The 70,015-nt window shown below is 43.8% G+C and overlaps 4 protein-coding genes and 1 long non-coding RNA gene across 6 annotated transcripts in view; 3 read left to right on the top strand and 2 right to left on the bottom strand.

The window, feature by feature from the left end:
- Positions 1-2,165: 2,165 nt before the first annotated feature.
- LOC138806965 (pyruvate dehydrogenase [acetyl-transferring]-phosphatase 2, mitochondrial) lies at positions 2,166-10,650 on the bottom strand. Of its 2 annotated transcripts, none has more exons than XM_069992469.1 (2): positions 10,546-10,650; positions 2,166-7,652 (listed from the first exon to the last, which is right to left on the bottom strand). In XM_069992469.1, the coding sequence occupies exon 2, from the start codon at positions 7,603-7,605 to the stop codon at positions 6,019-6,021; it is 1,587 nt and encodes a 528-aa protein (XP_069848570.1). In that variant the 5' UTR covers positions 7,606-7,652; positions 10,546-10,650; the 3' UTR covers positions 2,166-6,018. The 2 variants fall into 2 exon arrangements, with proteins under 2 accessions (XP_069848570.1, XP_069848571.1); XM_069992470.1 differs by lacking the exon at positions 10,546-10,650 and adding an exon at positions 10,184-10,239.
- Positions 10,651-23,766: 13,116 nt separating this feature from the next.
- On the bottom strand, positions 23,767-32,813 carry LOC138806961 (carbonic anhydrase 7). Its single transcript, XM_069992465.1, has 7 exons — positions 32,716-32,813; positions 29,829-30,026; positions 26,946-27,064; positions 26,236-26,331; positions 26,070-26,132; positions 25,414-25,569; positions 23,767-24,531 (listed from the first exon to the last, which is right to left on the bottom strand). The coding sequence occupies exons 1-7, from the start codon at positions 32,753-32,755 to the stop codon at positions 24,409-24,411; spliced, it is 795 nt and encodes a 264-aa protein (XP_069848566.1). The 5' UTR covers positions 32,756-32,813; the 3' UTR covers positions 23,767-24,408.
- On the top strand, positions 32,557-33,888 carry LOC138806964 (uncharacterized). Its single transcript, XR_011366012.1, has 4 exons — positions 32,557-32,680; positions 33,139-33,262; positions 33,361-33,447; positions 33,737-33,888. It is a non-coding gene; the product is annotated as an uncharacterized lncRNA (long non-coding RNA).
- A 5,605-nt stretch (positions 33,889-39,493) lies between these two features.
- Positions 39,494-66,362, top strand: LOC138806960 (NEDD8-activating enzyme E1 regulatory subunit). The gene is made up of 20 exons (XM_069992464.1): positions 39,494-39,599; positions 44,319-44,422; positions 44,547-44,607; positions 45,383-45,413; positions 47,494-47,565; positions 47,783-47,862; positions 48,805-48,914; positions 50,585-50,694; positions 52,758-52,820; positions 53,188-53,251; positions 53,562-53,653; positions 55,523-55,582; positions 55,679-55,812; positions 57,569-57,644; positions 58,136-58,175; positions 60,695-60,781; positions 61,108-61,200; positions 62,920-63,034; positions 63,125-63,174; positions 66,124-66,362. Exons 1-20 carry the CDS (start codon positions 39,547-39,549, stop codon positions 66,231-66,233), a joined length of 1,605 nt encoding a protein of 534 aa, XP_069848565.1. The 5' UTR covers positions 39,494-39,546; the 3' UTR covers positions 66,234-66,362.
- Positions 66,363-69,228: 2,866 nt separating this feature from the next.
- The window catches only part of LOC138806878 (telomere repeats-binding bouquet formation protein 1-like), a 38,521-nt gene continuing 37,734 nt past the window's right edge, over positions 69,229-70,015 (top strand). Inside the window, exons 1-2 of the mRNA XM_069992288.1 lie at positions 69,229-69,285; positions 69,708-69,874. The gene's annotated coding sequence lies outside the window, so the exon portion shown is untranslated. The remainder of the gene's footprint in view (positions 69,286-69,707; positions 69,875-70,015) is intronic.

Raw genomic sequence — 70,015 nt, 5'->3', positions numbered from 1 at the left:
GAATAAAAATTCTAGAGATTAAAAAGTGTAGTCTAAATCTGCCATTTTTTTTTCCAGCAATGCTGTAATCCCAGAGTTTAGAAGGCTAAGGCAGGAGGATCTCAAGCTCTGGGCCCACCTGGGCTATATAGGGAGATCCTGTCTCAGAAAATAATTAGCCAGGTGCTGATGGTTCATGCCTGTAATCCTAGCTACTCAGGAGCTGAGGTCTGAGGATGGAGTTTCAAAGCCAGCCTGGGCAAGAAAGTCCATGAGACTCTTATTTCTAGTTAACCGTAAAAAGTTGTAAGTAGAGTTGTGGTTCAAGTGGAACAGCAGCACTAGCATTTAACACTAGCATTAGCACTAACACTAGCACAGGGATAACGTCTAGGCCCAGAGTTCAAGTTCCAGTACTACACACACACACACACACACACACACACACACACACACACACACACACACACACTTTCTTTTCTGGTTAAAGAGCTCAAACAGCTTAATTACTTTTATAATTCCCTCTATTTTTATCATATTCCAAAATGATGGGTAGAACATGAAAATGTGTTGAGTATATGTCAGCTGACTCCTAACAGCCAAAACAACATCAAGAGTTAACAAAAGTTTACTTTAGTCTCAGTAATGACAAGAAAAAAGTCTTCTAGGCCCAGCACCGGTAGCTCACACCTGTAATCCTAGCTACTCAAGAGGCTGAGATCTGAGGATCATGGTTCAAAACCAGCCCAGGCAAGAAAGTCTGGGAGACTCTTATCTACAATTAGCCACCAGAAAACTGGAGGTGGTGCTGTGGCTCAAGTGGTTGAGCACTATCCTTGAGCTGAAGAGCTCAGGAACAGGCCCAGAGTTCAAGCCCCATGACCGCAAAAAATAAATAAATAAATAAATAAATAAATAAATAAATAAATAAATAAATAAATGAATAAATAAAGTTTTCTAGCCTCCTTTCAGCACGGCCAACCTTTCCTCCTCTACCTTCCAGCCTGGGCCAAAACTGCAAAAAGATTCCATGCATTGTTATTCCTTTCTGACATCCCAGTATTGGGATAATACGTTGAATTTGGTTGAAATCCCAGCCCCACTGTGATCTCTTGGGCTTCTAAATTTTTTCAGCCTAAACCTGCTTCATCATGTTAAAAAGGGGAACAACAGCTCCTTGTTATTTTTATCAGACCCCCCAATACACCCTTCCTCAAGTCTGCTCAAAAAGCAATAGTACTTGCTTTGCATGCATAAAGCCCTGGGTTCGATTCCTCAGCACCACAAAAGCAGAAAAAGCCAGAAGTGGCACTGTGGCTCAAGTGGTAGAGTACTAGCTTTGAGCTGAAGAGCTCAGAGACAGCACCCAGATCCAGAGTTCAGGCCCTACGACTGACCAAAAACAAAACGAAAAGCAATAAAATGTTGTTATACAAATTGCCCCAATTTGATCCTTACACAGCATATATATTCTCATAAATATGTACAATTATGTCAATCCAAAAAACACTAAGGCATTAATGATTACTTGTATCTGTATTCTGATAAGGAACCCCTGAGCAGTCCTTACACCAAGAACTAGCACTCTAGGCATAAGGTACAGTGTAGTCAGTGGGGTAGGATGGAGTGAGAGCTTCAGTTCCATCAAGGTAGCTATGTGAACCATCTTCCCAAAGCTGGTTGTGCACTTACTGTTAACACAAAAAAGCTGGATTTACAAGTGATTTGAAGAGCAAAGTGAAGTCATAAAACTGCAGGAAATCTTGCCCTGAGCGTGTAGACACGCAAAACCAAAGTCTTCACTTCCTTTTCAGGTCTCCACATAACTAAGGACTTCCTGTGTGTCAGCAGCTACCAAATATTTGGGGAGCACCAGACTGCTTCTCTTTTAGGTGAATTTTTTGGGTTTTTTGTGTGTGTGTGTGTGTGTGTGTTGTTTTTTGTTTTTTTTGTTTTTTTTTTTTTTGAGATATCATCTCACTGTATAGTCCAAGCTGACCTCCAACTCCAGATCCTGTCAGCTCAGCCTCTTAAGTGCTGGAATCACAAGCATGAAACTACCATACCTAGCTTTGGGTTGACTCAAATAGCCAAGAAATCTTTAGCTGGATAAAGACTGTGAAAGAAAAGGCAGTGTGACGTAGTATCCTAACGGCTTAAAAATTAGTATTCAAGTCAAAGGAAACCGAAGTTCATTTTGCCTCTTTTATTTACAAGCTTTAACTTAAATATCTCTAGGGTTCAAAGAAATCAGTGTCAAATACAAACATGAATAACAGCTTAAAATACAAATGCCAGTGATTGCTAAAGAACATGATTGGTTGATCAATATTTTCCAGGGCGTAAGTTAGACATCAGAAGCAGGACAATGAAAGTTCGAAGCCTCAGGTGGCTCAAGAGATGACTAGAGTAACCCAAACATAGCTCGTCTCAGGCCATGCATTAGACAGTTTATGTCGCAAGCCTTCACCCAACAAATCCAAGGCAACAGCTGAGCTTTTCTGCCCGACAGTCACATGTCAAAAGCCAGTAAGAACCACTTTATGATGAAATGAGGATGGCTCCATTCCAAGATATTCTGGTTTAACCTGAGAAGTTATCACTCCCCAAGGGCTGTTAGATGAAGAATGGTCACCAAGGGCTGATAGACACAAATCAAGCCAGATTCACACCAAATGCTTTTTTTTCCTATTTGGTGCAAGTACTGGAGCTTGAAGTCAGGGCCTGGGCACAGGCTCTTAGCTTTTTCATTCAAGGCTTGAACTCTACCTCTAAGTACAGCTCCACTTCTAGCTTTTCAGTAAAGAATCCCATGAACTCTCTTACATGGTCTAGCTTCAAATCACAATCCTCAGACCTCAGCCTCCTGAGTAGCTAGCTCTTGACTCTGAATCCTTTTTTGTTGTTCCACATAATTAATCTCTTTCTTAACTCAAGTTTAAGTTGTTTATATTTCACGAATATTTATAAGATACCAACTCAATTGTATCTCAACTGAGTTTTGCCCAGTGTACTTAGTACTGAAGTTTTAAGACCAAATGTACTCCTGGGGAACAATGTTTATATATTAAAATATCCAAAGCTTACATTTCCATTATAATAAATTAACTTTAGTGTTACAAACATCTCAGAAACTGAATCTAAGTAATTTGATAAAGCATACTAATTTAAATTTAGAACTATCACCTTCTCCATAGACTAATTTCCAAAAATCAGTAGCACTATATACTATTTAAACATAAAATATCTAAATTATACCAGGATTATCGTTTACCTAAAATCATATTCAATTTTAAGCACCAAAGCATACTCGCTTCACATTACATCTAAAATAGTAAATGGTCAACCTCATTGTTTAAATTTAAAATTTCAAAGCCTGAATTTCTGTATAAAACGTGCTATATATACAAGTGTTTTGAAGGAAGTGACAAGCACCACTGGCCTCCTATCCAGCAGTGTCCTTAAGCAGAAGCCAACTGGCTTCAGAAAGGGCACTGCCAAGTACTGTGGCCAGGGAGACAAAGCACACTGGAGTTTAACCAGGCCGTGTTCCCTGGAGCTTGCTTAGGGAAGAGCTGAGAGTTCACAGTGCATGTGTATGAGGGGGAGGGCTTGGGGGGAGGGGAAAGAAGGGAGGAAGGCAGACAATAAGTCAGCCTTTCTTCTCTCTCAATATATCAGCTAAAACTCAGGAAATCTATTAGGCAGAGAAAAAACACAGACATGCTTAGAGACACAAGTGGAAGTCTGTGTTCTATCAACTGCCTCACAAATAACTGAATCAGATATATTTATGATCTCTGCCAGGCTCTAAAGTGGGATTCAGACACCATGTGTACCAGTAAGGCTCTAGGGTTTAGCTGCATGGAAAAACAAGGGCAAAGAAAATGCTAGACAAGTAGAGTCCTTGGTCTGAGCAACAAATCTATTTGCTAGTGATTCACTTTCTTACCTTTTCTTTTTTTCTTTTTTTTTTTCATGGTGTTGGACATTGAGCCCATGGCTTGCTAGGTAAGTACTCTACCATTTGAGACATACTCTTTTGTTTTGAGATAAAATTTTGCCCCTACCTGGCCTCCAACTTGTGATCTTTCTGCCTCTGCTTCCTAAAGAGCTAGGATTACAGGCATACATTATCACAGCTGGCTGTGATTCACATTTATTTTTGCATTAATGTCTTAGAGACCAGAAGGAACCATAATAACTTCAGAATTTAAAAAAAAAGCAACAACAACAACAAAAACAAAAACAACCAAGTCTTAAGTACCCCCAAAGAACTTATCTCCTCATATAAAGCCATATCACTAGAGATAAGTAGAAAATATACAGAGGGCTGGGATGTAGCTCAGTGGCAGAGCGCTTGCCTAGCAAGTGCAACGTCCTGGGTTCGGTCTCCAGTACCAAAAAAGACAAAAAAAAAAAAAAAAAAAAAAAAAAGAAAATATACAGAGACATGTCCCCAAGACAGACATAGTCCAAATCTTGGCAGAATGTTAGCTGAGACACAGACAAAAATGAGGATGTTAACCGTAGTTATTTGCTTTTCTTTTCCATGAGGGGGCTAGAGAAGGCAAAGGATCAACTAACTTAGTTGGACCACACTGAAGAGTTCTGATGCAGGTTTTGTGAATTAATACTTTAAAAATAATATTTGTGTTTCCATTTAGATACACATCTCCATTATTTAAATACTACAGCCACCCACCAGAAGAGGAAATTTATCTCCCAAAAAGGATCCATGTGGGTTAATTTCTAAGTAAATACAAAAGAACTCTGCTGCCCATGGAAACCACGAGGTTTTTATTTTGCTCAACTCCTATACTAAATATGGTCTAATTCCTGAGGATTCATAATGGCGATTTATAACCGTCAGGGGCAGGTGTCCCATCTGATAAGTGTCCCTCCTCCCTTCTCTCCACTGCCTCACAGGAAGCAGACAGACAGCCTTGGCTGCTCCTTAGGCCCTTCCTATTTTCACCTCTCCAGATTCAGGCCCCAATCTCAAGTACCCAAACCTCTACATAAACTCATCTTGCCTTAAATGTCAGACATAATTACCATGGGACTGCATTGTGTTCCTTCCTGCAGCCATTTGAAAAGGGAACAGGTAAAAAAAACTCTTCCTATCAAACACAGGATGAGATCAGGCAACACCGAAGAAGGAGTATGTCAGATGGAATTAACATAAATGTTTGAAATATATAACCAGAAGGTCTAACTACTATGAGGCTAAGTTAAGGGGCAGGTGTCATACTAATAAAAGACAGAAGTTTAGGATTTGACAGAAATTACCCCCTAGTATGGCTCAAAGGTTCAGGGTTGGGACTCCATAGTGAGACTAATTGCTGCATAAGTTAATTAGGCTAGGCCAGAGGTCTAGACCCTCTCTGTCAGCTGCAGAACAAAACAAACAGTCTCTAATGTGCTTACAGTAGGCCCACTTGGTTTGAAGATGCTGTTTTAAAATAAACTAAAACAGAACTAGAATGAAGTATTACAGAATATCATCATAAGAATAATCATTTTTAAAATGTTAAAATATTGCATAGAAAAGTGTCCTGTAGTGCACTTTGTAAATCTAGGCTTTAATGATTTAAAAAAACAAAATGAAACAAAAAACAAAAAATTTCATAACCTAAAAATATATGACTGAAGTCAGAATTACCAAGCCTGAAGATTTTACCATTAGATCTCAGAAGATTCTCGGATTCTTTATTTTCAGAATCATGATTAAATGTTGTCCTTTGAACACTCAGGATAACATAGTTTAAAAATATCTAAGGACTGTGCACAAGCCAATTCTATGGTCTTTATTCTCTGTTCTCTCTGCATAGAAGCTCTGACTGGCACCAGCAGGGACATAAAATCATTGCTAATGTTTTTAAATCTAGGCTGACTCTTTTTTCCTTCTCATGTTAGTCAATTATTCAACAAGGTACATCTGAGTGTTTGTTGAACAGTAAAGGTCTGAATAGCTCATTTAAGAGCACGTGAAAATATTTTAATGAGCCTTAGCCTTGGCAATAGAACAGGAGACTCTTAACCCCCCTTATAATAGGCATCAATTGAGTCTGAGTTAAAATAGACCACAGTGACAGTGATATCATCCCTGTACATCCTGGCTAGGTCTTCTGGCAACGTCAGCATTGCAGCCAGCCGCTCGGGCTCCATCTCCCCATACTCGTTGCTCCCAATGGCATGTCTGATCAGATGTGTAGCTGCATTCTGGTCAGCCGTGTGGAGCCCACTGGCTTTTCTTTGTAGCAGCAGACTCTGCATGAGCCCTAGGTTGGTGGGTCTCTGGGCCAGGTCTGGCTTGTGGTGATCCGCCTTGGATAGGTGCCCCGCCACAAGTCTCAGCACGTCCTCGTTGCCCAGCATGTCCCATAAGCCATCTGAAGCCAGCACGAGGAACTTATCCTGAGGCCTCAGCCTGTGGTATGTAACCTCAGGCTTGGCAGTCAGGTAGGGTGGAGTATAATAGTAGGGTGGGGTGAACTGGTAGATGTTGAGGGCCTCAATGTCAAAGCCCCTCTCTAAGACACTGCGTTGTAGTTCTTTACTCCACTTCAGCTGCACATCGCCAAAGGCCCTGCAGGGTATGAGGACACCCAGTAGTCTGTCATCCATGATAAGTGTCCTGTCCTCTGATTCAGGGTGTTCCCTCTTAAGTCGGGACAGTTCGGCCTGATTCCAGGCATTGTGGTCACGAGTGAGCGGTAAACAAGTCCATCTGCCATTGTCTTCTTGGACGCCAAGGATGGCCCGGCAGTCACCAGCATTTGCCACATGCAAGTGAACTCCATTGATATGGGCCATGCAAGCTGTTGCCCCAGAGAAAGCCACTTGGAGTAGCAGGTTCTTTGCCACCTCATCTTCCAGTGGGGCCTGAACTTCCAGGGAGATGTCAGAATCCAGTCTCTGGAAGGAGTGCATCAGCGCTTCCTCGATACTCAACCCCATCTCCATGTGCAGGTCAAGCAGTTCCTGCCAATAGACACGGAGGTGGTCCAGATGCACTGATGTGACATCCTTGTAGATACTGTCCCCTGGGTGCTTGAGCCACTGCAGGATTGGCAGCAGGGGTTTCATATTCTCCATCGCTTCCTCCATCTGCTCCAACGTCTGGTGGGACATCAGGGACACTGCCATGTAGTAGAAGAGTCTCTCACTCACTGCTTGCGCACACGCGTGACCACCGTGTCCATCAAAGATGCCGAACATGAGCCCATTGGTCTGCAGACAGGAAGCAACACCTTGCCGGTCCTCCACTGGGGAATTGGCAGCCAGCTGGTTGCTCTCAAAATGCAGCACGGAATTTGGGACTCCACTGACCAAATCAATCTTGTGGGCTGACTCACCAGCTCGAAGCACTTCATTTACCTGCTCGGGACTGAGCTGCAGGTGGAAATCCTCTTCCTCTGTTGATGTGTGCCGGTAGGCTTTTTGTAGAGGGAAGCTATTACAAAGGGATCTGCTTTTCAGAGAAGGAGTTGCCTGGCAAAGGAGTCTCCATTTCAATTGATTCCCATTTGAGACACTCCTTGAATATAAGCGTCTGCCCCCTTGTAAAGTGGCAATTCGGTTCCTGGCAGAATGAAAGACCCAAGACACAGTATTTGACATTCTGAAACTAGCCCAGCAAGTAGAGGTTTTTGTTTGTGTTTTTAAGCCTGCAAAATAAGGAAGAGGTTAATCAGGTTTTTATATATTCTACTTTTGGTTTTTTTTGTTGTTGTTGGTCATGGGGCCTGAACTCTGGGCCTGAGCACTGTCCCTCAGCATTTCGGCTCAAGGCTAGCGCCCTACCACTTGAGCCAAAGCGCCACTTCCAGCTTTTTCTGCTTATGTGGTGCTGAGGAATCGAACCCAGGGCCTCATGCATGCAAGGCAAGCACTCTACCACTGAGCCACCTTCCCAGCCCCTATATTCTGCTTTTATAGAGCCACTGATGGTATTGTTCCTTCTTCCCAAGTGGCCTATGGTTCTTTTTACTCTCCTTCCAAAATCCTTTCTTATACCAGAGCCTAGTGGCCAGTTTCTGTGTCACAATCTCTCTAGCAGACTAGAAATGCTCATTTAGATATCCGTTTCCCTGCTAATCTGTACACAACATGAATTAAGGAACTGTAGCTGCCTTATCACATGCTCTCCAGTATCCAGCCCTGGTTCCCAGTACTGATTAAATGTGGCATGTTCGGATACCTAAAGGCACATGAGTGTGACCCTAGCTGTCTAGCATCAGAACACTGCTTCATTAGTCTGAACTCCCATTATTCACAAGTGGAATTTGAATATTAGTAGTCTAAGAACGGTTTATTAAAATATGACCTGCTGGGTGCTGGTGGTTCATACTTATAATCCTAGCTACTCAGGAGGCTGAGATCTGAGGACTGTGGTTCAAAGCCAGCCCAGGCAGGAAAGTGAAACTCTTATCTCCAATAAACCACCAGAAAACGGCAAGTGGAAGTGGCACTGTGGCTCAAGTGCTCAAGTGGTAGAGCACTCACCGTGAGCTGAAGAGCTCAGGGACAGCACCTAGGCCCAGAGTAAAGCCCCACAACCAACATTCATACACACACACACACACACACAACCTTTTCTTCAAAAAAAAAGGTATTTATTGTTTTTGTCATTAAGTAGATATTCATCAAGTAGTTCTGAACATATTTTTTAATGTGGTATCTTTGAATCCTGCATTCCTTTTAGTAATTTTTTTTAATGGCCACACTATATACCATTTTGGCATAAGTAATCACACTTTACTTATCTGTTCACTATTGCTGAAAATTTGGAGGTTGTTTCCACTAACCTACTATTTTGTTTATGTGCAGATATTTGGGGCCTGAACTCAAAGCCTGGATGCTCTTAGCTTTTTCCCACAAGGCTAGTGCTTTTCCATATGAGTCATATCTCTACTTTCTACTTATTTGGTGGTGTAATTGGAGATAAGAGTCTCACTGAGGGCTGGGAATGTGGCTCAGTGGTAAAGTGCTTGCCTAGCATGCATGAAGACCTGGGTTTGATTCCTCAGTACCACATACACACAAAAAAAGCTGGAAGTGGTGTGGTGGCTCAAGTGGTAAAGGGCCGGCCTTTAGCAAAAGAAGCTCAGGAACAGTGCCCAGGCCCTGGATTCAAGCCCCAGGACTGGTTTAAAAGAGAGAGAGGGTGGGGGGAGAGACAGTGAGTCTCTTGCTGAACTTTCCTGCCCTGGATATCTGGCTTTGAATCATGATCCTCAGATCTCAGCCTCCTGAGCAGCTAGTTTTACAGGTGTGATCCACTAGCCCCCAGCTTTAATGTATTTTTTAAATACCCAAATGCACAGAGCCTAGCTGCTAGATCATCATTTGAGGCTAACAGGGCAAAAAAATCTGTGAGACCCTCTCCCCTATCCCAACCAATAAAACGCTAGGCACAATACTGGGAGCCTTTCATCTCAATTACTGGGAAAGTATAAATGGGAGGATTTCAGTCCAGGCCATAAACTAAGAAAGACAGAAGGGGGGGAGGCTAGGGGCTTAATCCAAGGGATAGAGAACATGGCTGGCAGCTGCAAAGCCTTGAGTTTGAACCCTGGTACCACCAAAGAAATGAAACAACACCCGAGAGACCAAAACACCAAACTACATAGCCTTATGCCGTAACCTTTTCCTCACTTAGATTTTAGTCTGCATATTTTCCAAAGGAGGAATCAGCCAGTAGGTCAAGGGGTATTAACTCATTAATTTCCCAAAAGTTTCACATCTGTTTCCATAAAGGCATAAATGAAAGTTTGCTGGTACCTATTTTTCCTGGGGAAAGCAGGGAAACCCATTCTTTGGGGAGGGACGGCTCATTTCCTCCGTGTTTGGGAGATTTCATTTACGCATCCTGCCCTGCCCTGCCCAAGTTACTCTCTGGACTCTGGAGAGCACCCAACGTTGAGAATCGTCCCCTCTCCACCCACCCTCCTGGCCCATGAGGTCAGTCCGGGACACAGAGGGCTCGGGACACTCCTGGGCCTGGCAGCGATGGCAGGCGATGATGCGCGGCGACCTCTCAAACCATCTCGGTGCCCTAAAGAAAACTGGTCTCCAGTTCGAGTCTCGGGGCCCACAACCTCGAAGATAAGTGAGCGGGTTCTGTGGCCCAGAAAACCCGACCTCCCTGCAGCCCCCAGCGGCCAGGGCCCAGAGAGGTACTCCCGAGTCAACCCACCGGGGAGGAGTCTCTGCGCCTCGGCTTCCGCGGGAGAAGACGGACGCCGAACCCACCGGGTGCTGCGCGGCTAAAGCGCGTCCCCGCCGCTCCGCAGCGCGCCCCCGCCCGACCCCGGACCCACGTGGCGCGCACGCGCGAGTGGCGTGACTGTGACTGCGGCGCGCGCGCGCGAGTGGTGTGACCGTGACCGGCCCCGAACTGGTCCCGCCCTCCAACTCACCTCACCTCCCCACCACTCCGCTGCTCCCCTCCGCCCCATCACCTGAGCGGGTGCGCGTGCCGGAAAGAGCTAGGGGCCCCGGGAGCCGGGTAGTGGAGGAGGAATCCACGTCCCATCGTTCATCCATCCCCTTGCTTACCTGGGACCTCCGTCCCCTTCTCACCAGCTCGGCACCCGGTCCCTGGCCCTCGACTCAGCGCCTGCGCACAACGCAGAGGCGGCAGGCTGCGACTCCCGGGTCCTACTTCCCTGAACAGGCTGAGAGTCGGGAACCAGCTCCTGAAGAAAGTGCCCTCCCGCCACTTCTGATTGGTTGGCCTGCGAAGGCGTGTCCTCGAAAGACAGCAATGTTACCCAATAGATGAAGAGGACAAGAGGAAAGGCTGCAAGGCAAGGCGGGCAGGGACCAAGCACCACCCCTCACCTTACCCGCCCTAATTCTGATAGTATTAAAGCGTCTGGTCACCCGACCCACAATCACGTGCCTGACGCCCTCCAACCATTACGAGATTTCCCCTCTGTCCTCCCCCTCTGCACATCGAACTTGGAGGCCTCTTCAATTCTTTAAAACTCCATTCCTACGTCGAGCTCTCCAGGCCTTACTTCTAAGTCCCACATTTTAGTACATCCAGACACCAGGACAGTTGTCCTGGGGGCCCCAGGAGTGTCTCAAGCATAACTTATCTTGACCTCATTTTCTTGCCAAACCTGCTCTTCTCCTCTTGAAGCCCTCAATGGCTCCACTAGCTGCTTAGAGACCCAAGACAGAACTGAAGGTTATCTTGATGCTTCCATTTGCCTCGGGCATTCTCCTCCTCTTAAACCACTCCTCGTGCATCCACTGACATCCAATGACCCTCTTCCTCTTCCTAATCCCTCATTTGATCTTCTCGCTGCCAGTTCTGAATTGGTCCTAAACCAGTCTACCCCTACAGAGCAACCAGAATGACCCTGCTAAAGATTCCTGCAGAAAGGTCTGCCTTGCCTGCCTACTAATTAATCACTGCGTTGAACTCCCAGATAAGATAAACTCCCACAAGATAGAGAATTAAGAGTATCAGACCTTCCTTTAGTCCCTGATCGTAACATTGTGTGAGTCCAATCCTCACCTCCTCCCTAATTAGCCATTCTAGTAGAACTCTTCTAACTGGTAGGTCAAACAGAGTTCTTTGGAGGCACAGAAAAAGGAAAGATAAGCAGAAGAGGCCACTTACGGCAAGCCCTGAAAATGGGGTCTCCTAAAAGGAAGACACTACCTTACCTGGAGACCCTAGCCACCCTGTTTCCAAGGATGTGCCTGCAGTACAGTAAAAGGCTTGTCAGCCTTGCCCTGGATGGTATTTATACTGTTGCTCACCCTTAGTCTTTTCTGGAAGTTCTAAATCAGGATTTGCAATATTCTCACTTCTGGAACATTGAGGGGGTTGGTTCCGATCCATATAAAAAATAACTCCTAGTACTAAATAAATAGGTGTGAGAGCTGAGAAACACACCCTTTTGTTGTTTTGGTGCCAATAACTCACTTGAGGTGATAGAGGGTGATGCTTTACAACAAGAAGCAAGAGAGTTTAACTGTTCAATTTGCAGGTGTTCGGGAGTGTCTACAACATGGCAGGCCCTGGGAAGACTCCTGGAGACACACAGATGGTCTCTACCATGTTCCTGAGGGAAAAAAATCACATCATTCTAAGTTCTGGAACTATAGAGTTTCTGTACATCACCACATACCCCCCACTTCCAAAGTAAAAATGCACCTGTGAGGATATGGTGCTCTGGAATTTTCTCTCTTAACAGTTACAACAGCTTATTCACTCTACACATCATCTCCAGCCCCTCCTGAATATGGTCTGTCTCTCAAGGCTTCCTTTCCCAAGGGCTTATAAGAAATAAATGAAGGCTGGGTGCTGGTGGCTCAGGCCTGTAATCCGACCTACTCAGAAGGCTGAAATCTGAAGATCTTGATTCAATGCAAACCCAGGCAAAAAAGTCTATGAGATTCTATGTCCAATTGACTAGTAAAAAGCCAGAAGTAGAAGTGTGGTTTAAGGGGTCTATCACCAGTCTGGAGAGAAAAACCCAAGGGAGAGTACGAGTCTCTGAGTTCAAGCCAGAGTACTGGCACAAAAAAAGAAATGAATAAAGAGCAAGTACTTACCTTCCTTTGAGAAAGGGAAAATACAGCTCAACTGGCATTTTTGGAGTCCAGCCTCTGGTGGCTCACATCTGTAATCCTAGCTACACAGGAGGCTGAGATCTGAGGATAACAGTTCAAAGTCAGCTGCAGAAAAGTTGCCCAGAGACTCTTTATCTCCAATTAATCATTCAAAAACCTGGCAGTGGCACTGTGGCTCAAGTGGTAGAACACTAGCCTTGAGCACAAAGTGGCTTAGGTACAGCACCCAAGCTTGGAGTTCAAACCCCACAACCAATAAAAAATAAAAATAATAAATAAATAAAAATGAATAGTTGATTCTTGTCAAGCAACCTGAAAAATATTAAAATAGGATGCAGATTTCTAATGTTGAGGGGGGGTGGTAATTTCATCTTAGCAGGTGAGAATGTAAATTGGGGCATATCTTTTTTTTTTTTTTTGCCAGTCCTGGGGCTTGAACTCAGGGCCTAGGCACTATCCCTAAGTTTCTTTTGCTCAAAGCTATCACTCTACCACTCAAGCAGCAGCACCACTTCCAGCTTTTCCTGTGAATGTGGTACTGAAGAATTGAACCTTGGGATTCATATATGCTAGGCAAGCACTCTACCACTAAACCACATTCCCAGCCCGTGGGGGGATATCTTTAATCCACTCATCCCATTACCTTCAAGTTATCCGAAAGAGGCAAAGTTGAATATTTTGCATTTCAACAATCGCCATATATTACTCCACCTGGCAGAAATTGGCAAAGCATACTTTAACAAGAAGTGATTGAGGTAAGGAGATGTATTTCTTTGGTGATTCTAGCAAAGTCTCCAGCTTCCTTAGCTATGCAGACAAGATTTTCCATGGAATGTCAGGAAGGCTGATTTGATGACAAGGTTGTGGCAGGAGAACCTGAGATGGTAACAGCCAGTTTCTGTCTCTCAAAACTGCAACATCTTGCCTGGTAATCTGGGAAAATTTGTTATTTGCCAATAAGCAGAAGAGTTTGTCTTTGCAGAGGTTCTCTGCGATCCTTGCTGCCTAGGACACTAATCTGAGTTCATCTGTGCCTGGAGACAATTGCCCCCAGGGGCCTGTGCCAGTCCAAATCAAGTAACTTATTACCTTTTAGCCAACCAGATGACTTTTCCTAACGTCATCCTCTCTGATATTGAATGTGCATGCATCTATGCACATACATGAGTGCACACACACATACTCACACATGGCCCCCTTCCTTCTGAGGGAAGGGCTACCATTCCCTGCAGAGCCTCAGGTGCAGGGTGTATTATCAAGCATTGATGCTGTGCTAGTAGCAAAAGGTTGGGGGCTAGAGGTGTGGCTCAAGTGATTAGAGTACTGGCCTAGCAAGTGCACAGCCTTGAGTTCACATCTCAGTACTGCCAAAAATAAAAAAAGGTTCTGGGCGTGTTGAGGAAATGCAAGTCTGTCTGCACTCCGTTTTCAGAGCACCCTGTCAATGGATTGCCAGGAGACATACATACGGATGATTGTATTCCAAAGTGGTTGTGCTCTAATATTCTACAGGACAGAGCCAATGTTCTCCTTTTTGGTGGTGGTGGTAGTAGTAGTAATAGTAGTAATGGTACTGGAACTTGAACTCAGAGCATGGCTGCTGTCCCTTAGCTTTCTCACTCAAGACTGGCTCTCTGATTACTTGGATCCATAGCTCCACTTCTGGATTTTTGCTGGGTAATTGGAGATAAGAGTTTCACAGATTTTCCTGCCCAGGCTGACTTTGAACCCCAAGCAGGTCTTTCGGGGAAATATGATCTGAGCTTCTGAGCTTCTGTGAGGCTTTTTCAAATACACAGCAACCTCTTTGACCTACCACAGACACAGCTGTGGTGATCTGGGCTGTGGCAGCAAAAATCACACCCCATACCACCCCCATCACACATTCATCCCATTCAAGCCTCATTCACTGGAAGGCCCAGAACTTTCCATCACATGGAGGTGATCCTGGGCCAATCAACTTCTCTGAGCCTATGTAAAACTAGTTGGAAGGAAGGCACTTTTGTGTGGGCTCTGTGGTTGCCATTTACACTCCAACTCGCAAATGACTCATATCCTTTCGTGAAAGTGGGTTTGGAAAAGGAGCAGAAAAGCAGCCTTGGAAATTTGGTGTGGAAAGAGGTGCCTCACAGCTCTGCAGGAGCACACTCCTCCCTGTGCTCCAACCTGCAGCTGCGGGAGGTGGCCGACAGGGGGTGCTGCCGGGCCAGCTCGTGCCAGGGAGGCTCCCGCCCAGGAAAACCGCGAGGTCAGCTAGGTTGGTCTTGGAGTCGCCGCCGGTGCCACCTAATGAAACAGTGGCTCTCCAGGAAACCGCGAGAGTCTGGTAAATGTCTCCCTACCCATCCTGGGAAGCCCTGGCGGGAATGAACTCGTGCACAACGCCGGACCAAGCGAAGGATCAGCGAGCAGCCAGGGTGTCAGCACCCCCTTCACCTGGGGCCTGAGCATCCCCCCCACACCCCTCATCTGTCAGGATGTGGATGGAGCGTTGGGGTTGGACAGGCCTAGGCAGATCGTTCAGTGTAAACAAAAGAGAGTGTTCTGTCAATAGTGGGAGCAATGCTTTATTTCTGTGTTCCACTCCCCCACTAGGCCTGTTTGCCTGAGGAGAAAAGTTTAGTAGGGCACAAAGGCCAGCAGTGAGTCAACTCTGGGTCATGAAACCCGAGGAACTTTTACTCCCTCCGTCCCTTCTCCGTGCACCCTCAATTGCTCAGGGAGGCAGGCGCTCTTACCGCCTGGAACCATACATGCTTACCCCTATGCCTGGCATATTAGTTGAAATGAAGTCTCCTTAACATTTTTGCCTGGGCTAGCCTCAAACCACAATCCTCCCAACTGCTGGCTTCCCTGTTTATTTCTTCACTTTTAAAACATGCATCGTGTATTTAATCATCAGGGACCTCCCCGTATTGCCTCCTCTGCCCCCCTCCCCCGCAGGAGCACAGTCTACTTTCCCAGGCATCCAAGGCAGCTCAGAAAAGTGACCAGCCTTGGAGGTGGGGACTGGAATTACTGCTCTTGCAGATTGGGGACACCAGGGAAGGTTCTCCTGATAAGATAGGCTTTAGCGGTAATCTGGAGGCCTTCGGGAAGCCAGAACACTCCTGGAGAGAAAATAGCATGGAGACAAAGGTCTTGGACTGTGGGTCAAGGGAAAGATTTATGACCTTGGTTGCCTGCTCCATCTCTATTCCTTGGACTAGGGCTGGACAGGACTTGAGACTAGCCACCACTCCTTTGCTTCTATGTTTTCCTGAAAGAGTGTGAAGCAAGATCCCACTAACTGTCCTGAGAAGAAAGGCCCACAGCCCATTCTCTATGCCTGGAAGCAATTCACCATATACAGTGGCATAATAGAAGCTCCAAAAAATCCTGCAGAAAAAGGAAACCAGCCCACTTGATTGCAGCTTTTCCAAATGTTTCATGCGGAGCTAGCAGCTCTGAAAGCTAATCTCATCTGATAGAACCCATGTATGACCATTCTTTGAAATAGAAAGCCAAGTCCAGAATCTGGAACTGACTTCATCAAGTTCCCCCAGAGTTCTAACTTTAAGCTTGTGTCTGAGAAGAGTCTGGGCCTTACTTTTTCATCCCCAGCCCAGCCATTCTCCTGGAGGCCTCTTTATCCACATTTAGTTCTCTGGTGGCCCCAGTTTGGTCACCTCAAAGCCAGGGAGATAGGAACACTGGTAATGGGAAGGCAGCCCCATCTCATGATGTGTTTTTGCTTGTCATCTGAGGTAAACCCTGCAGCTCAAATAAGGTCTTCACTTCCTGGGTGCTAACAGTGTGTGAGTCTGGTCCCAGTAAGAAATGCAAGGCTGATGGATTTCAAATATATTTTAACTTTCTTTCATCAGTCAATAGCAACAATCAAATAGTACAAATCACGTCCCTGAACCCACTTCTTAGTGGAAGACCAAAAAATCCGACAGTAATTTTTCCTCTCTGCCAAGGAACAGAGTGATCCTATGGTCTTGAGGCTGATGTACAAAGTGCCCAAGCCCCTGACCCCTGACCACAGCTGCTTTTCCAAGAGACAAGAGCCCCCTCTGGCAAGAGCACCCTGTGTCATGTGGTGGTGACCAGAACTAGATACATGACCCCTTTCCTCTATCTGTTGAATGAGACAGCCATTCCCATAAAAGTTGTAGGGGCAGACACCCTCCCCAAGCTGTGCCAGCAAATTGAGGGTAAGGGAAGTATGTGGGTGTCAGGGTGGAGCTGCCCTCCTTTCCCTGGCTCTAGTGTTATTTCTGTCTAAAGAACTAGGACCTGAGACTGTAATCAGGGCGTCCCCATCCCCAGGCTATGTGAGGACTGGGTCAAACTCAATCAAATTTTCTCACACTAACCTTGAGTTCTATGAAACTACCTCCTCACCTTCTCCCCTGCTCTTCCTCTACCTGGACTGGTCTCCTCTATCCTCGGAGCCTTTCAGGAAGGGAGGAGAAAAGGGGCATTGTCTCTGCTCCATACATGACCTTTCCCCAGATGGCACTGGCCAGCTGTCAGCTCTGCCCAGTGCAGGAGTCTCATCAGCTGAGGAAACAAGATCTTAAGGTTCCAAAGAAACAACAGCACAAACAACAGCAAAGCTGGTTTGACAAATAGTAACCTGAGGGCCAACACAGTCACGCTCAACTCAGGTAGATGATTGGCTAAAATAGAGGAAGAGACTATATTGCAGTTTTACATAGGGCCACTAGGGGGCACAAACACTACAGGAATGCCTGAGTACCTGAGAGCAAGGAGGAGGAGGGAGACTGACTTCCCACTAGGAACTGACACAGTCCACATTGGTAGTGTCACCTCATCCCTCCTACAGGCCTCTACCCTGTCACTCTTCTCTGGTGCTTCTCCCAGCCATGGTTTCCCTTCATCCCCCATGGCAGAGAGCTTTTGGGGAATCTGGAGGTGGGAGGTTGTCGCTGATTGGGGAGATGCTGGCAGGTGGGAGTCCTCCATGGTAGTGTCACATGACAAAGGATTGTCTGAGTCCTCTTGATGCTCAGATGTCCCATCTGCTTGTTGGTCAGCATTTAAACGTGTGATCTTGCTCCATTTTATTTGGAAACAGGAGGTACATTTATTATTTTTGTTTTTAATCTTTGGTTTTGGGTTTTTTTGTTTGTTTGCTTGTTTGCCAATCTTGGGGCTTGGGGCACTGTCTCTGAGCTTCTTTTTGCTCAAGGCTAACACTCTACCACTTGAACCACAGCACCATTTCCAGCTTTTTCTGTGTATGTGGTATTGAGGAATGGAACCCAGGGCTTCATGCATGCTAGTCAAGCACTCTACCACTAAGGCACATTCCCACCCCCCATTTATTATTTTCTTTACAGGTTAAATATGTAACACATTTTTTTAAGAATGCAGTTACCACAACCAACATTTAAAGAGGGAAGATTGTACTTTGTGCTTGCTATGGTTTGTCCCCACCAAAGCCCACAAGAAGCTTAATTTCTCAATGCACAGGTGTCCAGAACTGAGGGGACCTTTTAGAGGGAATTAGGTCACTGGGCTTCATCCTGAGGAGATTATTGCAGTTCCCGCCAGTGGGGGTGGGCTGTGCTGAGAGCAGTTCCTTGCTCTCTGACGCATCCGCCTGTGTCTCTTTCCACTTTCCACTGTAAGTCAAAGGAGCAGGTGCTCTATACTATGAAGCTGAACCAAGGCCGGTTCTAGATTGTTACCATTTCAACCTTTGGAATTGTCAGCTGGCTAACATAAACTTTGTTTCTTTCTAAATTACTCAGCCTTGGGAATGTTGTGATAACATCTGGAAACAGAGCCAAGATTGTGTTTGGAATTTTATTGAGAGTTTTCACTATCTAGGAAAAAAATCACCTCCCAAAACCAAGGACACTTAGATCCCTCTGTCTGGGTGCTATTTTGCTATGAAATTTCATTTTTTATTTTTTTTATTTTTTTTGTTTTTTTTGTTTTTTTTTTTTGTTGTTGTTGTTTTGCTGGCTTTGTCTATTTATGTGGTGCTGAGGAATCGAACCCAGGGACTCATGCTTGCAAGGCATGCACTCTACCGCTGAGCTACCTTCCCAGCCCCGTTGCTATGAAATTTCAGAAGATTGCATCACACCTTTATTATTCTTGGGTCTCAGTATTTCTAAACTGGCAAGCATATCATACTTATTAAACACTGCAGTGTTCTATGAATTCACTCACAGTGAGACCAAAGGAGGATATTCTTAGAAGAGGAACACAAAAGTGCAATACCTATGTGCCTCTGATCATATAATATTTATTGAAATGAACTCCAGGAAATGGGGGGCAAAAAGTATATTGTAAGCTGGGCATTAGTAGCTTATGCCTATAATTCTAGCTACTCAGATTCAGAGGATCATGGTTCAAAGCCAGCTAGGACACAAAAGTTGGAGAGACTCATCTCCAAAATCACTAGCAAAAAGAGCACGGCTGGAAGCCTGGGTCAAATAGTAGAGTGCCAGCTGGAAGCAAGCTAAGCAAGTTTGAGGTGAGTTCAAACTCTAGTAGCAACAAAAACAAACAAACAAACAAATGCAAACTAAAAAAGCCACCACAAAATGAGGTGGTCACACCTGTAATCCCAGCACTCAGGAGATTGAGGAAAGAGGATTGTGAGTTGGAGGCCAATCTGGGCTACTTCATCTCAAAAGAAAACAAACCAAACAACCAAAAAACCCAAATCCACTCTTTGATAGGGACAAGCCATAGCAAACACAAAGAGCAATCTACCCTCCTTGGATGCGCTCACTGGAGTTTTCGAAAATTCACCTTGAATTCCAGCTTCTGTGCTTTCAGATAAAATGGAGCAAGGTTGCTCCCCTGTTTGAACAACCCAGATGGACCATTCGAACATTATTCCAGCATGACCTCTGACCTCAGGGGGATCGGCTGGAGGCAGGTGCCCCAGAGACTGTAAAACTGGCTTCTGATGCCTGACCTGGGTCCCCCATGAGTTTTTCAGAACTGCCACAGGTGCCGATTATAGCAGTTAGGTTGGCACTGAAGTCTCTACCCCCTAGCCTGGACCAAATGACATTTGCATAGCTCTGTACCCAAGATGCAGAGGGGTGAGGAGCTCCCTTTCAGGTCCTTTGCATTGCCCCCCAGAAACCACAGGCTTCTGGATTTAATGCTGGGTCCAGACCTTCAAAACCTTGGCTGTCCCCAAAATATCTTTTCAGCTCACCTGCTCCTGTCTGAAATAACCCCATTAGCGCTTTGTCGTCGGAGAGACGTGATTTCCAGGCACTGAGTTCTCTCTGAAAGGGCGAACTTTGTCCATCGGGTCATAGTTCCCGGATCTGAATATATGAAAAACATAGACCGCCTTTATTTTCCGTAAATCCATTTGCTCTAGCTCAGAGCCCCCAGTGGATGAGGCTGGTGGGAAATTAGGCCCAGCTCTCCTCTCTCAGTGATGGCCGAAGGTCTAGAGGTCTCTGTGGTTCTTCCAGTTATAAGCGCCTATGAGTTCCCCCAGCATCATGGTCCTTTTTAGTTTGGAGGGAAGGCTCAAAGGGGTATGCGGTAGCTAAGGCCCAAGCTGTTTGTTTCCTCCAGCTCAGTCCTAAGTTTGCCTCTGTCTAGAAAATCTGCTTTATAGCCTCCCACTGACATATTTGACAAATTGGGAAACTGAGACCTAGAGCCCAGTCATACACAGAGAATTATTTGGAGCAAAGGGATATTTCTGATACATGAGGTTCTCTTTGTAGAACCAGAAAGAACCCCCAGTTCAATGATGTACCCATAGGCCTTCTTCACAGAGTGCATCTGGGTTGGAATAAAGGAAGCACTGGCTGACCCTCCCTTAGTCCTGGAGAGAAAAAAACAAAAAACAAAAACAGCTGGGATACAGCTGGAGGGATTGAGATTAGACTCAGACTGCCAAACTGGGAACTTCCAGGGCCCAGGCATGAATCCATCCTGCAGGGGCATCTGTCAGAATTTGCAGTCAAGTCCCCTATTACAAGGGAGATGTGGGCCAAGGGATGTCTGGAGCTTCTTGAGCTTCTGGAAGGATTGGCTTCCTTCAAGCCTGGAGCCTTTATGTCTGCTTAGCTCTCCTGGACCTCTCATGGCCCTTGCATGAAAAGGTAAACCTCTGCCCAGTGTTGGAAGCCTCCAGAGCTCCGGGGACCCGAGCTGGTGACCCGTCTCAGTGAACACGTACTGGGCACGAGGCAGCCAGTCCTTCCTGGCTCACCGTCTGGTGCAAGCTCCCCCCAGCTGAGCCTTCTGTCTCTTTCCTAGGATGCCAGCTACTTTGCTCTGGTCCTCTCCTCCAGGGAGCCCTCCCAGACTAATCAAGCCTTCTGAACCCAGCAGGACTCTTTCCTGACAGCCTCCTGTGGTCAGTTCCTTACCCACAGTCTTGGCCTTTGTCCTAATGGGATAGCCAAAGTCCTGCAGAGTTGGAGGGAAGTGAAGGGATGGCAATATTTCCTGGAGGAAAAAGACCAGGCCTCGGGAGCCAACTTGGCATCAAGTAGTCCAGACTTCTTTTTTTTTTTTTCCTGGTCCTGGGGCTTGAACTCTGGACCTGGGCATTGTCCTTGAGCGTTTGTGCTCAAGGCTGGAACTCAGGGTCTTGCGCTTTTGCTTAATTTTTTTCTCCTCAAAGCTGATGAGCTGCCACTTGAGCCACTTCCAGCTTTTTGGTGGTTAATTGGAGATAGGGGTCTGACCAGCTTTTCTGCCTAGGCTGGCTTTGAACTGTAACCCCAGCCTCCTGAGCAGCTAAGATTATAGGTGTGAGCCACCAGTGCCAAACTGATTTGTTTCTTTTTCTTCTGGCTTTTTGACTGAGAGTCTTGATATGTAGCCTGGGCTGGACTTGAATTCAAGATACCTCTGCCTCAGCCTCCCTAGTAGATGGGATTATAGGCATGTGATATTATGCTCCAGCTCTTTTTCATTTTTTTTTATAGTTATTGGAAAAGTTTAAACCATAGGTGGAATTCATTTCCATTTTTCAGAGGAAGAAATACACTTCAGAAGTCTTGAGTAACATGTCCTGCAATGTGTATCTTCGCTATCTGACAGAAAAGAGCCCAAAAGTGATGGACACGTTCAGAAAAGTATTTTTGTCTCACCTCCCTCCCCGACGACAGCTGTAACATGGCAATCAGCTGTGGTCTCCCAAGGCAGAGACTCTGCAGCAGCTTCCTCCATAAGCACCCAGGGAGTGAGTGTCCATGGGAAGAAGCCTTCAGGCTGTCAAATCACAGCGGTGAGAGCAGTCCTCTGAGTAGGAGCTCCTTAGGGACCTTTGCTTTTGTCACCAACCTGGCTTTCAGGGGGTTCTATGCCTGTGCCTCTGGCCCAGGGCCACCACCAAATGCACAGGAAAGAGCATCTTGGGGACGAGCAAACACATACTGGGCACAAGGTCCTTCAATCCTGGTTCCTAGAGGCCAGGCTTGCTGGAGCTATTTGGGATCCAGCAGGGACAACCCCTTTGGGTAGAATAGGGTCAAATCTTGGGCTGTGATTAGAACATAAGGAGGTCACTTTGGGTTTTAAAATAGTTTCAAATTTAAGAAGTGAATTAAAGGAAAGGACTTAGGGAGTGAGACTTCTTTGGCCATCTCAGGATAATTATAAAATCACCTCCCATTTTCCAAGTCCTCTTCAGTGCCAGGTCTGCGGTGCCACCATCTTTAGGAGGGGCTGGGTAAAGTCCCTGGCATACCCAGAAGCACCCACCCCTAGGTGGCCACCATCAATGCCCTCTCTCCCCCTAAGGGGCCAGATGTTCTAGTTAGAGAGCAGGAGAGCAGTCAAGCTGATTTGGTTCAATTCCTGCTCTTCACCTCCATAACCAATCTGTGCCTCCTTCTCCCAATCTGTAAAATGGGAGTAATGACAGTTCTTGGATCACAGGGACATCTGAACATCTGCCCTAGGCCCTTTGCTGGCCTTTGGAAGTTTACAATACTAGCATTTCTTCTGGCCTCCCTCCCCCACCAGTCTGTCCTCCAGAAACCTGCCACTCCCTTTGCATGTTCCAGAAGCCTGGAGGGAGAAGGGAGCTGTGAAATCACAGGCAAAGTTGTACTTGGCTCTGTGTCATCTTTGTCGGAGCAGCCTTTGCTGAGGGGTCTTTGCTCTCCTGCCCCCTCCCACCTCCCACTCCCACTGGTTTGCCTGGAGCATGGGAGTGACAGGGGTAAAAATCAACATAGCACATCTCACCCCTCTACCATCCAGAAGGGCAAAGCTAGAGGCCTAAGGCCTAGAGAAACCCTTGGGAGTACCCTGCTGGCATAGTGACAGTGACAGGATGACAGGAGTTACAGCCCTAATAAGTGGGTTTCACGTCTCATCAGCCCTGCCAGCCCTGACATCAGCCTCCTTCCCAAGGGTGTTCAGACACACTTCTGCCCGTCTGCCCCTGGCCCCCCCCCAGATGTCCATCCCTGCCACCACAAAACTTGCACATTGCTGCCCCTCTCCTCCTTCCTTGTCCTTCTCACTGCCTCCTGTCCCTGTCCCATCCGGGTTTTGAAACCCAATAGGTAGCTTGACTAGGGAAGAGGCCAGCCAGGTACTTGGATGAAAGTTTAAGGAGGCACTCACTCTCAAGGTTGTATAAGTTACAGAATGTGGGACTAGATTAAAGTTTCCTTCTGGGACTGGGAAATGCTAGGTCCAGTGTGGTTAGTTCCTCTTAAGGTTCCCAGCCCATGAGGCCCAAGGACACACCTAGATATTCTCTATCTTTCTCTTAGCTGCATCTCCAAACCTCTCTCCCCTACTCCTTGCTTCCCCCACCCCTCTGCCCTTGCCTTCCTAGCCACCAGCCACCAAGGATCTTACCCATCTACCAACTTAGCCCTGCTCTTGCCTACCATGGCTCACCATGAGCACAGGAGATAGTCCCAGGCCCTATTCCAGGGCTTTGGGCCCATTGATCAGCCTCACAATCACACCAAGTTTTTACCTCCGAGCTTCATATCTGCCTTTCCCTCTGTTGTTCTGGTCTTGGAATACTAGCTGGAATTTCATTCTTCTCCCAAAGAGAAGAATGCTCCCTTAGCCTATGACTTCATCTCCCCCTCCCCCTCCAGTCCTCAGCTCCTACCAAGTGTTCTGGACCAACTGCCAGCAACAGCAGCCCCCCACCTCGAACCCCAGAACAGTACTAGACAAAGCATAGACACTCAGCTGGTATTTGTTGCATGGATAAATGAATTTATTTATTAACACATGGATGGATTGTCATGTAGATGGCTTTGGTGGCTGGGTTGGGATTCAGGGAGATAGTATATAAGCTGCAGCCAGGACCTGCCCCTGGCAGCATGTGGCTGGAGGGAGAAGGCCATGTCACCTGCAGCAGCCAGGGGCTATTTGAGTGGCCTGGCAGTGAGGTGGCAGAGGCCTGAGGAGGAGGTAATGCCGAGAGGCAGCTCAGCCTGCCTTGGATTATTGCTTGAGTCTCTCTGGCAGTGCCAGCTGCCTATCCCAGGAGCTCGGTCTCATCCATCACAGTGTGAGCTCAGGGTGGGGCCGCTGCCACTGCCAGTGGGGGAAGACAAGAAATGGTTCCCAGGTGGCTTTGGGTCTTGGAGAGCAGCAGCAGCCCCAAGCTTGGACCCTGTGTGGCTCCAATTCTTCTGCTTTCCCCCCACCCAGGGCAGCTGAACAGTACCTCCCCACTGCGGATCCCAACAAGAACCCTTGAGGGTGGGCAGCTGAAGAGGGGGGGGAGCACAGGACCCCCCCAGGCAGAGAGCCTCAGATGGTTTGGTGTCTGCTGACATGGAAGCCCTTGGGAAGATGGCGCCCTTGTGGCCAGCTGGGCAGGTGAGCAGGTCAGGCCCGGAAGGAGGCTTTGACCACACGGCCCTTCAGTGGCTGTGGTGGCCGGAAGTTGTTCACCATGTGGATCCTCTCATCATCCTCTGAGGTGAAAAGCAAGCTCCGGAACTTCTCCATCTTGAGAAGACAGAAAAGATGCTCAGGGAAGACACTGCACTGGATCTCTAGGAAGCCAGATTTATCATCTGGTAAACCCCTGTCCAGCCAGTTCTACCCTTCTTTCTACCTGTCCCTGGGCCTCATTACTCCCACTTTTTCTCTTCTTGAGACCCAGATTTTAGTCAATTACTCCTTCCCTAAAGGGTCTGTGAACCTGGAGCTGCTTCACCTGGTTCTAGTTCCAGCCCTGTGTAGTGTAGTTAAAGTATTTAGGCAAAGGAAGCATTCTGAGGGCAATATGGGAGGGGTTGATCCCAGGATCCAGGCTGTTCCCTTCCCTCCTGTGTCTGGGCCCTCATTGCCCACATGACTAAAACCCAAGCTGACTCTAACCAAGGATTAAAATGTAGCCAAAGACTGGGAATGTGGCTTAGTGGTAGAGTACTTGCCTAGCATACATGAAGCCCTGGGTTCGATTCCTCAGTGCCACATAAATAGAAAAAGGCCAGAAGTGGCGCTGTGGCTCAAGTGGTAGAATGCTAGCCTGGAGCAAAAGAAGCTCATGGCTTTGAGGTCAAGCCTTAGGACTGCCAATAAAAAGAAAGAAAAAATGTAGCCAGAGGTGATGGTACATGCCTGTAATTCTAGCTATGCAAGAATCTGAAATAGGAAGATCTCAGTCTGAGGCCTGCCTAGATAATAGTCAGAGATCCTAGCCAAAAAGCAAATGAAAAACAAAAGGTCTGGGCCATAGCTCAAGTGATAAGAGCATCTGATTAGCAGAAGGCCCTGAGTTTAATCTCTAATATGGTAGGGGGTGTGCTAAAGATGGGAGCCTTGATGGGGGGCCCAGACTGTGGGTTGCTAACTCACTGGACCCTCCACTTGGGGTAGACTCACCTGCTTCTCAGAGATGCTGATGGGCTCTCGGAGCACAATCCAGGTGACACTCTCACTGAGAGGGGGTGTGGTCAGGGAGCCTGGGTAGGTCCAATACTGCCGGCTGACAGGCAGGAGACTCTTCGGGTTGAAGCAGCTGAACTGCGCTTTGGTGCCCTGGACAGGATGTGGACACAAATATCAGCACAGACTTCCTGCTAGGACCAGTCAAGCACCCATGATCACCAATGGGATTTAAGTTTCTTCTTGGTTCACTGATGCAAATTTATAGGCAAATGACATGACCCCAGGTGCCATACCTTCTTAGCCTAGGCTGAGCCCTCTGCAACTGTGTGTTAATATGTAAAGCTGTGGTGCAGAGGGTACTCTGGTCACCGTGTGTGTTCTCTTCTCTTTGACTGCCTTTCTCACTGCTCGGTGGACCAATGTATGTGGTGAATCCTATCCATGCTCTGCCCTGTTGCATGCTGGGTACCTGAGGGACTATGGCATGGCCCTGCAGGGCTGATGTTCACTGTGGGTATCAACTAGGGTTATTACCAACTCGGAGAAGTGAATGAGCTCATTCTGTGAGCTATCCTCTTCCTCCTTTCCCACTGAGCTGCTCTGGATTGGAGATCGGGGAGGTGGGGAGATGCAGGGACCCTTGGACTTACCTTAAACCGAACCATGTAGAGTGCATCTGTTAGACGGTTCATGCTGGGGTGTTCATCCCCTGTCTGTCAGGGAGATGCTAGTGTGAGCCCAGCACCCTGCATCTTGAACAAGGGCTTTTCCAGACCTCCCTTGTCCTTCTGGGCCCCAGGGATACCCACCACTCACCTCTAGGAAGACCCCGACCACAGCCAGGCCATCGGGGGCCGAGGCCGCCTCACCAAAGGTGCTGTATTTCTTGGCATTCCAGTGAACCAGATGTAGCTGGGAGGTCAAGAATGGGGCAGGCCCGGACTCAAGATCCTGGGGGGGGGACCTAAGGGAGCCCCCCTTGATAGCCACAGGTAGCATGTCCTGATCTGGGTCCAACTCTACTTTAGAGCCTCTAGGAACCCACAGAGGAATCTGGCTCTGGCTCTGCTCTGCAGTGAACTAACTGTGACACTGATGGCTCTCCAGTAGGAGAAGGTGGGAGGGGGAACCTGCAGCTGAGTCCCAAGAGTAAGCAGATGCCTGGGGAAAGGCATTCCAGGCAAAGGGAACAGCATAGGTGAAACCTTGAAGACATGAAGAAGCCAGATGTGGGCAAAGGATGCGTCACGTGCAGCTTAGTAAAGAAAGAGGGAAAAGGAACAGGAGGCCAGGCAAGGCCAGGCCTTGACTGCAGACTCAGCTCCTGAAGGGTTGCCAAGCAGGGTATGTGAGAGGGAACGGAATAGGCCCTTCCAGAAACTCCTGGATGCACAGTCCAGGACAGAGTGAAGGCCCCCTGGCCTCCTCATGCTCTTCCAAGCCCCTCCCTGGATGACCTGGAGCCTCTGCCCACAGGTCTGCACTCCTTCCCCAGGCAGCAGAGGGATGCGGGGAGGGTTCCTTACCTCGCTTGGAAATGACTTGCCATCCACCGTGTGCTCCGAGCCCACATCGCGTCTCTTGCCCCAGTGGAAATGAAACTGCTTGAGCCGGTAGGGCCCCTTCAGGGGGCCCCCAGACACTGCTGTGGGCAAAAGGGATGTGTGGAAGGATGCAAAGCCTGTCAGATGGCAGTGCCAGGACCTGGGCAGCAGCCCAGGAAGGAACTACATTTTTCATGTGGAAAATTCAGTGGGTTGACAGTCCCACCAGCTTCCACAGTCCACCGTCTGGGACAGTGTAGAAAGTCTCCCAGCCTGCAGGTGGCAGAGGCTTCTGGGACTGATGAAGTACAGCTCTCCATTGGGCCATCCTCCTCCTCCTGCCCAATTCCCTGCAGAAGCCCTGGTACCAATAACAACAGGCTACCTCCCACAGCTAGAACCCTGAGCAGGCTGAGGGTGGAAGGATGACTTTGTATAGTCCACCCAGCAGTCCACAAGAGACAGAATCTGTTATTAATCCCTATTTTATAAAGGAAGAAACAGGCACTGAGAGGGAAAAGCATTTGCTCACAGCCACACAGCAAGGCACTGAGCTACATTATGAACTGGTATCTCCTATAGACAGAGACTTAGTTCCTAATCTTCAGACCACCCTGTCTCCCTAAAACACGAATGTCCCAGAGCAGGTGAGCTCTTGAGAGTCCCTATCTTTTCTGCCAGCCAGGCCCAAGTGAATTTGGGGCCAACTCTTACACAAATAGCTTCTTTGGAGGGTCCCACTTGTGTTAGCTTTGTGAGTTTCTCACCTCGATAGCCTGGTGAGCTGGGGTCACACACAAGGCTTCTGGGGACTGATAGAATTTCCAGCTGAAAGAGATCTTGCACTGGAGTGGCCCAGTCAGGGCTGAATGTGAGCCTTTGGATCAAGTGACGGCCCCAGGTCAGAGCTCCACTGGGCCCTCCATAGTGGCTGACCAAGGCAGAGCCTTGCACCCTACAGGCCTCAAGGAGGAGGAGGACAACACAGTGTGGAGATCGCTTTTTGTTGTCTTTCCTTATGTAAGAAGCAGGGCCTGTCTGGGCCACAAAGAGGGCCCTGTCTGGGCCTATGACTGTAGGTAGGACCCTAGTCAAGCTGCCCCACCCTGGGGAAGGGAACATCCTGATCCACTTCTCTGAGTTTGTCTCTTCTAGGAACCCACATGGTGGTTGGTGTTTCAGAGGGGAAATACCCTCTGACCCCTTAGGCTTGTCTCCTCCTTCCCTCTGACCACAGAGTGCCCTGCTAGTCCCTGTGGGGTTATGTTGTTTAATTTGGGAGGAATCAAACCCAGGTCCTCATATAAGTTAGGCAACTGCTTGAACTGTCTTCAGCCCTTTGGTCTGACGGGGCCTCACTAACTTTACCTTAAACTGGTGGTCCTCCTTCTGCAGGCTCCCAAGTAGCTGGGATTACAGGTATGCACAACCATTCACTGTGAATTCACTATGTGTTTGGTGATCTGCAGGCCGTCTGACTTCCAGAGCAACTATGCAGAACCACATTCATTTTCCTCTTTCTACTGGCTCCCAGACTGATCGAGTCACAGACTTCCTTCTGGCTTTTTTAATTGGAAATAGGAGTTTCACAAATTTTCAGGCCGGAGCTAGCTCTGGACTGAGCTCCTCAGATCTCAGCTTCCTGTGTAGCTAGGTTTAGAGGCATGAACCACCAGCATCTAGTACAGGAAATGTTTTGTATGTCTTTTGAGAGGACCTGCTAGATGTCCTCTCTTTTGCAGAAAGAATAATTGTTCTTTCCCTTTTATCCTAGTCTACCAGGCATCTAAGCAACTAAGACCACTCTCCTTACTAAAAGTCTAGCTTTCTTTGCTCCTCATCTCTACATTAGGGTTTTTCTATTTCACAGTTAGGTACTCCTGAGTATTTTTTATTGTGTATGTAGAGGGGGCAGTGGAGAGCAAAGAACCGGACACTTCCTTACATAAGAAACACTAGCACTTTTTCTTCTCACCCCATTCCACACCCCCACAGCCTGCTGTATGGACAAAATTCCTTCACTAAAAAGCACTCCCAAGGCTTATGCTTAAGAATTTATCATGAGAGGCTGGGAAGGTGGCTCAGTGGTAGAGTGCTTGCCTAGCATGCATGAAGCCCTGGGTTCGATTCCTCAGTACCACATTAACAGAAAAAGCCAGAAGTGACACTATGGCTCAAGTGGTAGAGCACTAGCCTTGAACAAGAAGAAGCTCAAGGACAGTGTCTAGGCCTTGAGTTCAAGCCCCAGGACTGGCAAAAAAAAAAAAATTTTATCATGAGAGTTCTTAACACTAACTCCAGTTCTAAAGAGGCTTTGGAAGGAGATTGCATGAGTTCCCATGGACCCTCTGTGGCCCAAGATAGTAGAGACCTAGTGGTCAAGATGAGGGAGATATTTAAGCTAGTCCACGGCCTTCCCTAGCCCATAGAACCTCCATTAGCCCATCTGAGAGGTGGGTTTTTGAGAAGACCAAATACACCATGTGAGAGTCTCACACAGAAGTCTCAGCCCTCTTTTCTCCTTGTAGAACCAGAACAGACACCAAGAGCAAGAGAGCTTTTCCTATGCCATCAGCCAGCCACGATGAGCAGGGAGGAAAAACAAAGGCCATTTGAAGGGCAGGAAGGGAATTAGCATATCTGGAGGATTTGCCTTTGGTAACACTTCATTTTTTATTGTCTCTCTCTGACTGTAGAAAGTCAACCTTATTCCTTTCATATTATATACAAGGAGACTCAAGGTTAGGCCTCAGGCTTGGTAGCTGGTGAGAAGTGGAGCAAATCTGAGTTCCTGAGCCCACCCAATATAGGGTAAGGACCCTGGGTGATGGGGAGCAGGGCCAGGCTTTGGCAGCAGTCACTTACCCGTTCTGTCGTCACAGTCATTGAAGTCTACCTGGACAGAATGGCCATTGTTGGAAATGCTGAGGGACGTGCAGGCCTCGTAGGAAAGTTCCAGTGGCTGCAGGTTGGGCGAGTACACAGCCTGGCTAGATATGATATTGATGGGGGATTGGCGGTCTCCCTGGGCAATGGGGTACAGTTTGTGCCAATGTGAGGGGCCTGCAAGTAGAGAGGAGACAAGGACTCAGGCTATCCCCTTGGGCATGATCACATGCCCAAGGAGTCACACTAAGTTCTAATCCTAGCAATATTGGGATGTGGAAAATGCTGTGTGTGGGAAATGACTTCAGTAAAACTCATCTCCTAGTGCTGATAGGAAGCCCAGAGAGGAATTGCATGGAAGGGCATGTAACACAACTATAGGCTCAAAGGCTGTTCTGGATAGTGAGTTTCCTCTCCCCACATACCCTCCCACCCACCCCCCTTCCCAGCACACATTCAAGGAAGCCTATGGGCATCTAAAATCTCTTATATGACCCTGACAGGAATTTAACCTCTTTCTGTACCTTGAGCAACTTAGGAAAAACTAGAGATCTGTGATAACAACAAAAATTCCTATCAACCTAGCTTTGGCTCTATAACACATACTTATTTGCCCCTCATAGACATCTTGTAAAATGGAAAGTAGTTTGATGCCCATGTCACAGATAAGGGAACTGAAGCTACTCACAAATATGTACACATGCATACACATGCACTGGTATAAACACAAAGCAAGAGCCAAGTACCAATGGCTCACGTCTATAATCGTAGGTACTCAGGAGGTGAGATTTTAGGATAGATAGTTTAGAACACAGCTCAGGCAGGAAATTCCATGGTACTCTCATCTCCAATTAATTAGTAAAAATCAGGAAATAGAACTGTGGGTCAGATAGTAGAGTGCTAGCCTTGAGTGAGGAAAGCTAAGCAAAGCACCTGGTCCTGAGTTCAAGTCCCAATACTGAACATGTTCATATGTACACTGACCTGCACTCACCAAGTCCTAAATATGCATGTGTCTACACACACACAGCCCTGCTAACTATATCTGACCCACACATACACATTCTCTCACATAAACATCTCCTATTGGAACCCCAAGTTTGCACGAAGGGATCACGGCAGAACACATGCCCATGCATACACCCCCATACACACACACACCTGCACACACACCCACGGGCGCCCACCACCTGCCTCCCAGAGGCTCCATCTGCAGTGTAAAGGCTCAGCATCTCCCTGGGGAACATCCTGAGATGCAGCCTATTTTTAGAGCTACTGCCGGCTGGTGCTTCTCCCCCTTTTTGGCTTCTTAAGTTTTCCCGAGAAAACAGCAGCAGGTGCCGACAGAGACAGAGCCATGTCCCCAATGGATGACTCAGAATCGTGGCCCAGCCCCTTTGGGTTATTTTTGAAGTCCTGTGAGTTCTGCCTCATGCTGGCACCTCTGTCCTCTGTCTTTCCCTCCCGTATTGCCCCTAGACTGGACCGGCCCAGGGCTGACTGGATGAGACACAGCCGCTTGAGGGTAATAGGGCCATAGGGCATACCCTTCAGGATGCTGGAGGCTCAAAGCTGGTGGACAGGACCAACAGGAATGGCTAGAAGCTGAGGGCAGCCTTGGCCGGGGTGGGGAGGAGAAAGCATCCAAAAGCTACCTTCAGTCCTGCCAGGGAGAGAATGATATTCCCTGGGCTCTGTCAGTCTGGCCCTTCTTTTCTCCCTCTCCATCTCTGCTGGCCTTTATCTGACTGTCAGTCCAGCTCCCACATGGCCAGATCTAGGGATTCCCTTACAAAATATGCGTATTTGTCTTTGGGGTTCCAGAGGGAGCCATGCACTCGCGCAGTACTTCCCAACTACCTCTGGCCCACTGTAACTTCCTGGGCCCCAGACTGTAACCCAGGACTCCCACCACTCTCATAAAGTGACAATCTCTCCAGGAGAAGTGGGGCAGGAAGTACCTGGTACCTAAGTACTTGCTCCTCTTCCCACCCCCTCCTGCCTCGTCTGAATCTCGGGTGTTCAACGTGCATCACAGAGAAATAGAAAAGCCCTTCTCCTATCCCCATTCCTGCTGGGTTTAAGAAATATCCTGAAAGGGAACTGACCTGTCCCAGACCCACACTCAAACCGGCTAGCACACTTTCTGTCTCTTCTTCCTTTCACTGCATGCTAAGGAAACTGAGGCAGGATGGAAGATCTATCTTCCCCATCAGACCAAGGAGCTGCTGCTCCTACACAGTACGTGCTCCAACATCCCGCTTGGGTACATAGTCGCCTAGACAGGCGTGCGTCCCCAAGTGCCCCCTTTGCTCACGTACCAGCCGGGCACCGCAGCTCGGACACTTGGGCAGGGAAACTCTCTCCTGGGGACACTGCGCCCTTGCCCACGCGGAGCTCAGCTCCCAGGAGGTTCCCGCCCGCCCGCCGCGCGCGCGATCCCGGCACAGACCCCCGGCGCACCGCGCTCCGCCGCGGCCGCCCCCCGCCGCCTCCCCGGGCCACCTCCCCGCGCGGCGCGCGGCGCACGCCGGGGCGAGCGGGTGCGGAACGAGTGCGGGGCCGGATCTGGGCGAGCGCGGCGGGGCCGGGCTGCGCGGAGGCGGCGGTGGGACGCGCTCAGCCGGCTCCATCACTGACGGGGCGCGGGCGGCCGGGCCCGCCGGGGCGCAGCGCGGACTTTGCGCAGGGCGCAAGGGAAGCCGAACCGGGGAAACCCGGCTTGTGGGCCGGATTCTGGGATCTGGATGGAGAGAGGGATCCGGGTCGGTCCTGGAGCGTGGGCTCGGGAAACCCAACCCCCGAGTGCAGATCCGAGCCAGTCCAGCTGGGTGAGAGCCAGCGGGGAGGGGGGGGCTGCGCCTACCGTCGTCCTGGCCATAGCCCCAGCCGTGGTGGCCGGTCATGCCGCTGCTGTCCCCGGCAGGCAGTCGTGTACCTGCCGGCAGGGCTCGGTCCGCTCGATCGGGCTGCGGCTCTGGGCCCGCTCCCTGCCGCGGAGCAGCCTCTTAAAGCGGCTGCGGGCGGGAGGAGCGGTTCCCCGGGGACCCGCCCCCCACCCCCTAGCAGGGAGAGAGGCCGGCCCTCCCCTCCCCCCGCCCGCCCTCCCGCGGGCCCGCTGATCCCCTATTGTCCAAATGAGAGGTCAGGAGGAGGTAAACTGACCCCCCTTCTCCCTACCACTCTCCCTGCGTCCCCCTGCACTTGTACGGACACGGGGTACGAGAGACCAGCCGACCAGCCGTGCAGCGCACGGCAAGGCTTCTCTACATTGCATTTCCTACCCAAGGTTGTTCCTGAGACATGCCACCACTGACACCTGGACCCGGGTCCTGGGGGACAAGCATGGGAAGTCCTTGTTATACTACAAACTGGAGCGTCCAGAATGGAGCTTTGCCTGATGGCCAGACAAGGTTCACAGTAATAGACCAAGTTTTACATCCTTCCTATAATACAAACCTCAGCCAACTCTATGACGTGGAATGATTATTACATTGGTTCTGTTTGACAGGAGACTGAGGCCCAGGGATGTGAAGTGACTTCCTCAAGGTCATTTTGCCAGGGGATGAGAGATTCTGTTGTAGTTGTCTCACGCCAGGTAAGCTGGTTACTTTACCACATCCCCTTGGTGCTGGAGCATGGGAGTCCTGTGGATATAAGGAACTAGGAGCCCTGGGGTACATGGGGTACAGAACTGGCAACCCAAACCCTTGGCCCAAATGGAACCAACCAGATCCCAAAGTAGGGGTGGGGAGGAATGGCCTCAACCAATGACCTTGGGGACAAACAAGCCCATAGACAATGGTTGGCTTCCGTCAGAAACCAAGTCTTGAGGCCTTGACTTCCATTCTCCTTTTATCTTCTCTGCTGCTTCCTACCTCCTTCAGGGACTCTGCCTATCCTTTGCCCCCTTTCCTCCCATGACCTTCAAAGCACCTGCTGGGAGCTCCGGCTTTCTACTCTGCACTCAGCCTACTGCCTGACTGCCCACTGGTTTCGATCCCACCAGCCCTGGTCCTTGCTGTGCCCTCCTCCTGGTATGCCCTCTGTCTGCCAGCCCCGTCTGATTCACCTGATTCTCAAAGCATGTGGCTTTGTGCCAAGGATATGGGGCTTACGTCTGCCTAAGACTCAGCAGGCATTTGGGGGAATGGATGGAAGGATTGACAAATGACCCCACCTCCACCCACCAGAGCTTTGTATCCAACAGGAGTTGAAGAGCCATTGGAAGAAAGTCTGTAACTTTCTGTTGCTCAGCTTCCCTCTTCTGGTTCTCTGGATAGAGGAAATTGACCACTAGTCAGCAACTTCCCAGGCCTCCACAGAAGCCTCTCTCTGGCCCAGGAATACAAAGAAACTTCAATACAAATCTAACCTCCAGGTAGTAATGGCAGATGACCCATGACATAGATGCAGGGGGTGCAGTCCTCAAGAGCAGCGAATGACATAGAATCCAACATCTTCGAGGCTCCAGGTCTGGAAACAGCCATCTACAAAGTAGTAATACAAAGGCATGGTTTGGGGGAAAGCCTACAGTCTGTCTCCCTGAGTTAGTCAGCCACCTTTCTCCTGGGAGAGCTGCAATAGCCTTCAGCATCTAGGGATGTCACAAGTTCCATTGACCCACTTTGCCCTCCCAGCAACCCAAGTCTTTGCCATATTTATTTATAGTACTTTAAAAAATCAAATTGGAATTCTTTGTATAGCTTTGCATTCAGCTTCATCAGAACTAGCTTTCATTCAGAAATCTCCCTGGGGAGAGGAAGGATGAACAGAGGAAGGATGAAAGCCTGGGACCCTCATTTGACAGTATTTAGGAAGTAGATTTCAAATTTGCTTCTTATTTGTGTATGTATGCAAGTCTTCTCTGAAGAGAAGCTAGAGAGAATGTTGTACTTCCAGGGAGGAGCCCAGAGTCTGGAAGGGTGGATACAGGAGGAATGGTATGCTGAATGGTGTACTTTCTGAAAGGATTAAAAGAATATATTGTTGGTTACCTCTTTAACATCCAAATAAAAATCCCTCCTGTTCTTTCCTGCCTATAGCCTGTCTTCAACAATTTCCTTCTAGTGCTGGGAACTCAGGCAGATAAGAAGAGTGGATGACATCTACCCATCAGGTGAAACTCCAGTTGCCCTAGCAGCCCACTCAGGTCAACTTGGAGGAGCCTAGGCCCCCATTCAAATGCTTCCAGTTTCAATTACATGCTCTCTTGAAAGCTGAATTGATTTCTCTGCTTGAGAATTTACTCTTTAGTCTCACTGGCATCAAAGCTCCTGTTTTTCACTATTTATGGAGGAGGATTGGGGTGTGGGAACTATAATAAAGGGCAGGGGGAGGAGGGCCTGAGCAGTTTGCAAAGCTATGCTTCACTTATCAAATAACCTTGGCCAGAACTCACTTCTCATATTCTGAGCACAATATCACAAGGTGATGAGGAGATTGTTTCTGCCCTGCCTACCCCATGGGGATCCCTGTGCACACCCACTGAAACAGCAGATGTTCAAAGCTGCACGAACAGGCAGAATCATGTCTCTTCTCACTGCTTGTTATATAGAGAACCTATTGGCCAGGTTAGAATCCCTGTTTAAAAAGAAGTTGGCTAGCTGGGCACAAGTGAGTCATACCTATAATCCTAGCTACTCAAAAGGCTAAGATCTGAAGATCACAGTTTGAAGCCATCTCAGGTGAGAAAGCCTGGGAGATTCTTATTTCCAATTAAGTACCAAAAAGGTTTTGGCTCAAGTGGTAGGGTGCTAGCCTTGAGCAAAAAAAAGCTCAGGGAGAGCACCTAGGCCCAAAGTGCAAGCCCCAGGACCAGCACACATAAACAAAAACAAAACAAACGGGGGCTGGGAAGTTGGCTCAGTGGTAGAGTGCTTGCCTTGCATGCCTGAGGCCCTGGGTTCGATTCCTCAGTACCACATAAGCAGAAAAAAGCCATAAGTGGTGCTGTGGCTCAAGTGGTAGGGCACTAGCCTTGAACTGAAGAGCTGAGGGACAGCACCCAGGCCCAGAGTTCAGCCCCCACAGCTGGAAAAAAAATCCTTTCAAACATTGCCTTTTCAATTATAGTAGTCATGTCTATTTGTAGAAAATTAGTAAGAATGAAAATGTCAACATATACAGAAAAATTTAAATTACTGTCCTGTTAGTAGCCAAGGATCACCACTGTCAACAGTTTAGGGACCACTCTGTTAGATTTTTCTGTTATGTATGAATAAACAATCAGGATTATATAGATAGTTTTGTGGCTAGAATGTTTGTTTTTTTACCTATTGCCTGAGGTAAGGTTGCTAGAGCAGCCTTGGAGAACTTAGCACATTGCTCTGGCATATGCATTATATCTGTTTTCACTATTGGAAATAGCCCTGCAGTGAGCCTCCTTATTTATATATCTTGTCATGTGTCTGGTGATTTCCTTGGGATAAATCACAGAAGTAGATTACTAAATTAGATGATATGTACTTTGCCAAGTAACATTTTCAAGTGTAAGAAAGATGCAAGAAGTATTTGAGAAATTTATTGTTTCGTTCATCAAGCATTTATTGAAGACTTATTACAAGTCAAGTGCTGGGCCAGACACAGGTGACCCAGTTGTGAATGTTATAGACCTGGTGATGTCTCACAGTGCTTATGGGGTTAAGAAAAAAGTCAAGAAACCCAATGAGCACCAAGGGGAGAAGGGCTAGGATGGTCAAGGATAGGTAGAAAGGACTACTAACCAAGCCCTGTAAGGTATCTGGACTCATTTTCTTGGTTGCTCTCACACAGAATATAAGCTGCTTCAAACTTCTCAGGAGTCCATAGATCCAGTCTCCTTTGGCTGATACCAACTGGAATGGATAAAATAATAGACCAGGCAAATCTGTTGGAATCTTTCCTTCCTTCCTTCCTTCCTTCCTTCCTTCCTTCCTTCCTTCCTTCCTTCCTTCCTTCCTTTCTTTCTTTCTTTCTTTCTTTCTTTCTTTCTTTTTTTCTTTCTTTCTTTCTTTCTTTTTGTCGGTCATGGGCCTGAACTCTGGGCCTGGGCGCTGTCCCTCAGCTCTTCAGTTCAAGGCTAGTGCTCTACCACTTGAGCCACAGCACCACTTCTGGCTTTTTCTGCTTATGTGGTGATGAGTAATCAAACCCAGGGTTCCATGCATGCAAGGCAAGCACTCTACCACTGAGCCACCTTCCCAGCCCCTGGGATACTTAGTTCTAACCCCATTATTTTTTGGTATTTCCCTCTTTTCATGGCTCTACTGTCTGTGTTTAAAACAGGGTAGCAGCAGTATCTACTGTATGAAATAGATGTGAGAACAAGAAGTAATAAATGTCAAGATCCTGCCTGATATATAAGTAAGTGCTCAGCAAACAGAGGGAGTGCTGTAGTTAGAGGTTTGCTTTTCCTGCTTGTGCAGTAGGAGGATGGATAGCAAGGTGGTTGGCTTAGCACAGTAGTTCTTAAGTCATCAGAATCACCTGGTAGTTCTGTTAAATGCTTTTCCAGGCCTCACCCTAGGGTTTCCAATGCAGCAGATCTGTGATTGTGCATTAGAATGATCATTTCCCAGTGATACTGCTGGTTCAGATGACACTTTGAATATCAAATGGCTTAAATGAATTAAGCCATGACTTCCTGGTCTGATAGCTATGGTTTGCTGCACTCCACAACAGGAAATACACATCAGTGGTGGCAGAAATTTTGTCTGATCAGTCTCTATAGCTCTAGCATTGGCATCTTTCCAGGTAAATATTGTTGAACTTCTAACTCCCTTCCCTTACTACTTTTGCCTAAAATAAGATAGAAATGAGTACAGATCCCTACCCACAATCCCTCTAGGATGGAAGGAGGTAGAAAGTAATCTTATTTGGAAACAGAGCCTTTGTAGATATAATCAGGTTATAAGATGAAGTAATTAAGTGGATCCTGATCCAATGTACATTGTCCTTCAAAGAAGAGAAGAGACACTGGCAGAGATACAAGGGGAGGGTGAGATTGCTGGCAAACTAGCACAAGTAGGAAGAGGCAAAAGGATTCCCTCCTGTAGGTTTTAGAACCATAACCCTGCCTCTGATTCCAGACTTCTCTTGTTTTAAGCCACTCAGCTTGTGGTACTTTGTATTCTAGGAAAGGTATACATTGAAGTATCGTTTAACAGACCCAGGCAACATAACCTTTTTCAAAATCAGGTATTTCATAGGCATTTTCCCCCCAAACACATTTGATTATGTTTCCTTTTTGGCAGTCTCCTATTGCTATGAACACAAGAGGCTAAGCAATGAACTTTCACCCATCACCTTTTGACCTCTCTACATTCCCTGTGTATTTTATATTATCCCTTATATATCACTTGTCCAAGTGCAGAAGGAAATATGACACCACAAACACAAGATGTCCTGGGAACCCCTCATACCTCTGTCTCCCATGAGTTGGGTTTCATAGGTGTTGGCTTGGTAGGGCCAGGGAAGTGGTAGGAGGTGGGTCCCCACTCCCGTCCTGGAGACCTTGGCTAGAGGAAGTAAATTTATCATCACTGCCTTATTACTGTCAAACTGTCCCCAATGCTCTTTCCACTCTATTCCATCCTAGAGGGATTGTGGGTACAGATCTGTGCTCATTTGTACTTTATTCCAGACAATTATTAACCTGAAGCTGCCTGTAAGTCTGGGCAGAGAGGAAAGAATCCTTATCGATCTCCCTGCTGGTCATTGGGCCTCAAGTCCCCACTCTGCTTTCCCTTCCTCATTGAGTAATTTTTTTTCCCTTGGCATTTTTCCCTACAAAACAGCCATACGGGACCTGGATGTTCAGTGCATTCAGTGCACTTGCACACACACTGGCATGCAACTTTATCTTCTTCGTTTCTATGTTCATGGTCCTCACAGTCCAGCCCCTGATGTTTCTCATCTGTCACCTGATCAAACTTCACTAGCCCCACAGCCCTACTTTGCCTCCTAAAGATGACACGTGCTGTTCCCTCTGCTTAAAGCACCGTTCCAGCTCCACATCACACATGACATTCCTGGAGGAGGTGTTGAGGTTTCTCTGTGCACCCCAGCATCCCAGCTTTCCTCTATAGGAGGGCTGCACTGGAAAGCACTCTGCTCACAAGATTGTGAACTCTCCAAGAACAGGGCCTAACTTATGGTGTTTGCAGGCTGGAGCTTTGTGGATTTAAATCAAGCTCTCAGGTGTATGTAGGCTGCGACAAGACAGGATGGAAGAAATGGTTGAACAACAGCGGTCATTAAAATGAAAGCTATTATTCACACAATGTTTTTCTTAAGCCTGGCTTTGTGTATTTACATTTTCATTTAAGGTTCCAAAACTCCCTCTGAAGGTATCCCCCCGCATTGCGCCGGTAAGCAAACAGAATTTGAACAGGAAAGAGCAATTCTCAAGAGCAGTAGAGGGTTAAAAATCCAAATCTGCCTGATTCTAAAGTCCGAAGTTCCTGACACCTGTTGCACGGACAGAGCGTATGTAGGGACGTCGGGGAAATACAGGCAAATGAGGACCACGAATTTCAGCCGGGTTTCCAGCTGCCGGCGGTGCCCACCGAGCATCTGGATGACGCGTGCGCAGAGCGGCGGCGGCGCCCCCTGCAGGCGATCGCAGGAAGGTAAGGGGCGTTCAGTGCGCCTGCGCTCTCGTGGATCCTGTGGCGGCGCTACGCGGAGGCTGGGTGTTCGCGCGGCGGGCGCGGCCATGGCGCAGCCCGGCAAGCTGCTGAAGGAACAGAAGTACGACCGGCAGCTGAGGTGAGCCGGGGCTCCCCAAGCCAGGCGGGTGGGACAGCAAGCCGCCCCGCGCTCGGGATGGGCCTAAGCGCGCGGGCGGCGTGGCGGGCCTCCCTCAGGCCTCTCTCCGGGCCTGGCCGGGCCGTCCCGCGCCGTACGGGGCGTGGGGAGCTGGCACTGCGAGCTCCGGCCCCGGGCCACAGTGCTCTGCAAGGGCCGAGGATCCCCCTCCCCTTCCCACGAGGGCGCGGTTCTCAGGGTCCCTTCCAGACCCGTCTGGCTGCATTCGGACCCTTGGTTATACAGGATGGGGTCGGGGTGGGAGATCTCGAGGACCCCATCCCGGCCACAGACAGCGGCCCCGAGGGTCCAGTATTGTTCCTAAGCCAGCGCTGTCCAATAGAACTGTAAGGCTACTCTTCTACACACACGTAGGTAATTACACCTGACGTAGCAGCCACCTTCAAAAAGAAAAAGTGAAAACGAAGCTGGATGTGGGTGGTGCATGCGTCCTGAAACTCAACACTTGGGAGGCTGAGGCAGGAGGATTGCGAATTCCAGGCCAGCCCCCGGGATACCTAATGAGACCCTTCCAGAAGAGGCATCCCATCCCCCAAAAATATTTGAAAAGAAATATGAAATCTGTTTTCCTAACGTAGTTTATTTAACCTAACGTTCAAAATATTAATCATATGAATGTAATCAATAGAAAAAGGTTGCTTGAATTTGGAGATTGTTGACTTTTTCATACTGTCTTAGCACAGTTTTTGTGCAGTGAATACAGACACACTAAGCTTTTGCTTTACCACTTGAGCCACACTTTTTTGCTGGTTGTTTTAGAAATCAGCTTTTCTGCCTATTCTGGCTTTGGAATCTTTTATCCTCTGGGTCTCAGCTTCCTTTGAGTAGCTAGGATTACAGGGCTGAGTCTCTTGTACCTGGCTAGCAAATCTTAATTAAGGCTAGCCTCAGTTCTAGTGCTCAGTTGCCACTTACAGTTAGTGGCTGACTTAATAGAGTAGATCTAAACCACCAGATCAATCCTCTGTTACTCCTCCCTTTTGTTCCCCATTCCTTTGAACATCTTTTATGTGCTGGGTCAGCTGGCTGCCATGTCAAGAGAAGTTACATGTCCTTAAGGACTGATCTTCCATTTGCCCTTTTAGTCTAGTGCTAATCTAGGCTATGTTGGGTACTTAGTTCTGAGAATACCTGGATGGCAGACATTCCTGTGTTTTACAGGTGGGGAAACAATCTTGGAGAAGTTAAGTAATTTACCCAAAGCTCCACGTTTCATTTTGTTTTGTTTGGCAATTACTGGAGTTTGAACTCAGGGCCTTACCCTTGCTAGGCAAGCACTTTGTCAATTGAGGCATGCATGTTCCCAGACCTTTTTGCTTTAGTTTATTTTTCAGAAAGAGTCTGGCTTTGGCCTAGGGTAGGCCTCAAACCTTGATTTTCCTACCTTGGCCTCTCCAGTACCTGGAATTGTAGGTGTGTACCACCATGCCACATGTTTTAAACTCAGATCCTCTGACTTTTTGAGGGCTGGTACTCATTTACATTGCTGTTTTCAAGCTTCTGGGCAAAGAAATCAAATGACATCCTTTGTCAAATAATGTATAAGTTCCTGGAGTTTATTTAAAACTGCCAAACAGAGAAGACATTTTTACTTTAGGAGCCGGGTGCCAGTGGCTCACATCTGTAATCCTAGCTACTCAGGAGGCTGAGATCTGAGGATCACGGATCAAAGCCAGCTGGGGCAATGAAAGTCTGTGAGACTCTTATCTCCAATAAACCACTAGAAAACAGGAAGTGGCACTGTGGCTCAAGTGGTAGAGCGCTCTCCTTGAGCTGAAGGGCACAGGGACAGCGCCCAAGCCCAGAGTTCAAACCCCACAACCGACAAAAAAAAAAAAAAAAAAGAAAAGTTGCTTAGGGCACCAACTTAACCTTTCACAAAGAGAACTGGTAGCTTGAAAGTGTCAGAGGAAATCAAGCCAAGTTGTGTGGCCAGGTAGCAGTCATTAAAGCCTTGGCTACTAGGCCAACAAAAAAGTAGAGAGGATTGCTTTCTTGCTTGACTCCTATCTTGAAATACATTATCTAGAGATGTACCAGTATTCTTAGGCTCATTCTCCAAGTACACAAAATTTTATCAGCTAAATATAACTCTGCCCTACTTTAATGGGAAAAAGATGTTTCCAGTCCATCTGGTTCTTCTAGGCTATGCCTCTACTCATTTGACAGCTGGTTAGTGATCTACCCTGGGCAAGGCCTTGTGCCAGACACTGAGATTCTGAACATGGTAGTAAGGTAGCATGGTCTGGGCCTTTATGCAGCTTTAAGTAAAAGATAGATGTTCAAAAGAAGACAAATGAAGTAGTTGGTTGTGATGTGCCTTACACCGAATCTGCTTTAAATTGGATTGAGAAGGCACATCAAAGTCTTTCGAAGTCTAGACTTACCTGGCTATAGCACTTTCTAATATAATTCCTATACTGACAAGAAAAAATTAATCAGTAGGGTTTTTTTTGTTTGTTTTGGTGAAGGTAAGCAGGTTGCCCCAGAAATGGTGTGTGATTGTGTACCTTGTATGGTTAATGATACGCTGATGTGAATCAGGATATAGCATACATTTGTAATTCTTATTCCATCTCTATTTTTGTTAAAGTATACTACAGCTGTTAATCATGATATTAGGATGTTCATTAGGTATATTTTCAAGCACTTCTGTAGAAGTCTGTGTAGAACTTTTCAGTGTCCTTGGTATAGCTTTTGCTTATTCTTGCAGATCGACAGTGATAACTTCTATCTAAAGATCTTAAATGCACTGACTATATATACTTTCAAAGAAATGAAACCACTTAGGCATATTTTATTTATTCTATTTTATTATCTTTCATTTAATTTTTCTATTTTTAAAAAATTCTTTTATAGGGCTGGGAAGGTAGCTCTGTGGTAGAGTGCTTGCCTTGCATGCATGAGGCCCTGGGTTCCATTCTTCAGCACCACATAAGCAAAAAAAGCCAGAAGTAGCACTGTGGCTCAAGTGGTAGAGCGCTAGCCTTGAGCTGAAGAGCTGAAAGACAGTGCCCAGAGTTCAGGCCCCACAACCGACAAAAAAAAGAAAAATTCTTTTATATGTTAGGAAATGGAAAGACTTGGAAAAAAATCATGTTAATGAAGTAAGCCAGTCTCAAAGAAATTTAGGTCCTATGGTTTCCCTTATTTGCAATAATTAGTATAACTATAGGATAATCTTATCAGATGATCTGGAAAGCTCAAAGCTATGTACATATGACCATATAAGATGATGCTAAGTGAAATGAACCCCAAGATATAGACACAAGAGGTCTGTCTTTGTTGTTTTAAATGTACTATGTGATTTTTTTTTTGTTTCCTTTGTATGTTCTTTGCCCTGTGGTATATCCCATGTTGTTACTATACTTGATTTTGGTACCCTGCATCTTGTATATACATTTGTCTAATCTGGGGAGGGGAAGGGGAATAAAAAAATGGTGAAACAAGGACACAGGATGTCCCATTGCAGTGATACCCACGAGACAGTATTTTGGAAAGGAACATTACAACTTTGGAGCAGGAGGTGTGTGTGTGGGGGAGTAATGGAGGTGGGGGAGGGAAGGGATAGTGGGACAAAACAGCAAAGGGGGTAACAATGATCGACAAGTAATGTACTCATTGTCTTACTCATGTAACTGTAACCCCTCTGTACAGCATCTTTACAATAAAATTAAATTAAAATAATTTGAAAAAAAATCTTTTATATGTGCCAGTTTGAACTGAGGTCCTTCCTTTCTTGCTTGTTTTTTCTGCTCAAGGCTGATGTTCTGTCACTTGAGCCAAACCTCACTTCTGGAGTTTTGCATATTAATTAGAGATAAGAGTCTCAAGGATTCTGGCCTGGGTTTGTTTTGAACCTCAGTCCTAGATCTCAGCCTCCTGACTAGCTAGGTTAACAGGTATAAGCCACCAGCACTCAACTCTTTATTTATTTATTTATTTTTAAGAAATGAGGGTCTAGTATGTTTCCCAGGCTGGTTCTGAATTTGGCTCAAGGGATCTTGTGTCAGCTTTCTGAATATCTAGGGCTCTAGACATATGCTACCTCCATTCCTGGCTAAAAAAGTATTGATGAGTGTGTTTATGGATCTGGCTTTTTTAATATTGGTGAGTATGTCTATGCACGTTGTATTCTGAAGTTAAGAATAATGGACAGGGGCTGGGAATGTGGCTTAGTGATAGAGTGTTTGCATAGTGTGCATGAAGCCCTGGGTTCGATTCCTCAGTACCACATAAACAGAAAAAAAAGACGGAAGTGGTGCTGTGGCGCAAGTAAGTGGTAGAGCACTATCTTTGAGCACAGAAAGGCTCAGGGGCAGAGCCTAGGCCCTGAGTTCAAGCCCAAGGACCAGCAAAAAAAAAAAAAAAAAAAAAAAGTAATGGACAGGAAACTGGGAGACCAAGTTTCTAGTTGTGACTTGATTCTGTCAAAACTATGCAAAGTATAATTTGTTTCAGTCTTTGGTTATTCCTCCATATGATTACCACAATAATATCAGGTTCTGTCTTACATGTTTTCTAAAGTTATTCTGTGAGTTATTCTATGCAAGAATAATTTAAAGATCAAAGAGAATACCTGAAAGATCAAAGATGATCATTCAAGAAGGTTAAATTTTTGTAAGGATTTGAAAATGTTCAATTTGTCTTGTCTTATAGGTTGTGGGGTGACCATGGTCAAGCGGCTTTGGAATCTGCTCATGTTTGCTTAATAAATGCAACAGCTACAGGAACTGAAATTCTTAAAAACTTGGTTCTACCAGGTAATATAGTTTGGTGGTTGCATTCTAGTTTGACTTCTTTAAGCTTCTGATCTATATGTCTATATCTATATGTGTCTTTCTGTCTGTCTTTATATATTCTTGACTTACTGTTTTTGTCTCCCAGGTATTGGATCATTTACAATTATTGATAAGAATCAGGTCAGCGGAGAAGATGCTGGAAACAAGTACGTTCTGTTTTCAAATATGTATATGTTAAAGAAGGCAGTACACTGTCACAAAAGAATGAGGCCTGGAAAAAAAAAAAAAAAAAGAATGAGGCCCGAATCTTAACTTAGCTCTTTAATCAGGATGACTTGAATCAATGGTGGAAATTATCTATGTTTAGGATAATGGAGAAGAGGAAGTGTGTTAATAACAGGTAAAATGCTAGCACGTGTCTACAGAAGGTACTCCTCACACTCTATTGGGACATGACTGGAGTATGTGTGGGAGGACCTTGAATAATTTTTTTTTTAGTTTCTTACAAAAGGCACTGTTTCACTACAGCATTTCCCAATGGTGGTCTGCAGAATGCTGGTTCTAGGCAATTTTAATAGCTGTTTAATGGGCCAATAGGTTCTATGGTCAAATGAGTTTGGGAAATGGGTCAAATGTAGTTAAAATATCTTTACTATAAAACTTTAGTATTGTGTATATAATGTATATTATGTATTATTATATAATTTTCCAAAAAGAAACTATATCATAAGGTGTTTGCACAGGTTTGATTTTTTTTTTTTTAAGCTTGGAACCCTTTCTCTCAGAACATCTTAGCATGTAATGAAGTTTGCATTCTGTGGTGCTTATCTTGGGAAGCATTGATTTGCTAGCCAAGGCACATATAATCTATTAAAGTAGAGTTTGTTTAATACTATGAACACTGTATCATGTTATAACAAACAATTTTTCCTTTCTACCACATAAACTTTACTTTTTGTTTTTACATTCCTTCCATTTTAGTTTTTTCCTTCAAAGAAGCAGTATTGGCAAGGTAAACAATCAGTTTGTTTAAGAATATGTTTGTGCGTACGCATCTAATAATGCCACTGTATCTTGATTACCCAAAAAGATTTGAATTTAAAAGAGATCATTCTTTGAAAAAGAAAGTTTCCTCATTGTTCTTTTTTTGTTACTGTTATTTTATTACTGTTATTTTATTAAGTCCATATATTAAATAAAACATAACAAGAAAATCAACAAATTTATAAAATAGAATTTGAGATGTTTAGATGAAAAAGAAAAAAACTCCACAAGAACGATGCCTTCATGTCTACAGATTACTCATGTTGTTAGTCTTGAACTTTAAATATCAAGTAAAGGTATCTACCTTGAAACAAAAGTTGGAATGCTGTAAGGTTAAGCTGCAGTTAATATAGTGATGGGCCAGAAAAATTATAGATTTTCTAAATCTTATTCTAATGCTGATATGCAAAATGCAAGCTTTTAGCAGATAGCAAGAAGGAAATGAGTGAATTAATGCAACTTATCTCCAAGACCTCTAAAAAGTGAAAAAATAAATAAATACTGTGTTTTATAGTGTTCCCTCAAAGCATTGTTATAAGCATGCGAGGGTGTTGTGAGCAGTTAAACATTCTTTTTTTTTTTTTTTTTTGGTTGGTCATGGGGCTTGAACTCTGGGCTTGGGCGCTGTCCTTGCGCTCTTCAGCTCAAGGTGAGCACTCTACTGCTTGAGCCACAGTGTCACTTTCTCATTGTTCTTTTTTCTTCTTTTTCAGGGCTTCATGCTTGCTAGGCAGATGCTTGAGCCACCTTTTCAGCTCAAATTAGCTTATTTTTCCAATAAAATAAATCTTCATACTATTGGTAGTTTAAGAATTTAGGCTGGTACTGGTGGCTTATGCCTATAATCCTAGCTACTCAGGTTGAGATCTGAGGATTGTAGTTCCAAGTCACCCCAGACAGGAAAGTTCGTTTATATTTTATATTGTTATCTCCAATTAAGCACCAAAAAAGCCAGAAGTGGAACTGTGACTCAGGTGGTAAAATGCTAATCTTAACTGAGCAAAAATGCTCAGGGATAGCACTGAGGCCCTAAGTTGAAGCCCCAGGAGTAGCACCAGAACATAAACAAACAAAATAAAAAGAATTTAGAACTGTCTATGATTTCACACTATTTTATACTAGTCTTGAGAAACATTATGTTAAGAGGATGGAATATTCTGGTTAACATTTTTAATTGAACTTATCCAGAAAATTCTTTATTTATATTTTTCAGATAAAGTACTTGGGGCTTGGGATGTAGATCAGCAGTAGAGTTTACATAATGTGTATAAGGCTCTGGGTTCAATCCCTAGCACAGAAAAAAAGAAAAAACAAACATGGTGTCATAGCTCATGCCTATAAGTTAACACCCTAGAGACTGAGGCTGGGAGATTGCAAGTTCCATGACAGTCTTGACAACACAGAGAGACCTTATCTGATAAAGAAGAAGGTTGTAACAAAACCATGTTAGTGAACTTACTAAAATATTATGAATGGAAGTGACAATTGCTTTTAATGATTGACGATTTTTGTACAAGATTGTAGGTGTGGGTGGTTAGAGTGGGTCTGAATTTGGTCCAGGATATCCTTGTCTATTTCCCAGGGTTTTTTATACATTTGCCTAAAGAAAAATTAGAGCAAATAGTGTGGTTATTACAGAACTCTGGTAATGATGGTTTTGCTCTCTTTAAAGTAACATTGTGGGGGCTGGGAATGTGGCTTAGTAGTAGAGTGTTTGCCTAGCATGCATGAAGCTCTGGGTTCAATTCCTCAGTACCACAGATACAGAAGAAGGCAGAAGTGGTGCTGTGGCTCAAGTGGTAGTGTGCTAGCCTTGAGTAAAAGAAGCTCAGGGACAGTGCCCAGGCCTTGAGGTCAAGCCCCAGGACTGGCAGAAACATAAAGTAACATTGTGATTGAGCCTCAGTTTAAAAACTGTGGGGTATAGCGTTGTCTTACCTATGCATGAAGTTTGGATAGTTTCATAGTGAGTTTTGCTGATCTGCAAATTTTTGGATTAGATAGTAGCCATATTTTCTAATCAAGTCAAATGCTTTGTTTTTCAAAAGAACCGAGCTCAAGCTGCAATGGAATTCTTACAAGAACTAAATAATGATGTCTCTGGAAGTTTTGTGGAAGAGGTATAATGCATATATACATTACTATTCTATGATGAAATAAAATTTTGTAATAATTCAAAGTCCTAGAAACTTAGAATTTTGGATCTTTGTATCATTTTTACTTAGTTGGAATTGAATTTGTTGCCTTTTTAAAAATTCTAAAATAGCTTAACTGTTTCTGCCATCTTTAATATGATTGTGAACTTGTGGATTTTTTTCCCCCTCTTGTCCAATATAGAGTCCAGAAAACCTTCTAGACAATGATCCTTCATTTTTCTGTAGGTTTACTGTTGTGGTTGCAACTCAGCTTCCTGAAAGGTAAATTTTGTTGTTCACATATTTAAAATTTTTTTCATCGTACTTGATTTGCCTGCTTTTAGTCTCACTATAAAGATAGGTTTAAATTTTTTAAAGATTCCTTAGAAAATTTTAGTGGGAAGCTCTTGTATTAGTACTGAAAAGATGAGGAAGAAAAAAATACTGGTACTTGAAATTTTTGTGGATAGATTTATAGCAATTAAGGTAAACATTGGTTAATCAATCTGATTTAAATACTCTATATGCATGTGTGAAATACCATAGTGGAACACCTTTGAACAATTAACATACACTTAAAAAATGAGCAACAGGAATATAAAACAGGTCCTATCCAGGATGTGGATACTAGTAGGAGGGGGAAGGGTGAACAGAGAGGGTGAAGGAGAGTGAATATGGTCTTGTTGAGATTGGCCTGGGAGGGAAGAAGGGGGATGGGGAGAGTGACTGGGGGGGGGGGCGAGTCTGACCAAAGTACATTGTATGCATATATGGACATGTCAGAATGAAACAAACCCCCCATGCACAAATGAATGATGCTAATAAAATAGGGGGAAAACCTAGTTAGGATTGACTATAGGAGTTACCTGGAAGTGTATACATGTGTTTAGTAAATATTTTTCTCTTGTGGAAATGTTTTTTTAATGTTTTTTAAAAATGATTTTTAAAAAATCAAAAATTTTAAACAACATTCTTCTTAATACAATAGGACTAGGGTTTGGTATCCTTTTTTATCCCCAAAAGGTAATGTCTTTTTTAAGACTGCCTTGTGAAATTGTTCGCTTTTCACTTTATCCTTGACCCGTTTATATAAGTACAATGGGTATATCTTTGCATTTATTAGTAAGAATGTTGCTCTGTTTTAAGGCATATTTTCATGTTTGGCATGTTTTATGTTTGGCCTATATGCATTTGCTTATGTTCTTACTTTACTTTCTCTTATAGTACATTACTACATTTAGCAGATGTCCTCTGGAATTCCCAAATCCCTCTTTTGGTCTGTAGGACATATGGACTGGTTGGTTATATGAGGATCATTATAAAAGAACATCCAGGTAGAATTGTTGCACATTTGGGACTTTCTATTCATTGCTTTAGCTGTAATTTTAGGAAGTCAGTTTGGGATTATAAAGTAAATATGTAGCTACATATATCTATTACAGACTCAAAGTAGCAATAGACTCAAAATAGTTTAGTCTATTGTTTTCTTACATAGCATTATAGAAAAATATAAGGCAGAAATGTAACAGATATGTCATCATCCTTTTTTATCCTTCTCTATCTTGTTAGACCCAGCAATCATGCAAATACTTAGATTCTTTTCTTTTCTAGCCAACATAAGTCCTGTATGGTTACTACAAAAGGGTAATGTGGGTCACCCTGACACATACCAATATTTCCATCTCCATTCCTTTATCTTTCTCATACAGATCCTTGTACTCCTCAGTTCATATGTAGTTTGACTCAGCAAGCAAGCCATTTACCCAGCTGCTATTCTAAAGGAAATAGTGCCATTCATAGGCAGACCTGCATCAGCTCAGGAGTAATAAAGGGATAACTTTTTACCTATAAAATCTTACTGGTAGAATTTCATAAGTACTATGGTCTTTATTTACTTAAGGAAGTGTTTTCCTTCTGTGCCAGCTCGGAGCCAGGTGCTCTGTTAGTGTAGGGTGGTCATTAACATTAACAGCATCACCAAGGAATGATGTCTGTATTGGCAACTAGGTTGGGTTAAGTTTCTGGTAGGTAGTGATGGGCTATTTAAGAGGTTTATGTGGGAGAATGACAGAATGAATTTTTATTTTAGATGGATTATTCTGAAGTTGAGTGGAGAATAAATGGACTTGGAAGGGGCAAAGATTGGAGGTAGGGGTTAATGTTAGTAGATTTCCAGTGATCTAGGTAAAGGAAAAAGAGTAAGAGCCCCCTCCTTAGGGAAAATTTTATAGGTATAGGGAATACGGGAAGAGGAGGTAGATAATAGTGAGGGTAAATATTGCTAGCTGTGTTGATATTATTTCATTAACTCTTTTTAAAGCCTGCATCAGGTAGATACATATCTGCTTTTCACAGATGGTACTGAGGCACAGAGAAGGTCACATAGCTAGAAAGTGACAAAATTGTACCTTGTTCTAAATGTTCACTGGGACCATGTATTGTCTTATAATGTACATGGAGAGTGGTTAGGTCAGGAAGTGGGGGGGGTGGGAATTGATGTTGGGGGCAAAGGAAGCAAAAATACTGAATGGCCCTTGGGTTTCTAAGGAAAAAAAAAACTAGGTACACAGTGATGCTTTCTACTCTTGATGATCACAAGAGGAAGGTAGGTTATCAGTTGTCATCTGCAGATGTATTTTGTCAGTTTTGAGCTTTTCAATTATGAAAACAAATTGTCTTCTAAGTGGGTCTTGATTTTATTTTTATTAAACTTACAATGAGCCAAATATAGTGATGTACACTTGTAATTGTAGCACTTAGAAGGTTGTTCCAGGATTTAGAATTCAAGGTCATCTTGAGCTATATAGCTAGCCTCTGTTTCATAAAGCAAACAAGCAAAATCCCTTTGGTCCATTTAAGATTCATCCATATATAAATTTTATACTTTTAACATAATGGAAAAAATCTGAAGGCACTTGTGGCTATTTGAGTTCCTAAAATGCGGTGTATTGCTTCAGTATTATTAAAGAATTAAGTTTATCTTCTGGGGTGACTTATTTTACAGTGATAGAATCTCATCCAGATAATGCATTAGAAGATCTACGACTGGATAAGCCATTTCCTGAGCTGAAAGAACATTTTCAGTCTTATGATTTGGAGCATATGGAAAAAAAGGTTGGTGTATGTGTGACCTTTTATAGAGAGATTTTCAATATTTCGTTATTTCCTTTTTGAGATGTCTAACTGTGTAGCCCAGGTTGGCCTCAGATTCAGAATATAGCCCAAACAGACTGGTCTTGGACTCCTGATCTTACTGTTTCAGCTTCCCAAGCGCTGAGATTCAGACATGTGCCACCACATCTGATGCAAATGTGTGTTTTTAACCTAAGGTTTGTTTTTTTTTTAATTGTACCAATGTGAGAAAATAACTGTAAATCCCCATATTCCTGTCAGTCATCCAGATCACATTATAACATTTTACCTTTTTTTTTTTTTTGGTGGTGATGGTACTGGGCTTTGAACTAAGGGCTTCCTGCTTACTAGGCAGAAATTCTATCTCCATATAAGCAATACTTCCAGCCCCTTATCTGTTTTCAGGAAATTAAATTTTGGGTCTGGGAAGGTGGCTCAGTGGTAGAGCGCTTGCCTTACATGCATGAGGCCCTGGGTTCGATTCCTCAGCACCACATAAGCAAAAAGAAAAAAGCCAGAAGTGGTGCTCTGGCTCAAGTGGTAGAGCACTAGCCTTGAGCTGAAGAGCTGAGGGACAGTGCCCAGGCCCCACGACTGGACCCCCCCTCCCCCCGCAAAAAAAAAGAAATTAAATTTCCCACAAACTTAAGGACTTTTTAATTGAACAAAAGTACATAAACTAAACTTCTTTGTGTATTCAATAGCCAGGTAAAGAAATTGAGCATTAATGTATTCCAGAAGCCTTTTTCATGGCCCTCTTTCTAAATAGACAAATGTACCTTTTAAAGTACATTTGAATTTGACCTGTATATAATGACATGTGCCTATAATCCTAGCACTGAGGAGCTGGAGGAGGATCTGGAGTTTCAGGCCAGCCTAGGCTATAAAGTGAGATTTTGTCTGAATTCCCATTCTCTTTCAATAAAAACAAACAAAAAAAATACACACACACACACACATACACACACAAATTGAATTTGTGGTGGATGTTTGTGAAAATTGATCTTCTAGAAACTTACTTTTAGTGTTTGAAAACTACCAAAGCATCTGAGTGTGTGATAGTATATTCCTTAAACCTTAGCACTTAGGAGGCTGAGGCAGTATGACTAAGAATTCAAGGTTTGCCTAGATTACATAGCAAATTCAAGGCTAAACTTGGTTACGTAGTGGGACTTGGACTCAGAAACAAAAAGAAGAATGAAAATTACTAAGGCAACTGTAAATTTCATTATACATGTAATGTTTATGCCAGACTATATAAAGAACATATATTTTGTTTGTACTTTGATATTAATTAAAAAGTAGGTGTTCGCCAGGTGCTGGTAGCTCAACCTATAATCCTAACTACTCAGGAAGCTGAGATTTGAGGATCATGGTTCAAAGTTAGTCTGGGCAGAAAAGTCCCTGTGATACTCTTATCTCCAATTAACCACTCTAAAACAGAAAATGGAACTGTGGATCAAAGTGGTAGAGCTCTAGCCTTGAGCAGAAAAGCTCAAGGATAGCACCCAGGCCTTGCATTAAAGCCCCGTGACTGACCAAAAAAAAAGGTCGGTGTTCATTTGGTCTTTTAAATAACAGAAGATTGTCTTTTCTTAGTGTTCAGTTGGTATCTGGAATTGAGATTTGAGTTGTGTTTTGGGTAGTGTTCCTGAGACTGTTTTCTGGCTGAGAAAATGCAAAGTAGTACATATCTGAAACATCAAGATTAAATTGTATACTAGGGGAGGAGGGAAGCTGGGAGGGGAAAAAACCCGGAGAAAATGAGGAGGGGGTGACATTATTCAAAAGGAAATGTACTCATTACCTGACTCATGTAACTGTAACTCTTCTGTATGTCATCTTAACAAAATTTAAAAAAAAAAAAAAATATATATATATATTAGATACTACTCTAAAAATACTACTAAAGTCATTTTTATCAACTTAGTTAATAAAAATTCATCAGTCCATATTTATTAGGAGATGATCATATTGTTAAATGTGTTGAAAAGTGAAGAATTAATGTTAACTGATACTTTCTTTGTTTTGTCTCTCATTTTCAGGACCATAGCCATACTCCATGGATTGTGATCATAGCTAAATATTTAGCACAGTGGTATAGTGAAGTATGTCCTTTTTTTTTAACAAAAAAATTCTATGTACACCTGTATTTTTATTATAAAGGTTTTCATGCAAGAGAATGGGAAATTAATTATTTTCTGAAGGGGTATGTGTAGGGCAAGGAAAAGCTGTTTTTCTTTTAGTTCTGATATGTTTATTAACAAACTGAAATTTGAGTAGATTTCATCTGAAACTAGCAGTGGGAAATGAATGCAAAGAAATGGCCTGCACTTTCTTTTTTCTAAAAGCAAGCCTCTGATTTCACAGAGGCTTATGTTTTGATCATGAGATCTCATATGGGGAGTAGGAGAAGCTTTGGACTCAATTCCTTATTTTGAGTTTTTATAACTTTTTAATTTTTAACTACTTTAGACAAATGGACGAATTCCTAAAACATATAAAGAAAAAGAAGACTTCAGAGATTTGATTAGACAAGGTAATATGTGTTGTGATTAAATATTGTATAAAGTTTGAGAAGCAAATTCCTTGAAGCAAATGGTTTTTTTGGATTTCTCTTAGTATCTATATCATGTTATGAGCATGAGGTTTTATTTTATATTTCCTCTCAGGAGGTGAAGAAACCATACCTTGTATAGTTTTAAGAAGGATAATGATAAACTGTATTTTTTCTTAAAGTTCTGACTTCTGATTCTCCCTTCAGAATCTATGTTTCTATAATGTTGGGGAGGAATGAAGTAGAAAAAAGAAAAGGACTATTGCTTGTTAACTATTTCCTATCTTATTAGGAATTCTAAAGAATGAGAATGGAGCTCCAGAAGATGAAGAGAATTTTGAAGAAGCTATTAAAAATGTGAACACAGCACTAAATACAACTCAGGTATTATGATTTGCTGAGAGATTCATATAAGAAAGATGTTTTCTGAAGTCCTCAGATATGAAAGTTATTTGTAACAAAATAGGTTAGTATTTCCTAAATACAGACTTAGAAGTCAATATATAAAACACAAAATATTTATTACTGACAAAAAATAAAAATTACAGGCCAGTGTGGTGCAACATGCCTGTAATCCCTGCACTCAGGAAATCTTGGGATCCTGTCTCTAAATAAATATTGATTAATTTTTAAAAAATTTAAATAGCGCATAACTCAGATGGTTTTTGTTCTGTTATGGTTTTGTTGTTGAAGTCTGGCAAGTGAGGATTTGGGGGGGGGGGGCTTTGGTGCTGGTCCAGGGCCTGGACTTAGGACCTGGGCACTGTCCCTGCATAAGGCTAGTGTTCTACCACTTGAGCCACAGCTCCATTTCTAGCTTTTTGGTGGTTAATTACAGATAAGAGTCTTCTGGACTTTTGTTCCCAGGCTGGCTTCAAACTGTGATCCTCAGATCTCAGCCTGCTGAGTAGCTGGGATAACATGGGTGAGCCACAGGTACCTGGCTGCAAGTAAAGTTTTTGAGAAATTTTGAAATAATACACTGCTATGCTGTTAGGATTTTTTTTTATAAATTAAAATGCAAAAATATTGTTTTTTGTATTAGGAAAGCACTTAAACTGTTACTGCAAATTTGTTGAAGACGAGTTTGCTTATACATGTAAGATCTGAATTTTGTGACTATAAAATTTATTTCAGTTAACAATATATTTCTAATAAGTCAGGCACCTGTAATCCTAACTACTCAGGAGGCTGAGATTGAGGATTGCGGTTCAAAGCCAGCCTGGGCAAGAAAGTCGATGAGACTCATCTCCAGAAGTGATGCTGTTGCTCAAGTGGTAGAGCTCTAGCCTTAGGCTGAAGAGCACAGGGACAGATTGTGCCCAAGCCCAGAGTTGAAGCCCCACGACACACCCAAAAAAACGAATATGTTTCTAGTAAACTAAGTAAACAGATAAAATATGTCAGTTGATAGGAACAAAATTAGAACTAAGGGTAGAACATGATGAGGAGAGGAGGTCTGTGTGCAGAAGGTGATGTAAGGTGGGGCCAGGGAGACTCAAAGAGGTGGATTTAAGCAGAGTTGAGTTTAGAGAAGCAGGTAGATCCAGTTCATGACAACACTTCAGGCCATGGAAGAGTTCTGAGCAGGGAAGTAGAATGATTTGCTGTTTCTTTTTCTTTTTTTGTAACATAATTTGATTGCTGTTATTAAGGTGTTATCAGGGGGGTTACTGTTTCATAAGTCAGGTAATGAGTACATTTTTTTTTTTTTTTGGACAGTGGACTCATGCCATCATTTGCTTTCTCTTTCTTGTCTCATAAGGAAAACAGAATAAAAGGGACTAAGGGTAAAAGTAGGAAGAATAGGTTTTATATCACTGAACACTTTCTCTTTTCCACACAATAGCTGAATCAAAGCCTTCTATTTATATGGTTTTTATTAATGTATGATGATCTTGATAGCAGTAAAAATAGCACAATTATTCAGTTTTTGTCAGAATGGTTTTCCGTGAACAGTTCCAGTTAAGAATTTCATGGAAAACTGGCTTAGTAATAATACCTTTAGTCTTTATTCTTCAGATGTAACTATAGAATGGCTTGTTTGTGCTCCTTTTGTAACATTTTCATTTTGTAACATTGTCTTTCCCTATCAACTTTCAGATTCTGATTATAAATAAAACTAAACAAATCAGAAGTTGGTATTTCAATGTACTTTGATACTTCAAAGACATTTTTTGACAAAATAGCACTGAAAGTAAAGATGAAACAATTCTTTGAATACTAAGTAAATGTTTCATGTTCCTTCATTAGATCCCAAGAAGTATTGAAGATATATTTAATGATGACCATTGCATAAATATCACTAAACAGGTAACAATAACAAAAAGTAAAAATAATACTGTTTAACCTCTGGTCAAAATAAAACATCACCACTTAATGCTAATTTTTTCTTTTTTTTTTTTTTAGACTCCACAGTTTTGGATTTTAGCTCGTGCCTTAAAGGAATTTGTGGCCAAAGAGGGTCAAGGAAATTTACCTGTTCGAGGCACAATTCCTGATATGATAGCAGATTCAGGCAAATATATAAAACTGCAGAATGTGTAAGTCACTATTTTCAAAGCATGTACAACACATTAAAGATAAACATTTCATCAGATGTGAAATGGAAGTCTAACTTTATTACTTAAAAATAAGCAAAAGAATTGAATGAACAGGTTTTGGTTTTTTCCTTAGTACATTTATTTTGTAGAAAGTTTTTGTTTGTTTGTTTGGTTTTTTGCCAGTCATGAGGCATGGACTGTAGGCCTGGGCACTGTCCCTGAGCTTCTTTTGTTCAAGGCTAGCACTCTACCCCTGAGCCACAACACCATTTCTGGCTTTTTCTGTGTATGTGGTACTGAGGAATCGAACCCAGGACTTCATGCATGCTAGATAAATACTCTACCACTAAGCCACATTCCCAGCCCCAGAAAGTTTTGTTTCTTTTTTAAACTGAGTGGAAAGTACAGAGTGTTCTCATATACCCCCTGGAGGTAGATTTTCTTTTTCCTTTCACATATCAAGATAAAACCTAACATTTGATCACTTACTCTGTGCTGTATACTATTCTGTGCATTAATATATAAATACAGTTCACAGCCACTGTAGGAGGGATGCTATTACTGTCCCATTTTACAAATGAAAAAAATATTGCCTTTTAGAAAAAGTAATTTGTTAAGGGTCAGACAGCTGGTAAACCCAGCTGCAGAGTCTTTACACGTAATTATGACTCTAAGTCTTTGAACTATGTAGTCTTTGATTTTGATTACTTTTTTTGTCATTAATTTTTCACGATTTAACTTAGGAGTTCCTAACTATACATAGACATTTGTTATTCAGGCCTGACCCAGATAGACTACTGAAGTAATAGGTCTCTATGGATGTTATCTTTGTGTAGTTGGTACACCGTGTTGATGAATCCAGGCCTGCTGTTGGTGAATCCAGGACTGTACTCATGGTTTCTACCATGGCTAAATATTGTCACACAGAGATCATAGTCATTGTCTAACAGACTTGCTTTGTGTCCTACTCTTAAGAGTTTTGGTCATCAAAACTAGCTGGATGTTGGTGGCTCATCCCTGTAATTCTAGCTACTGAAGAAGCTGAGATTTGAGGATTGAGATACAGAGCCAGTTGAGGCAGTAAAGTCCATAAGACTCTTATCTCCAATTAACCACCAAAAGGCAGGAAATGGAGCTGTGGCTCAAGTGGTATAGCACCAGCCTTGAGTGAAAAAGCTAACAGAGAGTACATAGGCCCTGAGTTGAAGCCTAAGAACTGGCATAAATGAATGACTGAATGAATAACTAAATAATAAACACTCAAAAAGTCAATTGAGGATAGAAAGAAATAGGACCTTATATAGAAGGTAATCAGCTCAACACCAATGATTTTTAGAAGGTGAAATGTAAATATACTGAAAGAAAAGTTTTGCATGGATTTGTGGCTGGACAGTTTTGAAGTATTTAACTTTCTATGGACTTGACTTCAAGGAGGTTAAGTCATGTTCTTCGATAACACATTTTATCAGATCCTCTATCAGAAACCTGGGTCATAGATCCCGTAAGAAGGTGGGCTTAAGTTGGGTGTTGTTGATTACAGTGGGTTTTAGTGGGCCACAAGTCTGTTACCAACACTGGAAAGATCCTTCAACACCAAGAAGTGCCACTAGCAGCATTTTTCTGCTACCTTTCATTTTGTATGTTCCTAGACCCAGTGTTTTCTCATGAAAAATATTTTTTGTTTGCTTAAAATTGATCATTTAAATTTTGCTAAATTTAAAAATTGTTCACTGTCTTTTTTATTATTCCTTCCCAGTTACCGTGAAAAAGCAAAGAAAGATGCTGCTGCTGTGGGTAATCATGTTGCTAAATTGCTGCAGTCCATTGGCCAGGTAAGTCACTGGGCATACTTGCCTGACAGTGCATCTCCCCACAGGCCTGAGGGAAACTTGGCAGAAAGGGGTTAGAGAGAGGAGGCGGAGGGGTGGGGGGATGTGCCACGGGCTCCGCATCTTGAGGGTGAGTGCTCACTTACCTACCTACTGCGAACTCCTGTTATAAGAAAACAGGTGTTTTGTTTATAGTATGTATTAATTGTATAAACAAAGGAATTTTTAACAGGTGTCATTACTCCTTTTCACACATGTGTATGAAATACTTCAATCCTATTGTTCTTTATACTCTTCTTTCATCGTTCCCCACCCCTCTTGCTGTTTCCCACCCCTAAACAGTCTCCCTGTTTTACACACAAACAGGTATTTTTGAAGTGCTCTACCGGCTCTTCTAGAGAGCCTCCCCATTGCATAGCCATTAGCTTTGTGCTGCACCCTTTGTTCATTGTTTCTTTTGTACAGGTGCAAACCCTGCATTTATCTTTTTACAGGCACCAGAGTCCATTTCAGAAAAAGAATTAAAATTACTTTGTAAGTTCCTTTAAATTAATTTCCTTACTTAGCTTGATGAAATGTGCTACAGGAAATGTTCCCAAGAGTTGTTCTCTTTTTAAAATTCATTTAGTTTATGTGCTACGAAGGAATCGAACCCATGGCCTCATACATGCTACTCAAGCACTCTACCACCAAGTCACATTCCTAACCCATCCCAAGAGTGTTAAATGGCACAACTTTTAATTTTTCGATGGAATAGATATACATCATTGATATCTAGATGTTTTTTTCCTCTTATAGTAAATAGAGAGGAAGGAAAACACCAAGTACTGAGTTAGAATCTGAGTATTGACTCCCTTCCTCCAAAAATTGACATTTCAAAAATAAGTAAATGGAGAGAGAATTTTAATACTGAGTTATACATAGAATCTATCTATAGTAATGTTAAAAAGTCATAGTTTAATTGAAAATTATCATTTAATACAGAATTATTTGTGGCTTAATAATTTTAAGGGATATTTTTCCTAAAGATCTTGGGTGTCCTCATTCATATGTATATTGACAGTATTGGTTTAAACACTTATTTTGATCTGTGTTAAATAACTATAACAGAATTAAGAATTTGCCCTCTAGTTTCAGAAGACCAGGCATTCTGGGATCTTCTCTATAATTTTTTAGTAGGTCAAATGCATTTTAAGAGTCAGTTGCAAAATAATAAAAATCTGTTTTACATACTGTTCCTATATCCTGCCCATATTTCCTAAAGAAGTTTATATTTTGCACGTTCTCCCTCCTTTACATAGATTTATGACTTTTTCTCAGTGCCTGTGTCAGTTCATTTTAATGTTTTGTTTCACTAATCTTGTGCCTTGTATTTGTATTAGCATTTGCTTTATTGAATTTTATGATACTGGATTAAAAGCTATGTTAGATATTGAGGTTATTCTGTCTATTTTGATGTATGTTTGAAAATTACTATAATAGGACATTTCTTTTAAAAACTGTCTTGGCAATATTGGGGTTTAATTGAGGGCCTCACATTTACAGAGCAAATGTTCTACCTCTTTTTTTTGGCGGGGGTAGAGGGTGGGGAGGGGTGTCAGTCATGAGACTTGAACCTCAGGGCCTGGGCACTGTCCCTGAGATCTTTCACTCAAGGCTAGTGCTCTACCACTTTGAGCCACAGCTCCACTTTGGTTTTCTGCTGGTTAATTGGAGATAGTCTCATGGACTTCCTGCTGACTGGTTTTGAACCATGATCCTCAGATCTGAGCTTCTTAAGTAGCTGAGATTGCAGGCATGAACCATCGCACCAGGCCTATTATACCTCTTGAACCAAGCCCCACAGTCATTTTTGGCTTTCATTATTTTTCAAAGCCTTTTTTTTTTTTTTTTTTTGGTCAGTTGTGGAGCTTGAACTCTGGGCCTGGGCACACTTTTTTTGGGGGGGGGGCGAGGGGGTCCGGTCGTGGGGCCTGAAGTCTGGGACTGAGCGCTGTCCCTCAGCTCTTCAGCTCAAGGCTAGCGCTCTACCACTTGAGCCACAGTACCACTTCCGGCTTTTTCTGCTTATGTGGTGCTGAGGAATCGAACCCAGGGCCTCATGTATGCAAGGCAAGCGCTCTACCACTGAGCCACCTTCCCAGCCCTGCTTTCATTATTTTTCAAATAGGGTTTCATGCTTTTTGCCCCAGAGCTAGCTTCAGACTGATACTCCTACCTACATTTCCTGTTTATCCTGGATTACAACATGTGCCACCACATCTGGCTTATTTATTGAGATGTAGTCTCCCTAATTTTTACCCTGGGTTGGCCTCGAACCTGATTCTCCAATAGCTAAGATTATATTTGTGAGCCAACATCTAGTTCAGAGTTGTCTTTTTATATATTAAAAAAAAAAAAAAGTCTTCCAAGCTAGGTGCTACTATTGCCTCATGCTTGTAATCCTAACTACTTATGAGACTGAGATCTGAGGGTCATGGTTTGGAGCCAGCCTGGGCATGAAACTCTTGTGAAATTCTTATTTCCGATTAACCACCAAAAAAGCGGGTAGTGGGGCTATGGCTCAAGTGATAGAATACTAGCTTTGAGCAAAAAAGCTCAGAGACAGCACCCAGAGTTCAAGCCCCAGGACCAGCACGAAGAAAAAAGCTTACCAAAAGAACATTATGTGAGTCTTCTTTTAAGACTATTTGTCAATAATAATAATAGTAATTGAGCTATATTGGGCATTGTGCTAGGAATTTACTTTATGTAGTTGTCACATTTGATCCATAGAACAACTCTCTAAACAGTATTATCCTCATTTTACAAATTAAGAATGGGCTCAGAGAAGTGTTGCCACCTTCTTACTCATTGCTGTCCTAAGGATATGAATTTATGATGACTTGTATTCTACTACCTTCTCTACTATCCATTAGCACCTATTGGAAGGCTTTTCTTCATATTCCCATGCTTGTGAAGGGGACAAACAAAATTTCCTATTAAAGTGGCCTGTAATTTAGAATAATCACCTGTCACAACCATTATTTCCATTAAGTCTTTCCTATATGCAGGCAGCAATTCTGCATTTCTTCGAGTTGTAAGATGCCGATCCTTATCTGAAGAATATAGTGTGGATACAATTAACAAGGATGAAATTAGTAAGTATAATAATCTGATGCTAGGCTAAAAAATGTATTTCATGTATAAAAGAATATATGGTGATGATTTTTTAAATAGTGTAAACATTCATATTCCATTTTTTTCTATAAGTAATAATATGGATATTGAACTTAAACACAAAATCATATTTAGGTAAATGTATTTTCCCATATTTTATTATTATTTACCATTTTCTACTTTATTGTCACAAAATATCTATTTTTGAGGAAATACTGTTTTGTGTCCTGAAACTTAGATTCAGGGTTAGGGCATTATTATTTGTATGTTGCAAATCATGTAAAATATACTCTTTTTTTTCTTTCAGTTTCCAACATGGACAATCCAGATAATGAGATAGTATTGTACTTAATGTTACGGGCTGTTGATAGATTTTATAAACAACATGGTAGATATCCAGGTAAAATTAGAAAGTTGATAAAGTAAAATCATGAATAAACACTTGAAATGGACCTTAGTGTTCTCTGGATAGTACAGTGTTACTTGAATGTCACATTGTAAACAAACTGTACCTCATTTACCCAAGAGGAACTATTGTGTCCTTTAAGTATGGCTATTTGCAAATAGTGTTTGATTCTAAACTATTAGAGAAGAATGTTGGTTGAAAACATATAGAAACCTTTTTTTTCTGATTTCCATAGTTTACTTCTCAATTCATGCTGAGTTTTGTTTTTATTTTTGGTCATGGGGTTTGCACTCAGGGCTTGGGTGCTGTCCCTGAGCTTTTTGTGCTCAAAACTAGCACTCTACCACTTAAGCCACAGCTCCGCTTCCAGTTCCTGGTGGTTAATTGGAGAGAAGAGTTTCATGGACTTTAATGCCCAGGCTGGCTTTGAACAGAGATCCTCAGATCTCAGCCTCATAGTGGCTAGGTTAACTGGTGTGAGCCACCAGTGCCTGGCTCATGCTGAGTTTTATGTAGTGAAACAGGAAAACTATGAGAAGTATTCCAGTGACTTCTGAACTCTAAACTGAAGATTCCTGGATTTCTTTGTTTAATATTTTTTGTTGTCTGGGTAATTTAAGTAATAACCTGCCAAACTACAGAGAGTTTACAAATGCGATATTTGTAGAATTAGTATAATCTTAAAGATCTACAATTGCTCAAAAAATTTTGTTGTTGATAATTTTATTGGTTGAGATAGAGCCTTTTGAACATTTTTTGCCTAGGCTTGCCTTGAACCCACATCCTTCCAATCTCAGCCTCCCTAATAGCTAGGATATAGGTAAAAATCAGTGTTCCTAGCTTGATTTTTTAAAAATATATTACCTAAATATTGTTATATTTCTTTATTAGTAATAATAGTAGCTTACCTTTGGTGGCATTATTAATTATTAAGAATTTTAGGGGATCTGGGTTATAGTGTAGTGGTAGAATGCTTGACTAGCACTTATGAGGAACCTAGGTTTGATCCCAAGTACAGAGAAAAAAATATAAACACAAAATATTTTTTTTAAAAAGCCTTCTTCAACTTTTATGAGCTAACACACACACACACATATCTGTGTCTTAATTTTTTCATCTTTACATGATGAGAATAATACCAACTTCATAGGATTGAATAAATGAACAAATTTAAAGAACTGTCAAGCATCTGCCAGGGTACAGTAAATATTGTCTATTATAGCTTCATGTCTCAGTATCATTTACACACCTAGAAATGGATAATAAATGGTAGGTATAAATAGGACATTTTCATTCAGTTCTTTTATCAAATAATTGTTCAGCATGAACTTTGTGCCAGATCTATTACTCTTTTGGACACTGGGAAGAAAACAAAGACTTACTGGACAAAGACTTACTGAATTTCAGTTTCTAATAATTTTTAGTCTTTTTTGTCATAGAAAAAAATAAACAATTTTATCACTTAATTATAATTTATAATTAAAATGATCAACAATAAAATATTCTGATCAACTATAGATCTTTTAAGATTTATGCTATCTATAAATAGTATGTGCAAATGTTGGTTTTATACTGTGTTGTTTTTGTTCTTTAGTTTCAGACCTTACCATTTGACTAGATTGTGTGAAGCTAGATTAAATAAAGGAGTTAGCCATTACTTTTGAATTACATATTTATTTTAATGAAAGTTAACATATATTTACTTTTTTGCAGGGATATATAGCTATCAGATTGAAGAAGATATAGGAAAGTTGAAGTCCTGTCTCACTAGCTTCCTTCAGGAATATGGGTTATCTGTAATGGTAAAGGATGATTACATTCATGAATTGTGAGTATTCTTCAAGACTTCTAGGAGATAATATAGTACCCTGTCTGCTGTAAGGCTAATGTAAGTTTATGTTCCTATCCTTTCCTGTAGTTGCCGATATGGAGCTGCTGAACCACACACCATTGCTGCGTTCTTGGGGGGTAAGTTCCATAGATGAGAGACTTACCTGTACTGTTATTTATTTTTTTGTTTGTTTATTTTATTGCTGATATACTGGGCCTGGGTTTTAACTCAGGGCCTGGGTGCTGTCCCTGAGCTTTGTTTTTTTTTCCCTGCAAGGCTAGCTAGCACTTTACTTGAGCTACAGCACTACAGACTTTTCCTGCCCAGGCTGGCTTTTTTTTTTTTTTTGCCAGTCTTGAGGCTTGAACTCAAGGCTTAGGCACTGTCCTTGAGCTGCTTTTGCTCAAGGCTAACACTCTACTATTTGAGCCACAGTGCCACTTCCAGCTTTTTCTGTTTATGTGGCGCTTAGGAATCAAACCCAGGGCTTCATAAATGCTAGGCAAGCACTCTACCAGTAAGCCACCTTCCCAGAAAAACTGGCTTTGAACTGCAACCCTCAGATCTCAGCCTCCTATATAGCTAGAATTCTAGACATGAACTACTGGTGCCCAGCCAGTTAATACTTTAATAAGTAGTTTTCTTTTCTTTTTTGGAGGTGCCAATTCTGGGGCTTGAATTTTGGTCCTGGGTGCTGTCCCTGAGCTTCTTTTGCTCAAGGCTAGAGTTTTATCACTCTGCTGAAGCAGGGTTTTTTGGTAGATTTAGTGGAGATAAGAGTCTCACAAATTTTCCTGCCTGTGTTGGTTTCAAACAGTGATCCTCAGGTCCAGCCTCCTGATTACCTAGGATTCTAGGCATGAGCCCTGGCATCTAGCCAAGTTTTTGTTTTCTTCACTGTTCTAATTAGAGAAGTCAGTGAAGTTTAGATTATTCTGTAACCCACCATATACTGGTCTTCCTACCTTCTGTCTCTCCCATTGCCATTCATCTAGAGCTCTTAAAGAGTCACTGAATCCTTCTAAATCATAGTTTGGGTCATGTCTATTACTGAACCTCTATACCACTCAGTGTCACTCTCACTTTCTCTTTTTCTCCTGCCCCAATTCCCTCAGAAGTAATCTAGAGTCCTTAGGAGCTTGACATTAAAGATCCAATAAACTTGTTTTTTCTTCTGGGACATGCCTTTTAGTTCTTTGCTCCTAGATCTTTGCTCATTTGGTCCCATTAGCCTTAAAAAAATATCTTACCTGCATGTCCAAAATTTAGCTTTTTCAAGGACCAATTCAGAAATACCTCTCCCCCTCTACCCTAAAAACTCCTCTTATCTCTTCTCTCCCAAAACTCCTCTTATCTCTTCTCTCCCTCCTTGACTTCCTGCCTAGTCTTGAGTCAGTTCAGGCTACTGTATCATAGTACCATAGTACCTTACAAACTATAGAAATTACAGTCCTTGGAGTCAGATCAGGATGTCCACCATGTCTCACAAGAGAACCTCTAGTATTTCCTTCATAAGAGCACTAATGGGTTCATGAAGACTTCACAACCTCTTGATTTAATTACCTTCCAGAAGCCCACCTCCTAATACCACTCTGTTGTTGGATTAAAATTTCAGCATATTCATTGGGAAGGGAACATGAATATTCAGTCCGTAATACCCTCCAAAAAAATCCCTTTACTCTCCTAGTATGATCTCTTACAACCTAAGTTATTTGCTTGTGACATATTCCTTCTGGATAATTAATACTTTGAAGGCAGATCCAAGTTTAATATTTAAAGTGGTCAAAATGCAAATAAATGATAAGCTTGATAAGCTTGAAGAAACTTCTAGCAAACCCAAATTAAAGACTGAGTCTGAAGATTTTCTATTTCTGTGGGGGTTTTGTTGGTTATGGGGCTTGAACTCAGGGCCTGGGTGCTATGAGCTCTTTTGCTCAAGGATAGCGCTGTACCATTTTGAGCCACAGCTATGTTTCCAGCTTACCGGTGGTTAATTGAAGATAAGAGTCTCATGGGCCAGGTACTGGTGGCTCATGCCTAGCTACTCAGGAGGCTGAGATCTGAGGATCTCAGTTCTCAGTCTTTGAAACTCTTATCTGTGATTAATCAGAAAAAGCTGGAAGTGGTGCTGTGGCTGAAATGGTAGAGCACTTTCCTTGCACACAAAGAGGCTCAGGGACAATGAGGGCCCAGGACTGGGGGTTAAAAAAAGTCTCATGGACGTTCTTACCCTGAACTACAATCCTCAGATCTCAGCTTCCTGAGTAGCTAGGATTACAAGCGTGAGCCACCAGTGCCTACCTTTTCATTTCTTTTATTTTTGCCATACTGAGTCTTGAACTTAGGGCCTCACGCTGTCCCTTGGGCTTTTCACTCAAAGCTGACATTCTACCACTTGAGCCACAGCACCAATTCCTTTGTAATCATTTTGAATACTGCCATTTTATCACCTCACTTCCTTCAGGGTTACTTTAAATGCTGTAATGGGTCATCCCTGGCTTTCCTACTTAAAACTGTGCCCTTCTTTTGGGCTCATATGTCTCTCCTTACTTTTTTTCCTTAGCACTTAGGGTCTTTTGACATACTATACATTTTATTTATCTGTAAATTATGTCTCTTCTCTGCTAAAATGTAAGATGTATGAAAGCAAGAATCAGATCTTTTTGCCTTTGTTCCCTATTGTATACTTGGTACTGAAACATGATTATTGTTAACCTAGCTACAGAGGAAACACAATGGTTGGGTAGAGTGCTATGTCATCCCCAGCAACTCAGGGAAAGACAAGTGGGAGGATTGCAGCTTAAGCCAGCACTGTCAGAAAGCAAAACTCTACTTCAACAATAACCAATGCAAAAAAAAGGGCTAGAGGCATGACTCAAGTGGTTGAGTGCCTGCCTAGGAAGTAGGAGTCCCTAAATTTAATCCTCTCTCCACCACAAAAAAAAAATGTAGTTTTTTTGTTTCAATAAGACTTAGTGAGCTCTGTCTGTTTTGCATTTCTTTTAAATATCTTTGCTTTTGCTTTATGGAATTGAGTTTTATTTAACTCTTGAAATTTACTCTTTTCAAATGTTTTCTTTTTGCAGGAGCTGCTGCTCAAGAGGTTATCAAAATAATCACCAAGCAGTTTGTAATTTTTAATAATACTTATATTTATAGTGGCATGTCCCAAACTTCAGCAACTTTCCAGTTATAGAATAAGCACCTGTGCAGTGTGGTAATGATTGAAACTTTAATTGCCTCCAGATCACGCTCTACACTGTACAGTTCTGCTGAAGGAGAGTTGTTAAATTGTTTCCTCAATAAACATTTTTCTCATTTGTAATGTGGTCTTACTCTTTGGAACAGAGAGAGAAAGGAATCATCTTCCTAAGAATAAAGCTACTCATGAAATTCAGTTCATTCATGATGCTTTGCTACTTCACTTATCATAAAATGCATGTTTCATTAGAAATAGTTTTAATTTTTTTATTTTAAGTAGTGAATATAAACCACATATGGACTCTAGCTGTAGACAATTTAAGACCAGTATTATTTGTTAAAACAGATTTAAAAAGAGACATTTCAGGATGTAGGTTTTTGTTTTTTTGTTTTTGGCTAGTCCTGGAACTTGAACTCAGGGCCTGAGCACTGTCCCTGGACTGCTTTTGTTCAAAACCAGCACTCTACCACTTGAACCACAGAGCCACTTCTGGCTTTTTTTTGGGGGGGGGGTGGTCAGTCGTGGGGCTTGAACTCTGGGCTTGGGCGCTGTTCCTGAGCTCTTCAGCTCAAGGAGAGCACTCTACCGCTTGAGCCACAACACCACTTCTGGTTTTTGAGTGGTTTATTGAAGATAAGAATCTCACGGACTTTCCTGCCCAGGCTGGCTTTGAACCCAGGTCCTCAGATCTCAGCCTCCTGAGTAGCTAGGATTATAGGCATGAGCCACTGGAGCCCGGCTACTTCTTGCTTTTTCTATTTGTTTGGTACTGAAGAATTGAACCCAGGGCTTCATGCATGCTAGGCAAGTACTCTACCACTAAGCCACATCCCCTGCCCAGGATGTAGTTAGTTTTATTAGAAAACAAAACTATCACCTTGTATATAGTGTCATTGTAATCAAAGTAATAATACAGGTTTTGATGCCTATACTTTTATGTTATTAAAAGTTTTATAGGGTCATCTTGTCCATATTACTTTTTTTTATGGTACTGACTTTGAACAGTCATTTGTCAAGCAGACACTCTACTACTGGACCCATGCTTTCAGCCCTATTTGCTTTTAGGTTCTTTTTAGGTAGGGTATTGCTGTTTGTTCTGGCTGGCCTCGGACTATAATTATACTACCTATTCCATGTTGCTGGGGCCACAACTCTGTACCACCATGCTCAGTTTGATTGATTGATATGTTAACTTTTTGATTGATGTTGATTGATTGGTATGCTAACTTTTTGCACAAGGTAGTGTCAAACTGTGATCTTCCCTATCTCTGCCAAGTAGCTGAAATGACAGTCAAGAGTTCCTGTTTACATATAATCCTTTCTTTTTTTTTCTTTCTTCCTTTTTTTTTTTTTTTTTTCTGTTGTTGTTGGTCGTGGCGCTTGAACTCGGGGCCTGGACACTATCCCTGAGCTCTTTTGCTTAAGGCTAGTGCCCTACCACTTTGAGCCTCAGCACTATTTCTGGTTGATAAGAATTACCTGAATTTTCCTGCCAGGACTTTGAATGGTGATCCTCAGATCTCAACCTCCTGAGTAGCTTTGAATGGTGATCCTCAGATCTCAACCTCCTGAGTAGCTAGGATTACAGATGTGAGCCACCACTGCCCAGCTCTACATCTCTTTTTTGTTGGTGGTGGTGGGGCTTGAACTCTGGGCCTAGGCGCTGTCCCTTAACAATTCAGCTCAAGACTAGCACTCTACCACTTAAGCCACAGCACCACTTCAGGTTTTTTGGTGGTTTATTGGAGATAAGAGTTTCATGGGCTTTCCTGCCCGGGCTGGCTTTGAACCATGATCCTCAGATCTCAGCCTCCTGAGTAGCGAGGATCACAGGTGTTAGCCACAAGTACATGGCTAAATTTCATTTCTTACTGGTAAGAGTGCTTGCCTAGCATGCATGAAGCCCTGGGTTTGATTCCTCAGTACCACATAAACAGAAAAGGTCTGAAGTGGCACTGTGGTTCAAGTGATAGAGTGCTAGCCTTGAGCAAAAGAAGTTCAGGGACAGTGCCCAGGCCCTGAGTTCAAGCCCCAGGACTGGCACCAAATATAAATAAAGTTATTTTGAACCTTGTGTAATAGGAGATGCTTGTTATCCTAGCACTTAGGATTCTGAGGCAGGAGGGTTTTGAATTCCAGGCCAGCCTGAAATACATGATAGACCCTGTCGCAGAAAACCAAAATAATAGTGTTAATAATCACTTTTAACTAACAGTGACAACTAGCATGTTAGAGTGTGAGAATCTTGACTTGGAATCCAGAAGAAGGGAGGCAGAGCCTAGTTTCTGACTTTTTATATGGCTGAGGAGGTGTTAAAATGACTTAGTACTTCAAGGTCCCTAAACTGACTAGAGTCACTTTCTTGAGGCTAGAGCCACCTGAATGACTTTGCCAACGTTGGTGCTTCTCAGGGATCTGGTTTCCTAAAACCCCAATGGTCAAGGCCTTGGTTAGCTGTTCATATCAGCTGACCTTTCCCACTGCAGGCACTACCTCTCAACACTGTGGTGGAGTGGATTTTGTTAGAAAGGAAGTAGGACAGGACCCTTTAGGTAAGATGTGGCATCGACCTCATTTGAGACCCTGAAGTACTAGATCTGTGGTCTAGATAGGGAAGTGTGCCTAGTTTGAGCTGAGGTCACTCCGCAGGGCAAAACGGAATGCCCAAGGCAAAGAAAGAATTCCTGGATACTAGGAAGTGGAAAGAGGAGGCCTGCCCGATGGGCTGCGCATGCGTAGTCATCACAGCCACGGGGCTTGCTAACTCTGGAGCCAAGAAGCTTTAAACACCAAGTCAGTAAGAGGCGGGTATATCCCCTTCCAGTTGGGGCTTTCTTCCAACCAAACTCCTCGCACCTGCACGCCTGGTTACTCGTCCTCAACCCCCCAAGCGCCATCACAAACAGATACTGACTAATCACCAGAGGGAAGGGCGTTTGGGCCGGAAGTCCCGCCCGCGGAAGTGAGTCTGCTTGCAGAGCTGGGAAGCCCAGTCCGGCTTCGAGGGAGAGCAGGCTGGTAACGCCTGGTCCTCCTCAGCTCAAGGGTAAAGGCCATGCCCGCAGCCTCGCCTCAGCCCACCTGGGAGCTCGGCTGACTGCTTCCCTTGGCCTGTTTATCCTCTTAGCGGCTAGGGTGCCTCAAGGCTGCGGCACCTACCGAACTCTACCAACCGAGGAGGGGATGGGTTGAGCTGAGGGGACTGGGCCTACCTAGCGGTCACCAGGCCCAGCCGCGGCCGCCATAACTTCTGGAGTGGGAAAGGGGGGTAGGGGGTAGAGGGTAGGGAGCTCTTCATGCCCAGCTGCTTCCCACATGATTGTGTGTGTGTGTGTGTGTGTGTGTGTGTGTGTGTGTGTGTGTGAGAGAGAGAGAGAGAGAGAGAGAGAGAGAGAGAGAGAGAGAGAGAGAGAGACACTTTGGGGGCGAGGAGGTACGGGCAAGATCCAGAGATGGTTTGTTTCTCAGAAGGAGGGCAGGACTACGTGTTCAAGGTCGAGCCCAAGGTCTGGTGAAGTATGCCGAGGAGTCACCCTGACTCACACCTCTAACCAGCTCCCACTTGAGAACTGCGGCCTTAGCAGAGTCTGCAGGACCATCCATGCTTGGCCAAAGGAGTCCTTTCAGCTCTTTGGGTGAGCCTGGCTTTGGTGGTGGTATGGGGAACTGAGGCAGCAGGGCAGAATTTGCCTGCCTTTCTTGCAGATATTAGGGATGTCTGTCACTGAACCGATTCCCAGTACCCTGGACACATTGTCTATAATTTTGTTTAGTAT

The sequence above is a fragment of the Dipodomys merriami genome, unplaced genomic scaffold, assembly GCF_024711535.1.
Source record: "Dipodomys merriami isolate MVZ:Mamm:240054 unplaced genomic scaffold, mDipMer1.0.p SCAF_41, whole genome shotgun sequence".
In the NCBI taxonomy this organism is placed as follows: domain Eukaryota; kingdom Metazoa; phylum Chordata; class Mammalia; order Rodentia; family Heteromyidae; genus Dipodomys; species Dipodomys merriami.
Note: the sequence above shows the minus strand (reverse complement) of the source record. Positions and strands in the feature narration are given on the sequence as shown.

Bases quoted from the DNA above. Each gene is read 5' to 3' on its own strand.
- LOC138806961 (XM_069992465.1), bottom strand. From the start codon at position 32,755: ATGACCGGCCACCACGGCTGGGGCTATGGCCAGGACGACG. The intron at 27,065-29,828 runs GTAAGTGACTGC...TTTTGCCCACAG, and splicing joins TGACTGTGACGACAGAACGG to CAGTGTCTGGGGGCCCCCTG. The intron at 26,133-26,235 runs GTGAGTGGTGGG...TCTCCCTGACAG, and splicing joins TGGTCGGGGTCTTCCTAGAG to ACAGGGGATGAACACCCCAG.
- LOC138806960 (XM_069992464.1), top strand. From the start codon at position 39,547: ATGGCGCAGCCCGGCAAGCTGCTGAAGGAACAGAAGTACGACCGGCAG. The intron at 48,915-50,584 runs GTAGAATTGTTG...CTTATTTTACAG, and splicing joins CATTATAAAAGAACATCCAG to TGATAGAATCTCATCCAGAT. The intron at 60,782-61,107 runs GTAAGTATAATA...TTTTTCTTTCAG, and splicing joins AATTAACAAGGATGAAATTA to TTTCCAACATGGACAATCCA.
- LOC138806965 (XM_069992469.1), bottom strand. From the start codon at position 7,605: ATGTCAAATACTGTGTCTTGGGTCTTTCATTCTGCCAGGAACCGAATT.